At 39.0% G+C, this 72,089-nt stretch overlaps 1 protein-coding gene and 1 non-coding gene across 10 annotated transcripts; one reads left to right on the forward strand and one right to left on the reverse strand.

The window, feature by feature from the left end:
* Window positions 1-31,086: 31,086 nt before the first annotated feature.
* On the forward strand, window positions 31,087-42,247 carry LOC110936637. Of its 9 annotated transcripts, XR_002590171.2 has the most exons (9): window positions 31,088-31,459; window positions 36,349-36,428; window positions 37,823-38,776; window positions 38,859-39,537; window positions 39,861-40,339; window positions 40,424-40,915; window positions 41,014-41,197; window positions 41,430-41,683; window positions 41,770-42,247. XR_002590171.2 is itself a non-coding variant. In XM_022179044.2 (2 exons), exon 1 carries the CDS (start codon window positions 31,160-31,162, stop codon window positions 31,430-31,432), a length of 273 nt encoding a protein of 90 aa, XP_022034736.1. In that variant the 5' UTR covers window positions 31,087-31,159; the 3' UTR covers window positions 31,433-31,459; window positions 33,160-33,550. The 9 variants fall into 9 exon arrangements, 2 of the variants coding, with proteins under 2 accessions (XP_022034736.1, XP_022034735.1); XR_002590173.2 differs by lacking the exon at window positions 36,349-36,428 and having other exon boundaries at window positions 31,087-31,459; XR_002590177.2 differs by lacking the exon at window positions 31,088-31,459 and having other exon boundaries at window positions 36,346-36,428; window positions 41,014-41,210.
* Window positions 42,248-48,305: 6,058 nt separating this feature from the next.
* LOC118480644 lies at window positions 48,306-48,412 on the reverse strand. Its single transcript, XR_004863624.1, has one exon. It is a non-coding gene; the product is annotated as a small nucleolar RNA R71 (small nucleolar RNA).
* Between the last annotated feature and the right edge of the window lie 23,677 nt (window positions 48,413-72,089).

Consider the following 72,089-nt stretch of genomic DNA (forward strand, 5'->3'; position numbering starts at 1 on the left):
ACCTGTTTTTACACATTCACCCAGCCGATTGGTAGTATGATATAGCGCTATAGGACTAGACACCCCATTTCTGTTGTATGGAATGTCAGAAACCAAATTTAAACCAAATAGAAATTGCCTTCGTGGTATTTCTATAGTCTCCAAAGTGTAGTTTGATACACTAAGGCTTTGTTGAATACCAAATCACACTCTCTTTGTATATGTTGATATACTACAAAAGTACAGTTTGATGTGCTCTCAAATGTGATCTACCAAAGTATATTTTGATATACTAAGTACAAAATCCAACATATGTTTTAACATACTACTTTGTTATTTACCAAAGCATAGTTTGATATGCTACTGTTTACCAAAGTATAGTTTGATATACTACCAACTTTGTTATTTTAAACTAAAGTATATTTTGATATACTATCTAAAGCATAGTTGATATGCTACTTTTACCAAAGCATAGTTTGATATGCTACTGTTTACCAAAGTATAGTTTGATATACTAGCAACTTTGTTATTTTAAACCAAAGTATATTTTGATATACTATCTAAAGCATAGTTGATATGCTACTCTTAAACCAAAGCATAGTTGATATGCTATTTACAAACCAAAGTATAATTTGATATACTACCAATACTTTTTAAACCAAAGTATACTTGAGATATACTACCAAAACTATTATTTTAATTACTAAAGTATATTTTGATATACTATCCATTTAACTATTTCCAAACTAACATATACTATGATATACTATTTGTACAAACTATTCAAAACAAAGTATATTTTTGTCTATACTATAAACCCGTTTTCCAAAACGACACATTTTCAGAAACAAAACTTTTACATTAGATTCATGGCTATTTTGAAAACATAAAACCTTTTCTCGTACTATCTAAAGCCATGAATCTAATACACAAAACCCTATGTTACTCACAGGCATTTTTATGCTGACGTACCATATTTTCATATATGTTTCAGGTACTGCTATGTGATGATTGTTGATGCACGCTACATATAGGATGGACTTGTGCCTTAGTGACTTAAAACTGAGAAACAATTATTTGTATTATTCTAAATTGTACCAAAACATTAATTCAATAAAACAAAACTATTTGATCCATGGTTGTGAAACAATGATTCTGTTACAACACTCCCCGACGTTTCCGCCACGATTTGCTGTTTTACGTGGTCGGGGTGTGACACTAGGTCATACTTGTGAGTTCAGGTCGTTGGAGTCTGTCGAATGCCATGGTGAGATGAAATAATATTCGGAACAATTTGCCAAGGTTAGGGTTTCACCCCTGGATTAGCAATTTCTTCCTTGTTTTAAGAAAATCTAGGGAGAATTTTCATCAAAATGGGGATTTTACTCCTGATTTGGTATAATTCTCCTCGTATGTTATTGAAAATATCAGGATAAGCATGAGTAAATGGATAAAATCATCATAAGTCAGGCAATTCAGCCGGGAGTTTGCGGTTTTCACACCTATTCCTGACTGAATCGCTTGGCCTTAAACTGGAAATTCGGGTGCAGTGATAGCGAAGAATTGCAGAATAGAGCACATAAGCTTGGTCTGTTGGTTACTAACTATAGTCTAGGTCTCTAAGACAGCGACCCGGACTAGGTCGTGTCTAGCCTAATTCCCTATAGTTATGGCTCTGATACTAATCTGTCACACCCCAACCGAAGGCGGAATCATCGGGGCATGGCACTGAGTGAAACAGATTGTTCAGAAGTTTCCATAACAACTATCTATATAATCCAGTTAAAGATACGTCCCATACCGTATCCCGAATAAACAAAGACATTATTACAGATAACATCCAAACAAGCAGTTCTGTTCCGACCACTCAGATTTATGTTAATACAAAACATAAATATTGTTCAAATGCTCCTAAAGACCCAGCCTGATAAGATCTACAGACAACTATGCCCTAGTTGCTTGTTCCTGACAGACAACTATTTGTTGGGGGCCTCTAAAGCTTTATTCTAGCTTCACTTCCCTAGCAAGCAAACATCTTAAACACCTGTCACATACGTTAAAATAAAGTCAATACATAAAATGTAAAGGTGAGCATACATGTTTAATAATAGCATATAGAGTTTGAATAGTTTAAGCATAACCAGCACGTACACAGAAGGAAATGATGCATGTTAATTATCGACATGGATCTATCGATACCAACGACTGCGGGTTGACTGTCCGAGACAGTTCGCAATACATGATTACCACCGTAATCCATGCAAGTAATTGTCCTTAACAACCCCCGTGTGAACGGGTGCTGAGTCCAAACTATAGTACTACGTTGCTAAGGCAGGTAGACAACATTCCACGTGTAAACATAACAACAAGCATACATTTAGTCACGTAATACATGCAATCGGTTAGCGTTCAAATAGTTTGAATAGTGTGTTCGATTGTGGTTTTGATATGTAACGTATGTAACACCCAAAAGTGCTAAAGCAAAAAGGGGTTCGAGTATACTCACGGTGATTGATTATGGATTGAAGGGAGCGCTGAGAGTAGGGTTAGCCTGATTAGTTCGATAGCATAACAATGAGTAACGCGGAATTGTAAACAAGTGTGAATGGATTGAATAGCATGGTCGATCGAACAGCAGGTTCGATCGAACGGGCTGTTCGATCGGCTTGAAAGTCCGTTTGAACAGTCCTGTTCGATCGGCCGGTAGGCTCGATCGGCTGGACCATTCGAGTGGATTGTTTCTTCCTCTGATGTGTTTGAGTATGATGGTTTGAACTTTTGAAGTTTTCGTTGTAGTGTTTGAGAACACTGAAGTGTTCTTACCTTTCAGGTTGATCGATCGAACGGTCTGTTCGATCGGCCGGCTTAACCGATCAGCTAAACAACGTGGTAATCAGTAGGTATAGTCACAAGCGACTATAACCATCGTGATTACGCTCACGTTGCGAAGTTCAAACGAACTTCGTGTTGACCAAAGACTAGTTAAAGCAGAAATTCAAACACTGTTTGACTTTCGTGCTTGAAAACGCACAAAAGATTGAAAGAATACTCACAAAAGGTCCAAGCTTGAAGATTTGAACTCAAAATTTCTCAGGTATGAAGCCTCACAAGGAGAGCTTCAACTTAGAGAAGAAGATTGAGATCAAATGTATGAGGAACAAGTGAACTCTAGGTGGGTATTTATAGGAAATCCGCAACCATTGTGATCGTTCCTCTATAAACGAGCTTCAATCTGGACCTTACACATAAGGCACATGGTTTTAGAATACTAGGGGTACCCAAAACCATCACACGGTATTAAGAAAAGTTACACAAAAGACCCCCAAGTTCAACCTGGTTGTCAAAATGAAGTTTATGCCCAGATGAGGTCGTGGCGTCGCGCCACGGCAAAGCCATATGGTGATGGCGCAGCGCCACCATGTGCCAGCTCCTAGAAAGTTTCAATAATTGACAGGTTTGGTCCCTGCAACACTTTTTGAGCCATTTTCGATGCGTTTAAACCCCGTTAACCCCATTTCAAAGCTCTAAAATGAAGTTAAAGTATAGGGAACATGAAACATGCTCAAAAACATCTCGGATGTCGGTTCGTTTGGTCGTATGGTCGCGTTATTCGGTTAATTACGACGGAAGTCGTAACGAACATAAAAACGATCCAAATTAAGCGAAGAATGGAATTTTATCATCCCAATCACTAAAATAAAATATTTTAATGATTACATAAATTTTTGGATGTCCGGATATATTCAGAACGTAAGATATGCGCGAAAATGCAAACTTATGCACTTTTTGACGCTTTTAGTCCCTATTGATCACGAAAGTTTATTTTTGCGCACCAAACACATCAAAGCCTATTTCTAAGCTATGTATGGGATATTTAAGGCATGTTTAACTTATGATCAAGTTCCAAAATGTTCGTCACAGTACGAATCGGCATACTTTCGTAGTTTGTCGAAATTAATCCCTGTGATCGATTAAACTTGATTTCGGCATACCAAACCCTCCAAAGCTTATTTCTAAGTTATGTAAAGGTTATTTAAGGTATGTTAAGCGTATGTCACTGTTCCGGAGTGTTTGTTGCATTAAACTGGTTATATTTACTTATCAGATCGCGTATAACCTTCTAGAAAGCGATTTAAAGCTCGAAATCGAACATGAATTGATATGTGCAAATGATATACACATTTATACAAATCCCAAGTATGAAACACAATATTTCATTGATTTGGTATTTGTTTGATGGTCGAAGAGACACAGATGTCACAATTTTGATGTGATTTTTTAGATTTTTGTTGATGGAATTGGTGAAGTAAGGATTATTTTGCCCGATGTTCTTCTTCCTCATCACCAAACAACCCCCCGCCGCCTCATCCCCCAACAACCCTCCGCCACCTTATCACCAACTACCCTATGTTTCCTGGTTCAGTCGTTCTTTTTCTTCCTCGTCTCAAGTTCCAGTCAGAATTTCTGTGGAAGCACCGACTAAATCGATGTTCTTCTTCCACATCACACAACAATCCTCCACCTCCTCATCACCCAACAACCCTTCGAGACCTCATCACCTAACTACCCCACACCGCCTCATTCAGTCGTATTTCTTCTTTCTTGTTTCCAGTTCTGGTCAGAGCATTTGTCGAACTATGGAGTGAGGTTCATGCAATTTCTTCACCAACCTTTTCTTGAAGGCATCAATGGTGCATTTGTGCTCTTTTTGCCTTGTGAGGTTTACAATTGGACCCTACCTTGTCACACCCCAACCGAAGGCGGAATCATCGGGGCATGGCACTGAGCGAAACAGATTGTTCAGAAGTTTCCATAACAACTATCTATATAATCCAGTTAAAGATACGTCTCATACCGTATCCCGAATAAACAAAGACATTATTACAGATAACATCCAAACAAGCAGTTCTGTTCCGACCACTCAGATTTAAGTTAATACAAAACATAAATATTGTTCAAATGCTCCTAAAGACCCAGCCTGATAAGATCTACAGACAACTATGCCCTAGTTGCTTGTTCCTGACAGACAACTATTTGTTGGGGGCCTCTAAAGCTTTATTCTAGCTTCACTTCCCTAGCAAGCAAACATCTTAAACACTTGTCACATACGTTAAAATAAAGTCAATACATAAAATGTAAAGGTGAGCATACAAGTTTAATAATAGCATATAGAGTTCGAATAGTTTACGCATAACCAGCATGTACAAGAAGGAAATGATGCATGTTAATTATCGACATGGATCTATCGATACCAACGACTGCGGGTTGACTGTTCGAGACAGTTCGCAATACATGATTACCACCGTAATCCATGCAAGTAATTGTCCTTAACAACCCCCGTGTGAACGGGTGCTGAGTCCAAACTGTAGGATCGAATGTTGACCCGAACGAGTCGTTCAGAGATTAACTCTTGCGTTTCAGATGCGGAATAATAAGAAATGCAAGTAGATATAGCTTGTTCTTCCTCCTAATTGCTTGTTGTATTGATTAGAAACGTTTTACAGCTTAAACGTCACACCGGCAGAGCTTCGGCATGGAATACAATCAATCACTCTGTGGATCGCTTCTGATAACACCTATTTATAGAGTTTTGGAATCGCTCATATGGACATGTTCATATGAGCGGTCCAGGTCAGCCCACATAAGCGGCCCACATGTGCCATAAAAGCGATCCAAGACATCTATGATCCTATGAGTGACCCAGCCTCCTAAAACTTATACAGACTCCTGTTTTCTCGTATTTTGTGCCCTATGCTATACAATACAATGTAAGACTTGATCCTAGACACCTAGACGGAATCAACAGATGTAGTGCACCAACAGACTCCCCCTCAGATGTTGATGGAGTCGCCAACACACCTTGATTTCAAAATTGTGTCTTCACATCTTCAAGCTGGATCAGTCTCTGGGCTTTCTCTTCTTTCAATCTTCAGACACCCCCTCTCGATTTACTGGCATTCTTTTGTTCTTCAGTAACATCTTCAGGATCTTTGTCTGGCATTCAAACACTCTAATTCTCTTGATCAGATCTCTTGATTCCTTAAGTTCATCAGCATCAATTGATAACCAAGATCTTCAGAATCAGAATCAATCAACCTGGCTCTCCTCTAATGTTTAGAAACCAAAACCTGATTACCTGCACAATCTTATCCTAGAAATAAATTTTCTAATTTTATCACATATCAAATACCTCTGCACCAACATATGACTCCCCTCAAAATACTCTATGATGAACCACTTAAAGAAGGTTAGATTAATACAAGCACTTAGATTTTCACAAACACTCCCTCTCAAATTCTGCTCATCATGTTTAGCACTCGGAATTTTGAAAATCAGTTTTCGAACGTCAGATGTCGAAAATCTTTTTGATTTTTTTTTAAGAATTATTCTAAAACACACACAAAATGTTTTTGGATTTTCTGAGAAACATTAATTGACACCACTTCGGATAAAAACAAACAGAAATATAATATTTACAGACAATATTTTTTTTTTGTGAGTTTGTGCAAGAGGATCATATCAGTTTATGAGACCAATCACCAACACCGTTAAGCTTGATTTCATTATAAGCTTTAAACAATTTACCTAGATTGTCAGTATGTTTGTCCTCCTAAATTCTCAACACAAATTTCAATCGATTCGAGATACGATATTAATGTTTTAGAGACTTAAACTTAATTGTGTATCACTCCACTTGAATATACTCCCGTATCCAGATCCCAAATATTCAGTCTTACAGGTGAGTATACCACATCTGATATCTGTAAAGGGGTTAAATGCGAAACCGTGAGAGCTCAGGTCAGAACTTCCGTTCAGCAGAGAGATGACGGCTCGACTTTTGGTGGGTCCCCTTTAGAGGATCTTTTTACATTTCAACAGCAGCGACTATCAATTTTATTGTTTCATCAGCATGCTGAGGGCGAAGCTTATGTTTCAAAGCTTTAGCAGAAAGTATTATCCGGGGACTAGGTCAGTACTTCCATACAGCAGAAGTCCCGGGATAATACCCCAGATATCACTGAGTATAAAGACCTAGTATCTCAGAATACGGGACCTTTCAAACAAGATTTCGGGGGTTACCCATATATTCAAGAATAGTTACCCACGAATTAAGCAAGTTTGAATTTAGGTTTATATCTCGTTTCAATTTACTAAATGTGCGAAAATCTACTAACACATCCGCAGTAAGATTGTTTAACTCTTTTTAACTTTACATTTCTTTAGCGTGCCGTGATAATCCACTGATGTACTATCATTTCCTCTTTTTCGCAACAAAACTCATTTTTGAATTTTATCATGTTTTTGGCTTTTTCAAATTTTCAAATGTTTTTGGATTTTCTGAAATTTCCCTACTCCCCCTAAAATGCAAACACATTTTAAAGAAAATTTGAAAACTTCAAGACTCTAAAAAATAAAAACAAACTGTACAGAAACTTGACAGCTGACACTGAATCACATCAAATCGCCATTCACTAGGCATAAACAATCTGAACTCCCCCTATCACAAATCATTTTCTCAATTAGATTTCAAAACACTTAAGTTTGTTTTAATCAAAATGACTTTTCCGGAAAATGAATTTGTGTTGATAACAACCACTTGTAGGAGTATCAATTTTAAGAACTGGGATGTGGTTCATCATCTTGTCTATCTTTTGTCATGAATAGTAAATCAAGTACAATTTAATGTCCCTGATTTACCTTTTTTATTTAAGAACCTTCTGTACCACTTGTAAATGTAACCTCTTCAAAGTATACAAATATCTCAAACTTTAACCACAACTACCACTTGTGGGATCAAGATTACCACTTGTAGATCTCCAAAAACTACCAATTGTAGGAATATTACGTCTACATCACCATCACCATTTTACCAATCAAAATGCCGATTCTTGCTTCGCAATTAACCACCTGGAAGCTCCGGCGTAGTCCTTTCACCTGCAAAACATTCAAACATTAATCACAATCATTCAAACAAATACATCAAAAACTAGAATGATGCCGATTCCTGATCCACGATATAAACTTGGGATCTCCGGCATAGTCCTTCGACTATTCTGGGAAACAAACTTCCCTCCAAGTCTTCTCAGACTTGAGGGCTTTCAACTCTTCAGCTGTAGGGTTGTATGTCGCCTTTTTAGTTGCGTAAAAATCTTTTACCCCTTTAGCTTTCCCACTCAACATTTTCCCAAATATTTTCTTAACATTTCCATTGAATGTTTTCTCGACATCAAATTCTTTTTCTTCATTATAAAATTGGTTTGAAATTTCAATTTTACCAATTTTCTTTTTAACCTCTTCAAATTTCTGTGATGGAAAAACATCATCATTCACTGAAATTTTCTCCACAACTTGTGGCTCTTCTGGCTTTGTGGAACCAGATTCATCGCCGACCTTTTCTACTACCTTTTTTGCAACCCATACTTGGTTGTCTTTTCCCTTTCTTTGGTAAAATTTTGTCTTCGAACATTCCCCAACCTCATGTTTCGAATTTTTAAAAATTTTTGATTTTTCAGATTTTTCAACAACTTTTTCTTTCATCTTCTGAGAAGCTCCCTGTTTTGCTTTGGTATCTTTCGAACAATCCGATGCAATGTGATCAGCTTCATTGCTTTTAGAATAGGTTTGAGTATTTCTCGGATGAAATACTCCAGTTCCATTCTTTTTCCTCTCAGCAAGAAATTCTTTGTTAGTCTGTTTCCAAAATGGTTTCTGTTGTTCATCTTCCGAGCTTCCACCTGATACAAATTCAGTGTTTGAATTAAAATTTTTCTCATTTTTATGATTTTCTGGTGAAACATGTCACACCCTGGCTTTGCGGAAGCGTGGTTAATTTGGTGTGACTTCTTAATACCATAGCTTAATCATAACAAAGCTATATGAATTAAAAATATGCAAGATCATCCATTAAAATAAAAATATCAAAACATTGTCTTAACGGGTTAACACCCTATCAACCATAAACTTGTCCCACAGACATTACAACCCTAAACATAACATAACATAACATAACATGATTCGAGGACTGTGACTTGTCCAGGAAAGAGTCACATTCCCCAAACCCTGGATGACCTTGGTGACTAATGCAGCGGAAAACATGCCATACCGTGCCAGATCTTTAATTCCCTGAAATACATGTAAGTTGAAAAATCAACAATAATGTTGAGCGAGTTCATGCGAAAGTGAGTAAATAAACCTTTGTATTTATCAAAAACCCTGGTATGTAGCAAATAATGAAAAAGAGATCACCAATGGTTTGCAAGGCCATTGATATGTGTTTAATGCAAGTAGGAAGGCTCAAACCTAGCAAATTTATGCGTCGGGAACAAAGTCATCCCAAGGTCCGTTATGCTGACCTGGGACTGGGCTCGCTACACCCAAATAGATCTACCGCTCCTGCCCCTCGGTCCTACCCTGAGGATTAATGACCTCAAGTTTCCGCCTACCCATTCACATGATCTAAAAGTAACAAACCTCCTTACGCTAACCATACCATGTATAAAGTATTCATAATCAATGTAACATGTATTTCACCCCCGCAGTTTAGAAAACTGAAAACAGTTAAGAGAAAATGGGGACATGAACTCACAGTCAGTGCGTCGCTATACCAAGTACTCCGAATGTCAGGCAGCTGTGCAACGACCTACATGTGCTAATTCTATTAGTCGGATGGCCGTGCCTTAGCTTTATAGTTTAAGTTTTGGGAAACAGTTAGACAACCGTTCCTTGTATATACTTGGTAATTAATTTCCTTCCCAAGGATGGGGGATTTAATACATGTGTATTTGTATCATCTCATTAAGTCCCACTTAATATATTTTTACTTCTCATTCCAAAATATAAATATTTTTCTCAAAAATATTATATTTTCTCCTCACTTAATAATTTCCAAAATAATACGTTGACAAAATACGCGTTCATGAGTATTTCCGTATAAAGCGTAAGTTACGTTTTAACGATTAAGTGGCAATAATAATTACCGGTGTAACTTATATGTTCGTCGTGTAAGCGTTCGTATTATTTTGGATTTTACAATGCTTGTAAATATTATTTTTACTCTAAAAATAATATTTGTATATTTTCACAAAATAATCATAAACAGTGTTGTGAAAAATATATTTACCAAATATATATTTATCACGTTTAGTTTTGTGAAAATCCCACCTCCGATTATTTGTAAATAAAGTCGTGGCGAAATATATTTTGAAATATATCAAAAATAATCCTAACACTTGCAAATATTTCTAAGTGTTATATTTTTAGAAAAATTTCGCCAGAGTTTCCCCTGTAACTGGAGGTGGCCACGCTTTCAAGCGTATCATTTTCTTTTACAAAATCATTTCAACACTTCTTTAAATCAACCAATCAATTTCCAACACATCAAACTAATCGACAAGTATGTAAAATCGCATAATCACATGAACTTGTGGTTTTTCCGAAAACTATAGTGTAGATCCCGTTATATTTTGTGGATCTATGTGTAAAGTAACTAAATATTGTAAAAACCTCGTTTTTAGAATAAATCTTCCTTTACAACTTCCCGACAACTTTTATAAAAATTGTTACTTTGTCGGGTCTTTCGTTTCACAAGTGTTTATACACTTGTAGTTTGTAAAAATCATATTTGTTAGTGTGTCATCCGACTTTTATAAAACATGATTTTCTCGACACTTGGTTCTACGAAAATACCACTTGTACATACGTAGATCCGCTAGTTTTAAATATTATTTTACAAGTAAAAATACTTTTACACAAGTTCATGTTTCTCGTGTGGTAGAGTTTCACCTTTTAACCCTTGTACCGATAGAAACAAGCTTATGTCAAGATTCATGATCTTAACAAAGTCGGGTTAAACGATGATCCGAGCCACCACAACGTAGATCGGGCCTCAACAATCACCATATTCAAACACTACAACTTTTACACAACTTATGATCTTTTATCCAACAACACTTGCATTTTTAGTAAACTTTAGAGATTCAAAATGCATGTTTCCGACTTTTAACCGTTATAAATCTTATTAACCACCTTAGATATGCTCGAGAATGAGTTTTAAACATTATACCTCTAGCTCGGGGCTAGGGAAGAATCTAGGCGAAAACGATGTGGATAAAAGCTAAGTAACGAGCTCCTTCCACTTCCGTTTGCTCCAAAGCTCCTAATACGTGACCCGAAAGGCTTGTGTATGCTTGGAATGGATTGAACAAGACTCGACAATGGATGGGTAACAAGAGGGGAGTTCGGCCGAGAGTTGGGAGGGCAAGGGAGAGAGAGTGATTGTGAGTTGTGGTGAGTGATAATCCCATGTGTTAAGTCTTGTATTTATAGACAAATCAAATGCCTTAATCCCTTGGTTAATATGTCCTCTTGATTTGAGACAAAGTATATTATTATAATCAAAATAGTACCAACCTAGTTACATGGGGATAGAACCGGCCCAAGGGGGGGGGTCCTATGGTTCGATTTCAAGTGTGTAGTTGGGGCTTAGTTACGTTAAGTAGGTTAACTTTAGGGGTTAACTCCGTTAGTTGTATGATGTGTTATAATACGGGTGTTAGGGTAATCAGGGACCCTAACTGGCTCAGAAAAAGACCAACAATACTTATGGCAATATTTTCATGTTCCGGGTATGGTCTGGTTGTTCGGTTGGATTGTAATCCGTTAAAGTGCTTAAGTAAGCTTTTAAGCGTCGTAAATAATATTTTTAGCGACACATCTTATTCTGCAAAGTGTCAGGAATATTTCCTCATGTTTTGGCACTTTATTAGTTAACCAGAAGCTAGTATGTTAATAAAAGTGCTGTGTTTTGTGCTTAGAGTACGTTTTAGGCACATCCAATCATTATATCTTATTCCTAGAGACGCAATTCTACAACCCTTGTATCCCTACACACACTATGGGTGTAGTCAAATATTTCTGGCTCATACAGGCCCTTAGAGGCAGTGTCTGCCTGATGCTGGCTTTATCAGCATGTTCAATAGGTTATCCGTTCAAATGCTACTGTGCTTTTAGTGCATCATGTTTGTCACTAAGGTTCAACTTGTAAATAAAGTAGTGATGGAAATCAAAGTATGATGCAGGAATATACAAGTACAAGAAATCAAGTAGCAGTTCGTCGGCAATTTCAGTTAAGCACAGTAATTAAGCAACAATTAATAGTTAATTAAGTCGTACGGATACCTGGTTTAGTGAGGGTTGTCACATTCTCCCCCCGTTAGAAAATTTTCGTCCCGAAATTTTAAGTTCTGCTTGTAGAAGCAGGGTTCTTAGGAAATAAGTGGGGGTATTTTTCTTTCATTCGGTCCTCACGCTCCCAGGTGAATTCAGGACCATGTCTAGCATTCCAACGAACCTTGACGAGCTTGACACTGCTCCGGCGGGTCTTGTTCACTTTCCAATCCATGACCTCGACAGGTTCTTCAACGAAGTGGAGCGTGTCATCAACATGAATTTCGTCGGTAGGAATGGCAACGTTATCTTGTGTTGGACTTCTTTTCAGATTGGATACATGAAATGTATCATGAACATTATTCAGTTCGGCAGGTAAATCCAACTTGTATGCTACGGTCCCAATTCTTTCCAAAATTCTGAAAGGACCAATGTAGCGCGGATTCAACTTCCCACGCTTCCCAAAGCGTGCCACCCCTTTCCAGGGTGATACCTTCAACAAAACCATATCTCCAATCTCAAACTCTTGAGGTTTCCTGCCACGATCTGCGTAGGCTTTCTGCCTGTCTCGAGCCGCGCTGATATAGTCTCGGATTTGCGCAATCTTGTCAGTGGTTTCCTGGACTACTTCAGGACCAACTAACTGTCTATCACCAGCGTCAGACCAACAGAGCGGTGATCTGCACTTGCGCCCATATAAGGCTTCAAACGGCGCGGCACCAATACTGGTGTGGTAGCTGTTGTTGTATGAAAACTCAACCAGGGGTAAATGCTTATCCCAGCTACCGCCCAAATCCATCACACATGCTCTCAGCATGTCCTCCAATGTCTGAATCGTCCGTTCACTTTGTCCGTCGGTCTGCGGGTGAAAAGCAGTGCTCAGATTCAACTTTGAGCCAAAAGCTTCCTGGAAGGATTGCCATATCCTCGATACGAACCTTCCGTCTCTATCGGAGATAATCGAGAGAGGTACTCCATGGCGTGTAACAATCTCTCTCATGTAAATTTCAGCCAATTTGCTCGTATTATCCTTCTCGCGGATAGGTAAGAAGTGTGCTGACTTCGTTAATCGATCCACTATCACCCAGATAGTGTCATGGCCTCTTGGCGTTCTTGGAAATTTTGTAACAAAATCCATGGAGATTTGTTCCCACTTCCACTTGGGAATCTCTGGTTGTTGCAGAAGTCCTGAAGGCTTCTGGTACTCTGCCTTAACCTTGGCACATGTTAAGCATTTGCTCACATAAACTGCAACATCGCCTTTCATCCTAGGCCACCAATAATAATCTTTAAGATCCTGGTACATCTTATCCGCTCCAGGGTGGATAGAGTACCGTGACTTGTGAGCTTCATCGAAAATAACCTTCCTTAAACCACCAAACAAAGGAACCCAAATCCTTTTCTCAAAACACAACGTTCCTTGCCTGTTTGGTACCAATAACTTCTCCATCCCACGGAGATACTCTTCTTCAAGGTTTCTTTCCTTGAGAGCTTCTTTCTGCGCGGCACGAATGCGCAAAGAAAGATCGGTCTGAATAATCATTTCCAAAGCCCTAACCCTTATGGGCTTGATCCTCTCTTTTCGACTTAGGGCATCGGCGACCACATTCGCCTTCCCTGGATGATACTTAATCTCGCAGTCGTAGTCATTCAACAGTTCTACCCATTGTCTTTGCCTCATGTTCAACTCCTTCTGGTTGAATATATGTTGGAGGCTCTTGTGATCTGTGAAGATTGTGCACTTCGTACCATAAAGGTAGTGTCTCCAGATCTTTAAGGCGAAAACTACTGCGCCTAACTCCAAATCATGTGTGGTATAGTTCTTTTCATGTACCTTCAGTTGGCGTGACGCGTAGGCAATAACCTTTTGGCGTTGCATCAACACACAACCCAATCCTTGACGCGATGCGTCGCAGTATACCACAAAATCATCTGTACCTTCCGGTAGAGCTAAGATTGGCGCGTTGCAAAGCTTATCCTTCAATATCTGAAATGCTTCCTCCTGTTTGATTCCCCAATCAAACTTCTTGTCCTTCTGAGTGAGGAGTGTCAATGGTTGAGCGATCTTTGAAAAGTTCTCGATGAACCTTCGATAATAGCCAGCCAAACCCAAGAATTGCCGACTCTCGGTTGGCGTCTTTGGCGTTTCCCAATCCTTGATCGCTTCGATCTTGGTGGGATCCACGTGGATTCCATCTCCGTTCACCACGTGCCCAAGGAATTGCACTTCCCTTAGCCAAAACTCGCACTTAGAGAATTTGGCGGACAACTGTTCTTTCTTTAGCAGCTCTAGAATGGCTCTAAGATGCTGCCCGTGCTCAGCCTTCATCTTTGAATAAATCAAAATATCATCGATGAATACGATCACGAACTTATCCAAGTACGGCTTGCAAACCCGATTCATCAAATCCATGAACACGGCAGGTGCGTTTGTCAGACCAAACGGCATAACGAGAAACTCGTAGTGTCCATATCGAGTTCTGAAGGCTGTCTTTGGGATACTCTCCTCCTGTATCCGTAGCTGATGGTATCCAGATCGAAGATCGATCTTTGAGTAAAAGCTTGAACCTTGAAGCTGGTCGAATAGATCATCGATCCTTGGCAGGGGATACCTATTCTTGATTGTTAGCTTGTTCAACTCTCTGTAGTCAATGCACATACGGAAACTACCGTCCTTCTTCTTCACAAACAAAACTGGAGCTCCCCAAGGCGAGAAGCTTGGTCGGATAAACCCCTTATCGAGCAACTCCTGAAGTTGTGTTGACAGTTCCTGCATCTCAGACGGAGCAAGTCTATAAGGTGCCTTAGCCACGGGCGCGGCGCCTGGAACTAAGTCTATGCGGAACTCCACTTGCCTCTGAGGCGGCAATCCAGGCAAGTCTTCAGGAAAGACTTCTGGATATTCCCTTACGACAGGGATGTCTTCGATCTTCGGCTCAGCAGCCTTTTTATCCACAATGTGTGCTAGAAAAGCAACACATCCTTTCTGCAAACACTTTCTCGCTTTCAGGCAGCTAATCATCCTTAACGGCGTCTCACGCTTCTCCCCATGAACAACAATGGTCTCACCATCATCGGTCGGGATACGAATAATCTTCTCGTGACAAACTATCTCGGCCTTGTTACTCGATAACCAATCCATCCCTATTACCACGTCGAAGCTTCCCAACTGGACTGGTAGTAGATCCAGAGCGAACTCACGCTCTCCCAATTCGATTACGCAACCTCGAATCACCTCGTTAGCCTCTACTAACTTCCCATTCGCTAATTCGATCGAATATGGAATATCTAATTTACTAGCGGCTAAACCAAGCATGTTCTTAAATTCTAACGACACGAAGCTATAATCGGCGCCAGTATCAAACAAAACGGATGCATAGCGTTGGTTTACAGGGAACGTACCAGTGACAACATTGGGATCCTGGCGTGCTTCCCTGGCTTCCATGTTAAAAACTCTTCCGCGTGCTTTGTTTAATTCTGGGCAATTCCTTTTGTAATGCCCAACATCACCGCAGTTAAAACATCCGGGCCTCTGCCCGTTCCCACCATTGTTTCCCGCTTGGTTGTTTCCCTGATTTCGATTCATGGCGCCCGCTTGGTTAGCATGATTGGCACGGTTTCCATCACCTCCCTGGTTTCCTTGTGGGCGGTTCCCAGCACCACCACGGTTGTTCCTATTCCCATATCCTCCTTGGCCTCCCCGACCAGCAGTGGCCCAACAAGTCTCCTTCAGGTGGCCAGCTTTCCCACATGCTTCACAAACCTTTAACCCACAACGACCAGAGTGATGTCGTTGGCATGAGTTGCACTTGGGTTGTGCACCCATATATCCCTTACTTTTCTTTCTCCCACCAGCTGTATCTTGAGCTGGCGCATTCGATTCCCCTTTCTTAACCACCATCCCGGTGCCCTGCTTGAAATTTGAAAACTTCCTCTTGTTTCCTCCAGATGACTCCACATGAGTCTCCTTTTTCTTGGGCTCAGCTTCATCAAACTTGTTCAAACGAATCGCCTCCTCCGTAAGAGCCACACTCAAATCAATGGCTTCAGTGATAGTTGCAGGTTTGGAGGAGGTCACCATACTGATGATTTGAGGAGCTAATCCCCAAATGAAGCGTTCAATTCTCTTGAACTCAGGTGTAACCATGTAGGGTACCACACGCGACAAGTCGTGGAACCTCTGAACATACTCTGCTATCTTAGGACCCTCCATTTTTAGATGCCAGAATCGGTCTCCAACCTCTGAATTTCAGCGCGAGAACAGTACTTCTTGCGCATGAGTTCTTTCAGCTCGGTCCACGTCAGTGCGTAAGCAGCTGCTTCGCCAAGTGTTTGGACTTGTAGATTCCACCATGATAGGGCTCCATCCAAAAATAGCCCTGAGATGTAAGTGACTTGTTGATCCAGCGCGCATTTGCTCATGCGAAGTACGGATTCGGTTTTCTCAGCCCAGCGGACGAAAGCAACAGCACCACCTGTGCCATCGAAGTTTACGGGCTTGCAGTCCAAGAACTGTTTGTAGGTGCACCCATGAGGTGGGTTGTTGTTGTTGCCAGTGTTGCCAGAGTTGCTTCCACTCATTCCTCCTTGAGAGGCAGCATATTGAGCAATAGCAGCAGCAATGACTTGCTGTAGTTCGTCCTGAGTCGTAGGCATTGGCTGAGGTTGACGTCTTGGCGGCATCTTCTAAAGATGTGTTTACGTCGGTCAGGCCATAGTAACGTGTACGTATATAGTAATAGTAATAGCACATAACATCTCATGTTATCAATACTTCACAAATACTAATCACACAACATCCCATGTCACAAATATTATTCACACAACATCCCATGTCATAAAATATACACAACATCCCATGTCATAAAAATGTAAATAAGAAATCAAGCGAATCAAATATGATGAGAATACTGCGATTGCCATATATATCGAGACCACAACGTAAGTATATCAGTACATCACTATGTCATACAATCATCAATCAACTAGGGGCTACATCCCCCTGTCCAAAAGCTATATCAAATCAGTGTCAAATACATCAAATACATCAAGTATGTGTCAAAAGTCAGTATCATCATGTAGTCTCCAAAATGCTGTGCAATCAAAAGCAATCGCGGTCCTCTCACCAACGTCTACACAAGCAGTACTGATGAGCTCTATACAGATGGCGGCGGAGGAGGGGGAAAGTAAGTGTAAAGCAAGCGGCGTAGCTGAAGCCAGTCCTCCTCCATAGCCTGCTGAGTGCGAATGACAGAGGCAACCTGCTGCTCTAGTGTAAAGAGACGAGCAGCAAAATCTGGGGGTAATGATCGACATGGCTGAAGAGGAGAGTGTATCTGACCATGGCACGAACATGATGGCAGCTGAGCTCTTTCGAGCTCCTGGAGACGCTGCGTGTGTGACTCATGCTGATGAACGAAGGACATCAAAACGTCCTCTATAGTGTGTCCCACATGAAACAGATGGTATGGATCAGTAGGTGGCATGGCTGGTGGTGTCGACCAAAGCAAAGGCTCACAGGTGGGGTCAAATGGTGCCACAAGAAATGGTGAAGTAGAGGGTGGAACTGATGACATCTGGGGCATGAAGGGAATAGACATCGGTACGTGCCCAAAAGGATGGGCTGAGGAGCCCTCTCCAGGCCTCGCTGGAGGTACGAACTGAGGAACCTGAAAAGTAAAATCAACAGGTCGTGTGACAGGGATCTGAGGGGGCAAAGGTGGAACGTCCTCATCAGCAGGTATCCAACCGTGCTGAGCATCCTCATCGGGTGGATCCATGTGGTTAGCAAACAGTGCGTGCTCAGGCTCAAGTGGAACAGGATCAAATGGAGGAGCAACGACAGGGTCAACTGGTGCAACAGGATAGTCAACCGGTATATCATCAACAAAAGGTGGAGGAACAACAGGATCGACAGCAACATCATGATCATCCTCCAGATGATCATCAACGGGCGGGTCAGCTAAAACGGGCTCAACTGGGATGCCAGCATGTACGGGGTCTTGCTCGGGCATAGGATCTAGAGCAGCTGCCTGCTCAGGAGCCAAGGCAGGCTCATGGTCATCAAAAGCCATATCAAAGTCGAACTCAGGATCAATAGGGTCAACTGGATCAGCGGGATCCTCCATGAGCTGGTCCATCGGGATAAACTCGATATCATGATCCGGGTCGAATCCCGGAGGAAAAATGGGATCAGAATCCTCTATGACGTCATGCTCAAATGCAAAGCTCGGAATAGGTGCTGCTGAGGATGCCTGGTCAGGATCCGAGTCGTGTGCAAAGTGTTGTGCGCTCACCTCGTGAGAAGGTGCGGATGCCACAGACTCAAAGGAGTCTGGGACCGGTGAATGTGCGGGTGAGTCCTCAGCAGGGGCGTCAGCGATCATCAGAAGATCGCCAGCGGGAAGAAGGGCTGCATCCGGAATCTCATCCTCAATAGGCTCGTGCTCAAACAAATCGATATCGCCGTCAGCCTCAGCGTCGAGCAGCAAGTCATATGCGGGATAGACGGCTAAAGGAATAGGAGCCGGAATCACAACTAGGGGTAAGTACTCAGCAGGGGGGCCATCCGCAGGCTCATCAGCACCCTCGGGTAGTGCGAAGGGCTGGAAGTCGTCGTCATCTGTGCTGGTGGAATCAGATGTATGCACCTCATACTCCGAAGATGGGAGGTCATCAGATACGATAGGTAGGGGTCCGGTGGTGTCCGAGTCACTAGTGCCTGGTGAGTCCATGTGTCTGTAACATAAGCACAAATATGCACAAATAATCAGTCATACAATCAGGTAATCACATAAGTCACCAAGTAAAATATCACATAATTCTCCTAGTCCCACTAGCTTCCCAGCCTCCCAGACTGCTTTTCCTAGTCCCACTAGCCAATTCTCCCAGCCTCCTAGACTGCTCTTCCTAGTCCCACTAGCCTCCCAGTCTCTCAGACTGACTCCCTAGTCCCACTAGTCAATTCTCCCAGCCTCCCAGACTGACTCCCTAGTCCCACTAGTCAATTCTCCCAGCCTCCCAGACTGACTCCCTAGTCCCACTAGACAACTACCTCGATCCATTAGATCGAGCCTCGGCCTCCCAGACCGAGCCTCAGTCTCCCAGACCGAGCCTCAGCCTCCCAGACTGAGCCTAAAAATAATAAATAAAATGCGCTCAACATTTGTTTATAAAAAGGTTTTGGATCTGGACTTAAGTGGTATGCAGTAAAAATGTTTTCGTGAGAGCCCTAGTGATCATAGTCTAGACTCGAGAAGGAATCCTAGTTCGCTATGATCAGAGCTCTGATACCAAGCTGTCACACCCTGGCTTTGCGGAAGCGTGGTTAATTTGGTGTGACTCATTAATACCATAGCTTAATCATAACAAAGCTATATGAATTAAAAATATGCAAGATCATCCATTAAAATAAAAATATCAAAACATTGTCTTAACGGGTTAACACCCTATCAACCATAAACTTGTCCCACAAACATTACAACCCTAAACATAACATAACATAACATAACATAACATGATTCGAGGACTGTGACTTGTCCAGGAAAGAGTCACATTCCCCAAACCCTGGATGACCTCGGTGACTAATGCAGCGGAAAACATGCCATACCGTGCCAGATCTTTAATTCCCTGAAATACATGTAAGTTGAAAAATCAACAATAATGTTGAGCGAGTTCATGCGAAAGTGAGTAAATAAACCTTTGTATTTATCAGAAACCCTGGTATGTAGCAAATAAGGAAAAAGAGATCACCAATGGTTTGCAAGGCCATTGATATGTGTGAAATGCAAGTAGGAAGGCTCAAACCTAGCAAATTTATGCGTCGGGAACAAAGTCATCCCAAGGTCCGTTATGCTGGACCTGGGACTGGGCTCGCTACACCCAAATAGATCTACCGCTCCTGCCCCTCGGTCCTACCCTGAGGATTAATGACCTCAAGTTTCCGCCTACCCATTCACATGATCTAAAAGTAACAAACCTCCTTACGCTAACCATACCATGTATAAAGTATTCATAATCAATGTAACATGTATTTCACCCCCGCAGTTTAGAAAACTGAAAACAGTTAAGAGAAAAGGGGACATGAACTCACAGTCAGTGCGTCGCTATACCAAGTACTCCGAATGTCAGGCAGCTGTGCAACGACCTACATGTGCTAATTCTATTAGTCGGATGGCCGTGCCTTAGCTTTATAGTTTAAGTTTTGGGAAACAGTTAGACAACCATTCCTTGTATATACTTGGTAATTAATTTCCTTCCCAAGGATGGGGGATTTAATACATGTGTATTTGTATCATCTCATTAAGTCCCACTTAATATATTTTTACTTCTCATTCCAAAATATAAATACTTTTCTCAAAAATATTATATTTTCTCCTCACTTAATACTTTCCAAAATAATACGTTGACAAAATACGTGTTCATGAGTATTTCCGTATAAAGCGTAAGTTACGTTTTAACGATTAAGTGGCAATAATAATTACCGGTGTAACTTATATGTTCGTCGTGTAAGCGTTCGTATTATTTTGGATTTTACAATGCTTGTAAATATTATTTTTACTCTAAAAATAATATTAGTATATTTTCACAAAATAATCATAAACAGTGTTGTGAAAAATATATTTACCAAATATATATTTATCACGTTTAGTTTTGTGAAAATCCCATCTCCGATTATTTGTAAATAAAGTCGTGGCGAAATATATTTTGAAATATATCAAAAATAATCCTAACACTTGCAAATATTTCTAAGTGTTATATTTTTAGAAAAATTTCGCCAGAGTTTACCCTGTAACTGGAGGTGGCCACGCTTTCAAGCGTATCATTTTCTTTTACAAAATCATTTCAACACTTCTTTAAATCAACCAATCAATTTCCAACACATCAAACTAATCGACAAGTATGTAAAATCGCATAATCACATGAACTTGTGGTTTTTCCGAAAACTATAGTGTAGATCCCGTTATATTTTGTGGATCTATGTGTAAAGTAACTAAATTTTGTAAAAACCTCGTTTTTAGAATAAATCATCCTTTACAACTTCCCGACAACTTTTATAAAAATTGTTACTTTGTCGGGTCTTTCGTTTCACAAGTGTTTATACACTTGTAGTTTGTAAAAATCATATTTGTTAGTGTGTCATCCGACTTTTATAAAACATGATTTTCTCGACACTTGGTTCTACGAAAATACCACTTGTACATACATAGATCCGCTAGTTTTAAATATTATTTTACAAGTAAAAATACTTTTACACAAGTTCATGTTTCTCGTGTGGTAGAGTTTCACCTTTTAACCCTTGTACCGATAGAAACAAGCTTATGTCAAGATTCATGATCTTAACAAAGTCGGGTTAAACGATGATCCGAGCCACCACAATGTAGATCGGGCCTCAACAATCACCATATTCAAACACTACAACTTTTACACAACTTATGATCTTTTATCCAACAAAACTTGCATTTTTAGTAAACTTTAGAGATTCAAAATGCATGTTTCCGACTTTTAACCGTTATAAATCTTATTAACCACCTTAGATATGCTCGAGAATGAGTTTTAAACATTATACCTCTAGCTCGGGGCTAGGGAAGAATCTAGGCGAAAACGATGTGGATAAAAGCTAAGTAACGAGGTCCTTCCACTTCCGTTTGCTCCAAAGCTCCTAATACGTGACCCGAAAGGCTTGTGTATGCTTGGAATGGATTGAACAAGACTCGACAATGGATGGGTAACAAGAGGGGAGTTCGGCCGAGAGTTGGGAGGGCAAGGGAGAGAGAGTGATTGTGAGTTGTGGTGAGTGATAATCCCATGTGTTAAGTCTTGTATTTATAGACAAATCAAATGCCTTAATCCCTTGGTTAATATGTCCTCTTGATTTGAGACAAAGTATATTATTATAATCAAAATAGTACCAACCTAGTTACATGGGGATAGAACCGGCCCAAGGGGGGGGTCCTATGGTTCGATTTCAAGTGTGTAGTTGGGGCTTAGTTACGTTAAGTAGGTTAACTTTAGGGGTTAACTCCGTTAGTTGTATGATGTGTTATAATACGGGTGTTAGGGTAATCAGGGACCCTAACTGGCTTAGAAAAAGACCAACAATACTTATGGCAATATTTTCATGTTCCGGGTATGGTCCGGTTGTTCGGTTGGATTGTAATCCGTTAAAGTGCTTAAGTAAGCTTTTAAGCGTCGTAAATAATATTTTTAGCGACACATCTTATTCTGCAAAGTGTCAGGAATATTTCCTCATGTTTTGGCACTTTATTAGTTAGCCAGAAGCTAGTATGTTAATAAAAGTGCTGTGTTTTGTGCTTAGAGTACGTTTTAGGCACATCCAATCATTATATCTTATTCCTAGAGACGCAATTCTACAACCCTTGTATCCCTACACACACTATGGGTGTAGTCAAATATTTCTGGCTCATACAGGCCCTTAGAGGCAGTGTCTGCCTGATGCTGGCTTTATCAGCATGTTCAATAGGTTATCCGTTCAAATGCTACTGTGCTTTTAGTGCATCATGTTTGTCACTAAGGTTCAACTTGTAAATAAAGTAGTGACGGAAATCAAAGTATGATGCAGGAATATACAAGTACTAGAAATCAAGTAGCAGTTCGTCGGCAATTTCAGTTAAGCACAGTAATTAAGCAACAATTAATAGTTAATTAAGTCGTACGGATACCTGGTTTAGTGAGGGTTGTCACAAAAAAAAACCTAAACCTTTCTTTTTGTAGCTACGATTTTGGTTAGGTTTCTTTGGAAAACCAGGACCAGAATTGTAACCTTTTTTCTTGTTTAGACGTTGTTGAACTCTAGAAGTATATTTTTTAGGTTTATCAAAACTTTTCAATACTTTTAATTCAGGAATATTAACCTCTATTAGTTTAAAAGTTTTGTTGATTAATTCCGTTTTGATACTCATTATCGGAAACTCTTTGTTGTAATATAATTTGTCAGAACCATTCAAAGTATACACAACTTCGAATGTTTCATCATTCAAATCTGCCTTTGATAACAAAAATTCTTTACTATAAGACCGTTTAACCGACGAATTTTGATTGTTGACTGACGACTTTGGCTTTTCAGACTCAGATTTCGACTCTGTCTCCTCATCAGTATCCAACACCTGATCGACCACCTTTTTGATTATTTCAGACTCATGATCAGTATTGGATGAGGTAAACGTCACATCAATGTTTTCAGGTAAGACGTCAGTTGTGTCGGTTTTAAGCTTTATATTGACTGCTTTTGCAAGTTGCTCCTCATTTGGTTTCCTAGGTGAATACCCATCCCAAATTGGAGGTGGACACTTGTTATAGCTAACAGTAGTTTTCTTACCACAGTCTTTCTTTTCTTTCGGCTTCTCATCTTGAAAAGCTTCCATACCTGCAACAGTTGGGTAAACACGATCAATAAGATAATCAGAGGTAGAATAGCTCAACAATAACCTCCTAATCCTCTCATTTTCAATCTTTTCAGTTTCCAACTCTTGCTTCCATTTGGCGCTTTCTTCAATGTAGAAATTTATAGCTTTTTGCTTCGACATTAAAGTTGCATTCATCATCGTCAGCGCCTGTTCTCTTTCTGTGTTTGTCTTTTGGAGACCAGTTACTGTTTTGTTCAACACGTCGTACGATTCCTTCACATAATCGAGATTGAACAGTAACTGCTCTTTCTTTTTCTCGTACTCAGCTATGATATCATCTTTTGCTGTACACTCTTTGCAGGCTTCCAGACACTTCTCACATGGCTTGACGACTTCAACAATTTTTTCAACTTCGACTGTTTTTACAACTTCAATCACTTTCTCTACTTCAATCACCTTTTCTACTTCTTTCTCTACCTTGATAACCTTCTCATCAACACTTTCAACATTCTGAACATCAACTTCAGATTCAGATTGTTGTTCTTTAGCAGCTTGTTTCTCTTTCAGTTTCTCCATTCTTTCTGCAAAATAAAAATGAAAACTTTCAGGAGACAGATAAGATTTTGCAATATTTATATGTTTCTCTTCCTCATCATCACTGCTACTATGATCTGGTGATTGATCAAATTGAACAGATTTTTCAGAAACACCAGAATCAGATGGTATTTTATCAAATACAACATCCTGTTCTTGAACAGTTTCATCTTGTACAATTTCATCTGAACTATCTGACACATCCTCAGAGTGTTCTGAAAATCTATCAGTACTATCTGAACTTTCATCAGATGACACAGATTTTTGATCTCCACTTGACACATTCTCTCCAATAGATCTCATCCAGGTAGCAAACAAATTTGGCTCTCGGACGATCTTGGCAATGAAAGCTTTAAAACCTCCCTTTTCATCCACGAACATATCCCAACTGAAACCTTCTGGTAGTTTCTCATCATCTTGATCAATAACACGTTCTGCTGTGGCTTCAGATGATATGTAATCACTCCAGCTGAAATCTACAACACATTCTCTTTTGGAGTCTTCAATCTTTCTCCCATGAGCTGTCTGCGGTTCTTGGGATTGACCAACTTGTTGATAGATAGCTTTGCGGTAGTAATCATCTTTCCCGAATGGATTCTGTGCTCCGCTAGCTTCTCTTCCTTTGCACTCCCGCTTGAAATGGCCTTTTTCCCTGCATTGAAAACAAGTAACTTTAGATTTATCAAAACCTAAAGTTGAAACATGAGCATCTAAAAAGTCATTTCTCCCGGTAATGGTTTTGAATTTCTCAGCCCGACGAAGAACACTTGCAAGACACCATTTGATATCCATAAGTTCCATTTCCTCAGCGTCTATTTGATCGTAATCCTCTTTAGTGAGCATAGGATTTCCGATCCAACCAGCAACTAGACCTTCATAGGATAACAGAACTGAACCCAGAAGTGCCATATGATCTTTAGCAGTGTCTTCGGAGAAGCTTTGACCTTCTGGAAGGTTGAGAGCTATGTTGCATTGAATCACATATCCGTTTCCAGTTTTTGTACTCTGAGACTGAAAACTAGTGTTAGTCTCTTTTGGATTCACACTTGGAAACGATGAAAACCCGCTGCTGCTCTTATTTGAACCCTGATCAACTTTTTCTGATGAATCTCCAGCACTGAAAGCGGTTTGAATCTTTGGACTTCTTTCAGCTTCAGAAACTGGAATACTACCTTTATAGTACATTTTAACATCCTGTTGACCACTCGGGTTATTCATCCTCGCGATCTTTTGCTGCTCAAGATCCTGACTCTCAATTTTCTCAATAAACTGACCAATTGTTAGTTTGTCATAAACACCCGTGTTTTTCAGTATCATCAAATACGTTCCCCACTCTTTCTGAGGTAACGCATCAGCCAATTTATCAACCCATTCCTCACGACCTTTTTCAACTCCCAACATCGATAACGATCGCACTAAGTGACAGTATCTCTCAATCAGCTTTTTAGTATCCTCTCCCGGCAAACTGCTAAACAAATCAAATTCCTTTTTAAGCAATGCCTTCTTGCTTTTGATCATACTTTCACTACCCTCGAATTTTACTTTAAGAGCATCCCAAATTGATTTTGCAGTTTTGTCGTGTTGTAGCAGAATGAATATATCTTCTTTAATAGCCTGATGTAACAAACTGATCATCATTTTCTCTGCTCTGTACATTGCATGTTCTTGTTCTGAGAATTTAGATATCTGTTTAATGACTTGCAACTCTGTTCGAGGCAATGTGTACTTTTCCAATATGCATTCCCACGATCTGAGATGATTTGCCTGAACCTAGTTTTCAAAGCGATCCTTCCACCCATAATACTCCTCAATGCTCATCAATTTCGGGGGTTTTGAGTTGTTCCCGTCTCATTTTCTAAGTTCATTGCTTGAGCAATTGCGGCTGGAGTAGTCGATGTAGCAAAGGCGTTGCAAAACTCAGAATTCATGATGACTTAGCACGATTTTCAAGGCAACTGACAGAAAAGCGATTCACCACTGAACAGATAAGCGAACCAAGTATAATCCAAATAAGCGATTCTGAATGAATATATAAGCGATCCAGAAAATGCTTGGAGCGATCCAAAGATTGTTCTAAGAGCGGTCCAGAAAGTAACTTTCGAGCGGTCCAGAGATGTTCTAAGGGCGGTCCAGAAAGGAACAAATGAGCGATCCAGAAATATGCACACGAGCGGTCCAGACACTAATTTGGAGCGAACCAGACTCAAAACTGTACGAATGAGCGGTCCAAAACAGTGAATTACGAGCGGTTCATGATGACGTCATTTGAGCGATCCATATTCCGAACATGATTTGGTCCATAAAAACTTTGAATTTTGACTTCAAACTTTCCAGGATTTATCTAGACACTATTGCACACAATCTGTGAGAAATTGAATGAATTTCAATCGTGAAATCTCCCCGAATCAGAAAAAAAGGTGTAGAAGTGAGAAGAAACAGTGAAATCCGGCTATAATCTGCAGAAAACCTCCTTCCAGGCTCTGATACCAATTGTAGGATCGAATGTTGACCCGAACGAGTCGTTCAGAGATTAACTCTTGCGTTTCAGATGCGGAATAATAAGAAATGCAAGTAGATATAGCTTGTTCTTCCTCCTAATTGCTTGTTGTATTGATTAGAAACGTTTTATAGCTCAAACGTCACACCGGCAGAGCTTCGGCGTGGAATACAATCAATCACTCTGTGGATCGCTTCTGATAACACCTATTTATAGAGTTTTGGAATCGCTCATATGGACATGTTCATATGAGCGGTCCAGGTCAGCCCACATAAGCGGCCCACATGTGCCATAAAAGCGATCCAAGACATCTATGATCCTATGAGCGACCCAGCCTCCTAAAACTTATACAGACTCCTGTTTTCTCGTATTTCGTGCCCTATGCTATACAATATAATGTAACACTTGATCCTAGACACCTAGACGGAATCAACAAATGTAGTGCACCAACACAAACTATAGTACTACGTTGCTAAGGCAGGTAGACAGCATTCCACGTGTAAACATAAAAACAAGCATACATTTAGTCACGTAATACATGCAATCGGTTAGCGTTCAAATAGTTTGAATAGTGTGTTCGATTGTGGTTTTGATATGTAACGTATGTAACACCCAAAAGTGCTAAAGCAAAAAGGGGTTCGAGTATACTCACAGTGATTGATTATGGATTGAAGGGAGCGCTGAGAGTAGGGTTAGCCTGAATAGTTCGATGGCATAACAATGAGCAACGCGGAATTGTAAACAAGTGTGAATGGATCGAATAGCCTGGTCGATCGAACAGCAGGTTCGATCGAACGGGCTGTTCGATCGGCTTGAAAGTCCGTTTGAACAGTCCTGTTCGATCGGCTGGTAGGCTCGATCGGCTGGACCATTCGAGTGGATTGTTTCTTCCTCTGATGTGTTTGTGTATGATGGTTTGAACATTTGAAGTTTTCGTTGTAGTGTTTGAGAACACTGAAGTGTTCTTACCTTTCAGGTTGATCGATCGAATGGTCTGTTCGATTGGCCGGCTTAACCGATCGGCTAGGAACTTCAGAAGTAGTTCTCAGCAGGATGTCACTCGATCGAACAGCCTGTTCGATCGGCTGGCACTCCATACTACGAACGAGTTGCAAAATCGATTAAGTGCTGAAGCATAGTATCTCATGATCCGAAGAGTAATGTTTACCAAGCGATTAGCATGTTCGATCAAACATCACCTCGTCAATAGCATACTTCATGAAGTTTGAAAAGTGAAAAGTGTGGAACCATGTGCTAGCTGATCGGCTGGCTCGGTCGATCGACTGGTATGTTCGATCGACTGGGCTGTTCGTTTGAACAGCCTAGCCGTTCGGCTAGCAATTCTGACCTGGTCGGCCTTTCGTCTAACACTTGGCTGTTTGATTATTTGTCATGATTTTAAGGTATTTTGACAGCAAGTTAAACCGTAGAACGTGGGTTCTTACTTGCTTCACCGGTTCGGACAGGAATCACCCAAGTCCGGCCGGTGAACTGTTCGGAACGGTAGTTTGATGTTTAACCCGAAATCGGTGAACCTCGTAGATGGAATCCAAATCTTGAACCTCTTGACTATTAGAATGATTAGTTAGTTGGTTCGAGCTTCGTTTCTATCGGTTTTAAGGTTTTGAGTGTAAAAGAGTTGAAAGAAAGTTGGAAATCCTTCCATGAAAATGTTAAGATTCTTACAAATCCTAGTTTGTTTATGTGGAAATCGGTCAGATCTAAGCTATTCACAGTTTAATGAGGCCAAAGTATGATGTTCTTCGAGAACACCATGATGACATCACCCAAGAACACTTAGATCTTGGTGATTTCACGGTTAGAAATCAAGTTTTGAAAGATAGAAAGGTGTAGAATCGTGTAATGATAAAAAAAACGTACAACAATTAGAGTGAAAACTTACCGGAGTTGAGAGAAATCTGAGAAAAGGTGAAGAACAAGGGCTGGTTCGGTCAGAGCTTTCCAAAAGTAGAAAGAGTGACAATGACAGGGCTATTTATAGGCCTCCCAAAGAGAAAGTGTCAACCGATCGGCCAGGATCTCCGATCGAATGGCCTGCTCGATCGAACAGCCTGTTCGATTGGCTGGCCTGTTCGATCAGGATGCTTCCTGTTCGATCAGCAACCCTTTTCGAGTGTTTCGCGACGGTTTTCGATATTTCGATTTCGATGGACGATGATACGAATACGATAGAGTTTCTAGCCAAATTACTTTCAGTCCCAACTACTATGTCTAACATACAATCATCTATAAGTCACGTTTCGATGTCGGTTTCGATTGAGTTTGATTGCTTTTCGAGTTTCGATTGATTCGATTGAATACCACACAACACATAAAGTAAACACGCACAAGTAACACATAAGGCCCACGCACACGTAAGTATTACCACACCAGTTTCGCATAGTTCGAGTCTCGAGTTCGATTAATGAGTCGATTAACTTGATTATTGATTGATTAACTTTATCGCATTGTTATTTCCTACTATTCACAGTCGTAATTCGGTCGCATTGATTAAACATTCGATCATTTTACTTAGACATCACTTACTCCACATAATACAAAAAGTAAAGAGAAACATTAACAGTCAAAGAAGTCAAAGTTGACTTGGACTTTGAGTTTGACTTTGGCATTCGAAAACACAGGGTGTTACATACCTAAAGGTGCTGGTCAATTTCATGAAGTTGCTCCTTGAACTTGATTTTCGCATCTGCCTTTGTCAAAATATATGTTCTTTGCTCACTGCCATATACATGCTCAATAGCTACTCGTTGTTTTCAACACACTCCCAAATAATGTGAAATCGGGACTTTATATGCTTGCTTCACTTATGGAACATTGGGTTTTTTAACTATGGTAAACATTGAAGTATTATCCATTATTAACATCACTTGCTTCGATTTTCTTCCAGTAAATTCACTTATCAATTCTCGCAACCAAGGAGCCTGAAAAGTTGCTGAACTAGCTACCATGTATTCAGCTTCACATGATGACAACACCATTGCACGTTGTTTCTGCGAACACCAAGTAATTGGTGCAGAACCATAATCAAACACGTGTCCCGTCATACTCCAACCATCATTATCATCAATATGGTAAATACTATCACTGTAGCCACATAACATACTTTCTGCTTTTCTCAGATAAGTAATCCCATAGCTCGCAGTTCCTTTCAAATACCGAAGTATTTGTTTAATAGCTACCGCATGACTCTGTCTTGGATTTTGCATGTACCAACTAACATTGCTAACTGAATAAGCGAGATCCGAACACATCTATAGTAAATGACGCAAACACCCAACTATTTTCCTATAATTGGTTGCTTCAACCTCCACTTCGTTTTCGGCTTTCGATAACTTTAAATTTGGATCCATTGGATCAAGAACCGAATTACACTCGTGCATCCTCGCTTTTGTTAAAATCTTCCAGTGTTAAGCTTCATGTTTGTTTTAATTCCATTGGCGCCTTGTGAAAGTTCAATACCCAAATAATAAGTTAAGTTTCCAAGATCAGACATATCGAACCTTTTCACCATTTCTTTCTTGAACTCATTAGTAATAGACAAACTTGAACCTATAATAAATAAGTCATCAACATACACAGCTAAGATTAGTAAAGAGTTACCCAAAATCTTTCAATACACGACTTGTTCTTTAGTACACCGTTGGAATTTTAACAATTTCAACATTGAATCTAGCTATATATTCCATGCCCTCAGTGCTTGTCTTAACCTGTACAACACTTGTAAAAGCTTGTAAACTTTATGACTTTCTTTCGGTTTAACGAATCCTTCCGGAATCCAGTTGAAGTACATAAACATCTTCCTCCAAATCACCATTTAGAAACGCTGTTTTCACATCTAAATGGTGTACTTCGCAACCTTCCACGTCTGCAAGAGAAATAAGAAACCGGATCACGTTTTCTAATACGTATACGGGCGTGTTATGGGTTATACTCTTTTCGTCATCCACACATTGTCCTGTCACGCCGTCTTAAACATCGATTTTCCAACCATGAAAGGCAATTAGTATCGTTGTGGTCGCCATTAGGTCTAGTCTAAGAAGTGATACAAATTGTATGTGTAGTTAAGTCCGTCGCACCTAAAACTAATGCTTGATGTTTGCTTTGTTTTACCCATAAATGTAAGCATTATATTGAAAAACAATTAAAAAAATACGCAAGTAGCCAAATATCATTTTTTTTCCTCATACCTTAAAAAGATTCACGAATCAAGCTCGAGCCGTGTTTTGGCTTGTTTAAACTATATCAAAGCGAGCTCGAGCCGAGTTTTTTTAGCTCATTTGAGATTGCTTTCAAATTACCACAAGCCATGCCGAGCCGAGCTCGATCTTTAAGCCTTACTCACAAGCCTAATTCGACCTCAGAATAGCAGGCTCTAATCAAGCTCGATTTTTATAAAAACATAATGAGCTGAGCTTTAGTGATACACAACCTAGGCTTGGTTGACATAGCTCGTTTCCACCCTTTGTAAAAAAAGAAAATCTTTAAAAACAAACCAATATGATTGCAAAGTAAGAAAAAAACAAGTAGGTTTCGTAAGATGTCAGGCGAGGTGCCGGCGGAATGCGATCGGATTTACCAGTCATTGTTGCAGTGCCACCGGCGAGTCCCTGCCGGTCCGTCTCGTGAAGCCGCGTGCCGCCACCTGAACCGTTCTCTGGCCGAATGCATGATCGCCTTCATTTGCCCTGAGGAATCAGCGGCCGTTAAGACCCTTTGTGCCAATCAAGCAACCGCCGTTAAGCGGTCTCAGTGCCAACAAGCCCAGATCTCTCTCGCCACCTGCATCTCTCTCCATCAAGATCCATCTTAAAACCCTAATCCCCTATTTGTAGAACAGGTTAGATGCTCATGATTTTGCCCTAATTTGTAGATGATTATCACTGAATTGGTAATTATCGTGCTGATTTGTTACTAGTTTGCGTTGATTGATTGTTTATTGTTAATCTTATACTTCATGTTATATGACCTGAGATAGAATAACTTTGAAATGTCATCAATGCAATTCAATTTATGATTATATCTATAGTAATCACAGCATGAATAGCACTTAAAGTATAAGAGTGAAACTAAACAATCAATCAAATAAATGCATGTTAATTGCAATACTTTGTTATAGTTTAGATACTTAAGGGGCTGTTTGGCAACATCTGAATCGTTAAGTGCTGAACCAGTAAGAGGTCTGAACCATTAAGAGCTTCTATAATGCTTAACTGTTCAGAGGCAAATGTCTGACCAATTCAGATTAGAGGTCTTAACCATTCAGACTTTGTATAAATCTTAACCATTCAGAGATAAATGTCTGAACCATTCAGACATCTGCTCGTGAAACAAACAGTCTGAACCATTAAGTGCTGAACCAGTAAGGGATCTGAACCATTAAGAGTCTCATTAAGAGGTAAACAAACAGCCCCTTACACGATTAGGTAATAATCACCTAGAAATTATCTTGTTTTTGGGTGTTTAAGAAGGTAGAAAATATCATCTACAATTAATCTATAAGTATATGTTGAGTAAACTACTATCATTCCTAGTAACCTAAAGATGGGATTGTAAATTCATGTTAGAAGATTTACTTGTAATGACGTTTATTGTTTGTTACAAATAAATAATTGTCTTATGTATTTTATATGCATGTATGTGTTACAACTGTATGTATATACATACTGTATGTGTAATATTAGTTACAACGTATATATAGTTATAAGCATTTAAACCATTAGGAGCACAGGTTATGTTACTGTTTCTAGTTTTGTTTGATGTTTGTTGATGAAGATTGTAGAAATCATATTCACCCAATGAAAACTTGTCCCATATTTGATTTAATGAAGTTTAAGAGTTAAACCGTAAATATCGTGGTTTTATGTTGACTCATAGGAATAGGTTCCTAAGCACCACGGAACACCACACCCTTTTAAAACCAAGCCCGTGTATCACATGGCTTTTATGTGTACAAGCTTACATTTGATGCTTGAAATAGCTATTTTTTATAAGTAAAGTAACATATTTATGACATAGTTTATACTTGTTAGACGTAACATGTGCTTTATGTATGTGTACTGACCATATATGTGTATATACCTGACGAAAACGTTAATACAATAGTGTTACTGTGTTAGTCGCAATCCCCATAAGACATCTCCGTCACTGTCGATTCGGGCTTAGTAGAGTTAATTATACGGATGGTTCTTATCAGCCTTCTGAGACGGATGGTTCTACACAATTTTATCATTAACTCTTTGTAATCATTTTGATGGACAAATAGGAATGAGACCTAAAGAAAGCACCATCTGGTGCTTTGTCGGTTCTAGACGATCAAGAAAGCAAGTTGTTCTTACGTAATGTGTGGGCCACTGGAGACGCTTGTGTTCGCAACCGGCTATGCATTGACTAGAAAAATACTTGGTGGGTGTTGCCTAATTTGGGTTGGTAATATATTGAAGATGAAGAATGAATATGGTATAGAATAAAAAAAAAATTGAAATTGTTGAAGATTATGATTTTGTATTGAAGTTGTAAATGGGTTCACTTCCCCTGCAGCTGGAAATCTGCACCAAATGGTCTCCTCACTTCCCACTTTCAAGGCAAGTGCACAAGAACACCCCGAAAGAATGGAACATGGAGTTAACACATTGACCATGAGATGGAGCCTGTCAAAGAGGAAGAGTTGAGTTAAGATGCAAGTCGAGCGAAGAAGCTCAACAACGACATCGGCAGTTGAAGAGACAGGGATCGAAGGGCTGTTTTTAAATAAAAGTGTATAAGGGATATCTCAACGCTAGTAACTTAGACATATGTTAGTGTAAGAGGCAAAGTCGAATTCTATAGGACCAATCCTTATGAAACCCATGAACTACCTTAATTTGACGATCACAACCTCATATATATTTTAATTACAAAATAAAGAATAGAGTAAACTGTCATTTTGGTCCCTGAGGTTTGGTCACTTTTGTCATTTCAGTCCAAATTTGAAACCTTTTGCATCTGGTCCCTCCCTGTGGTTTTCTTTTTATTGCCATTTTGGTCCAAAAATCAAATCAGCTCATATTTCTCAAATTAATTTCTACTTTTTTGTCCTTTTACTTAGGGGCAAAATGGTCATTTTATAAATAAAAAAAATGTTTAAATAAAAACAAACTCCGCACTCTCTCTCTCTCTCTCTCTCTCTCTCTCTCTCACTAAAAGCAGAGTAACTTCATCTTCCCCAAATGCAACAAACCCTAATACCCTAATCCAGCCGGCCGATCTGCTTCAAATCACAAATCTCTAAACTCCTGCAATCAACCTTCAATTCCTGCCGGCCAAACACCATCTCCGACCACCGGAACCACCTTCGTATCATCGACCTTTTCTCCCCTATACTTCAACCACAACCATCATCCATTTCAGATCGACCGGAATAAAGTCACCGGAATCAAAATAAACAACTCACCGATTGGATTCACGTTGCCCCAGTAGGTTTCCACCTGAGGGTGCTGCAGAGGATCTCCGTACACCTCGCTGGTGCTTGTTAGCAAGAACCGCGCACCTACCGTTTCAGCCCTAACGTGTCGCCTCGGGTTCATCAGTTGGACCGATTCAGTGACAGCGGTGGTGGCGATGGCAATGCCGATGAGTAAAAATACAAGACGCTGTTCACGGAACATGTAATGAACAACGCGATTGACGGTTTGTTTGGCTTCGGAGAGTAAGATTCCGACGTCGGTTGGGACTCCGGGGGCCGGTACGTCAACTCAGATTGCATATTGTTACTGTGTGTGGGATTGAGATTGAGATTGTGATTCTATCTCTATATGTAAATGTACAGAGAGAGGGGAGAGTGGTAGAGGTGGAGAAGAAGTGGAGGGGTGTATACAGGGTGGGGAGTATGGTTCAGTTCTAGAAACTCGATTATGCCATTTTGTTATGCAGAAGAGATCTAGAGAGAAAGAGGTAGAAGAAGAAGAAGAAGTGGAGGTATTTATTTTCTTTAAATAAAATAAAAAAATAAAAAATGAAAATTTTGCCCCTGAGGAAAAGAACAAAATAGTAGGAATTAATTTGAGAAATATGAGCTGATTTGTTTTTTTAGACCAAAATGGCAATAAAAGTGAAACCACAGGGACCCAAATGCAAAAGGTTTCAAATTCGTACTAAAATGGCAAAAGTGACCAAACCTCAAGGACCAAAGTGGCAGTTTACTCTAAAGAATATTGAAATATCCATCATTAAAAGTGTGTGTGTATATATCATCACAAGGATTCCATTAGTTTTTGATTCGGCAGTTTATCCCGGTTAGTTGAAGCGAAGTGCTGCAGTAGTCAATTAGTTTTTGCGTTTGTGACCCGACGCCCATAACTAGGTTCAACTCTGAAATACCATCACTAGGATTAAAGTCCTCAAACCAATCAGTAGTTGATGGTATGTAACATTCGTCGATTGAATCTTTCTCAGCGTCGTTTCTTCTTCTGTAGACCTTTGTGGCATCCACAGGTGGTATTGTGAATTCATCTGTCGTAGGCTGATATGTCATTTCTAATGCGGTGATGTTTTCTTGTACTACAACAGCCTTGTGTAATGGGATGTTGTCATTAAATAGGTCTGTCAATAACGTCGAAGTCTGCTGTTCATGCTGATTTATGTCTTCTAATGGCGTTGTCGGAGCCTGTTCATTTTAATGATCATCAGTAATGATGTTGTCCGAGGCTGTCGCATGCTGTTGATCTCACCGATTTAGGTTTTCATCATCCACATGCTGATGGTTTTCATTGCCATGCGTTTCTTCATCCTTGTCAAATTCATCATATCTTCAACATCTGACAGCGGCCCATTGTTGTATATATATTTTTCCATGTCGTCAATCATACGAGATGTTATATACTTTATGATATGCATTTCCACAACTTCATTGAAAATTTGGTGCCTTTTGTTGTATTCATGGGTATGGGTGTACAGAAGCTACATATAAATGTGTAAAAAAACCAAATGATATTAACAATGATATTTTAGTTAACATTTTAAAGATGTTCATAAAACATACCGTTAGAAATGCAACAGACCCATTGTATTGTGAGTCCAGTTTTTTCCAACCTTGCCTAGTTTGTTTAAGTAATTCTAAAACAAACGAGCACCAATCCAGCTTCGAAATGTCTTCCTCTTTGTCAATGGCAAGCAGAAAACTTTGTTTAACTGTTGTTGACTTTGTAATCTCTACAAATAACGTGTTCCAGTAGACTAAAAAATTTAACTTGAATAGCCTGCCAGCATTTGTTTGTTTTCTCATTGCTTTTGCAACCAATGAATGAATAATTATGTTGTTGTCGGGCCACTGGTTTTTGAACTCATCAATAGTTGTCTCGACCCCATCAGTAGCAGTATTTTTTTTTTCAACTATCGCACCTTTCCGAGGCTTATTTTTTTCAAGTACCGGATTTGGTCCTTTTGGAATACCAAACACATCATATACTGAATCTCTCGTGATTCATATCTTATGATTTCCGATGTTTAGTGTGTTGTATTGCTCGTCATAGTTTCGTAGGAGCTAAAAACCTAGATGTGTGCTTCTAAAACTAACCTTTATATCAAAAACATGACCAAATCCCATGCTTTAGACATCCGCTATCTGTGCTTCTGTAAACTGTCTTATTGTATCCAAGAAAGCAGGACTACACCTAAGACTTAATGCCTCATGATGATATGCATAGTACGGTCTTGGTTCCGCTACTTTAATCGTCTTTTTACTCTTTGCAGGATCCATCTGCATGACTTGTTTCGACGGTTTGATCTTCTTTATGGGCTCCTCAAAATCATCACCATCTTCATCGGTTAAAGTATTTGCCCTCTTTTTTGTGTTTTCAGCCTTTCTTTCAAATCTTGAATTGGTGCTTCAAAATCATCATCATCTTCAACATTTACTTTCTTTGGCCTTTTATTTAACTTTAACTTTCGAGCTTTGTTTGTTATCATCGGTTGAATGAGGGGGGGGGGGTTTCAAATTCATCATCATCATATCAGCACCCCTTACATACATATTTCAAATAAAAAAAAATCACACACGTTACTTTTTCAAATCACAACAAGCGTGATTATTTTCATAGCTTGTGTTACCAAAATTCTTATAAAAAACATTTGACCGAGGCAGGTATAAGCAAAAATCATTTAACTCCACCAATTTACATACCAGGCAAGTCAGCAATATCATGTTTAAAAACGGATGAAGATGATGAACATGATGATGATGAAAAGCCCCAATATGAAATAACGCATACATCATTATGAGAGTCAGTTTCTAAAACCGCAAGTTTACAAACAGGGGGTGAACACGATTATGATCAAAAGCCCCAATATCAAATAACGCAAGTTACTAACAATCAATCTGACCAAACGCTTGTTGTGGAAAATCATGATATCAATAAGCATGTTACCAAAATCAATTTCACAAACCGCAAGTTATAAAGTCCCAAACCGAATGATCATAAATCAAACCCTAAAGTTGGGGATTTTTTTTGTGAAAACCTGGATTGATGTTCGTAGAGTGCATCGGATCGTTGCTTTTTTTGCTCCTCCTCTCTCTTTTAGCTACCATTTTGTTCACCATTAAACGAATGTTCAGTATCCGCATGTTTTGTAATCGTAAAACCAATGATAAAAAAAGGGATGAACAGATGATTAAAACGAATGGTTTACCTCTTTAATGCTGTAATCATCATTGCTGTTTCACTTCAAATCGATACACGTTTTTATCAATTTTTTTCGTCGAGCCGACATTTATACTTCAACGAGATTCTTAGGTTCTAATTTTGTATTTTGATTTGAGAAGATGATGTAGCCGGGTATTTTGACAGGTTCAAGTTACGATTTTAACCTTTTGGTATGATAATTACGTTTTTGCCACCGTTAATCATCATCAATTTAATCACACAGATCGGACGGTCTATATAGTCACGTACGTAATGTAATGATTAGTGGTAATGTATGATAACGTCTGACTAGGTTTGATTTCTGATCATTCGTTTAATGGTGAACAAGCTATGAAAATAATCACGTTTGTTGACTTGCCTGGTATGTAAATTGGTGGAGTTGAATGATTTTTGCTTATACCTGCCTCGGTCAAATGTTTTTTATAAGAATTTTGGTAACACAAGCTATGAAAATAATCATGCTTGTTGTGATTTGAAAAAGTAACGCGCGTGATTTTTTTTTTTGATTTGAAATATGTATGTAGGGGGTGCTGCTGATGATGATGATGATGATTTTGAACCCCCCATTCAGCCGATGATAACAAACAAAGCTCGAAAGTTAAAGTTAAATAAAAGGCCAAAGAAAGTAAACGTTGAAGATGATGATGATTTTGAAGCACCAATTCAAGATTTGAAAAAAGGCCAAAAACACAAAAAAGAGGGAAAATACTATAACTGATGAAGAAGGTGATGATTTTGATGAGCCCATAAAGAAGATCAAACCGTCGAAACAAGATATGCAGATGGATCCTACAAAGAGTAAAAAGACGATTAAAGTAGCGGAACCAATTAGGACGGAACCAAGACCGTACTATGCATATCATCATGAGACATTAAGTCTTAGGTGTAGTCCTTCTGTTTTCTTGGATACAATAAGATAGTTTACAGAAGCAAAGATAGCGGATGTTAAAAGCATGGGATTTGGTCCTGTTCTTGATATAAAGGTTAGTTATATAAGCACACATCTAGGCTTTTGGCTCCTACGAAACTATGATGAGCAATAAAACACACTAAACATCGAAAATCATAAGATATGAATCACAAGAGATTCACTATATGATTTGTTTGGTATTCCAAAATGACCAAATCCGGTACTTGAAAAAAATACTGCTACTGATGGGGTCGAAACAACTATTGATGAGTTCAAAAACCAGTGGACCGACATCAATAGAATTACTCATTCATTGGTTGCAAAAGCTATGAGAAAACAAACAAATGGCGGCAGGTTATTCACGTTAAATTTTTTAGCCTACTAGAACACGTTATTTGTAGAGATTACAAAGTCAACAACAGTTAAACAAAGTTTTCTGCTTGCCATTGACAAAGAGGAAGACATTTCGAAGCTGGATTGGTGCTCGTTTGTTTTAGAATCACTTAAACGAACTAGGCAAGGTTGGAAAAAAAATGGACTCACAATACAACGGGCCGCATTTCTGATGGTATGTTTTATGAACATCTTTAAAATGTTAACTAAAACATTATTGTTAATATCATTTGATTTTTTTACACATTTATATGCAGCTTCTGTACACCCATGAATACAACAAAAGGCACCAAATTTTCAATGAAGTTGTGGAACTGCCTATCATAAAGTATGTAACATCTCGTATGATTGACGACATGGAAGAGTACATATACAACAATGGGCCGCTGTCAGATGTTGAAGATTATGATGAATTTGACAAGGATGAAGAAACGCATGGCAATGAAAACCATCAGCATGTGGATGATGAAAACCTAAATCGGCAGGATTAATAGCATGCGATAGCCTCGGACAACATCATTACCGATGATCATTAAAACGAACAGGCTCCGACAACAGACTTCGATGTTATTGACAGACCTATTCAATGACAACATCCCATTACACGAGGCTGCTGCAGTACAAGAAAACATCATCGCATTAGAAATGACAGATCAGCGTACGACAGATGAATTCACCATACCACCTGTGGATACCACAAAGGTCTACAGAAGAAGAAACGAGGCTGAGAAAGATTTAATGGACAAATGTTACATACTATCGACTACTGATTGGTTTGAGAACTGGACTCCTAGTGATGATATTTCAGAGTTGAACCTAGCTATGGGCATCGGGTCACAAACGCAAAAACTAATTGACTACTGCAGCACTCCGCTTCAACTAACCGGGGTAAGCTATGATGATGGTACACGGGAAACCTCCAACAAAAATAAGAAGGTACACTCTTTTGAATTCAAAAAATAATAACACATGGCATGTAATAGTACACACAATTTAACATAATAACGAATATTTTATGTAGTAACAAGTGTTACAAAAATAAAGCATGGTTTATGCATTATAACGCACGTTTAAAAAACCCCATATTTTATAAAAATATTTATGTATATTCTAAAAAAATAACGCATGTTTAAGAATAAATTCACGCTAGTTTGGGAATTAATAACACATGTTACGAATGCACTTTCCTTGGGTAAAAAAATCACGCTAGATTAGGACATAATAACGCATGGTAGTGTAATGAAATTCAAATCCTACAGGTGTTGTTGAAAAACATGGACAATAACATAAATAAATACATTGCTCTCGTTACGGAAATGAACAATATCGTTACCGACGCAAAGGAAAAGTGTTACTGGAATCCAAATATAATGAGAATGTGTAAAAGATAGGATGATGCAGTTAAGAATACCGTCTCAACGACTGATCAAGTAACCTCTGGAGGTGATGAAGCTCTTGTAAACAAAGTTGGAGAGGGTGGTGATAAAATTCAAGAGTTAAGAGGGGATAAAGATGCAACCGTACAAAAAGAAAACACAGGAAAAACAAAAGCTAGACAAGAATTTGTGTAATTTGTTAAGATTAACGGCAATTTAAGTTAAATGATGAGAAAACGTTTGTGATTTTATAGGTTGTGATGATGTTGATAATGTGATAGATGACAATGGGGGTATTTCAGACTCATGCCTGGCTGCATTACAAACCATAGAACCAGGTGTATACAACCAGACGAGAGAAGGTAACAAATCCGATCATTACTATAAGAGTAACCGTCTTCTTACTTGTGTATACCAAAAAATAACCTACTTGATCATACAAACAGTGATACAAGCAGCAACAGATGTGGTACACGAAATGGAACAAGATGTAAATTTAGCAGAGTCCAGTCAGCAAAAATCACAAAGACTTAATACAGTAACTGAGTCGATGTTGAATGAACTAGAAAAGATAAACCCTGACGTCTATGGTAAAGAAATGCCTCCCACCACATCCGCTGAAGAAACAGATGTAGTGACGGATGCAGAAATGCAGTCGGTGGAGATGCTTTTAAGATTGGCTCCCATCCTACAAACGTCAACTGACAGTAAACAAAAAACTCATGTGACTACTAACGAAAAAATGGATGAAAAGAGATTGTATGAACTAGTGAGAACGCATATAAAAAAGTGGAGGGATAAGAACGAAAAACGAATGGCAGAATTAGGTGACGTATACCGATCCCTTACTGCAATAGGATAACTAGCTTATATGAGCCACTCCTGGAACGTGACCAAACGATCATCTGTTACCTCTTAGCTCCGATCGGAAATATTAGGTAAGTTCAAGGTTTTATTTCCTTTAAAACGCTTAAAAGATTGACCTATTTATGTTCACCATTTGTTGAAAACGGTCCTTTTTGGTTTTAAACAACAGCTCAGTGATGTACAAGCCTAAAAGCGGAGTGGAAACATTAAAAATCATTTTTGAAAGCTTTCACCCATCGCAATTCGTAGCTTCAAATGGAATGGACGCTTTTGTAGATGTGTTGAACTTTGAAGAGAAAAAAAGGGACAAAAAATCATCACCATACAGGCTGTTCTTGCAAAGTACAATGATTGTAAGTTAATAACGTATGTACTTTTCCCTATTAATCACGCATGTTATGTAGGTATATATGTTAATCACGCATGTTATATGTTAATGCACACATATTAAATGTTAATCACGCACGTTATATGTTAATGACGCATGTTTTATGTTAATGCACACATATTGAAGGATAATCACGCATGTTTTATGTTAATGAACACATACAGTTTAATAATAACAAATATACATATTTTTTGCAGCCTGACGTAATGTATGGGCCTAACTACAATGACAATGAACGATTGAAAGTATTTGCATCAAACCTAGAAGATATACTAGGTAAATATGAGGTCAAGAACTTAACACAGTGGATCTTATCTTCATTCCAGTACTACTATCTGATCATTTCTGGTGCATATGCTTTCACTTGAAAAATGGCGAAATTGAGTTAATTGATAACTCTAGGATTAAACAATCGTTTAGCAAACGCTACCGTGGGCGCCCCGAAATGCTGGTAATTCTTGAAAATTCAACTTTATATACAAAACGACTATATATTATAATGAGTATGTACTAATATAATTTGTTATCTGATTATAGCGAAAAGTTCTAGTTCTATACCTAAAAGACAAGATACGACAAAAAGAATGGATAAAAAACTTGTAAAACGACAAGCATAATATGAAAAGAAATGGATTTGAGAACTCTTCAAAACGGAGTTCATTGTGGTGTCTTCACTATGAGACATATGGAGACGTGCAAAGGCAAATCACCATGGAATCTGGGTTTTGTGAACGAAGATAAAAAGACCATTCAAGATTCACAGCTTCGATTCTTGAGATACCAGTATCTTAGTAAGATTGTATTGTCCGACTACAATCTTGTAAGGAAACAAGTCTTTGACAAAGCTAAGGAATTTGCGAAGACCGCAAGCACCGTAGATGTGTTGAACGATCTAGATAACAAAATCAGGGATCGATTGGATGAGTTCTTTAATTGTGACAAAGTGTAAACAAATGCTATGTCGTAGAATTACTTAGTTACAATCATATTTGAATTATTCTTTTTTATTTTTTTTTATTTTGCTGATTACTCATATACTATATTATCAGATAACATGAAAAATGTAAACACAACGGGCATGTTTCCTTATTCAAACACAAATTCGATACAAGAAAACCACATAGATAAACATAAAAGCCACATGGTTAAATTACCCAGATTCATAAAACAAACAGAAAATGCTTCATAATACAAACACACATGCTTGCACCAGTCAGAAAAAGGACTCTAAAAACTTGATCTTTCAGATGTATAATTGTTGAGCATGTCAATTATTGGTTCAGAAGTCACATGTCTTTTGGAATTTTCTTAGAGCAGTACGGTTAATAGATAAAATTACGCTTGTTCAATAATTGAGTATGCTAAGTAATACGCAAGTTCTTTTTATAATTTATTTCGAATAATAATGCATGTTCCGAATAATAACGCACGCATGAAATGAATTACAGAATACTAATGTTTTTATAAAAATATTAAACAAACAACAAGTTGCTTTATAAAATAATAGTACTAATAATTATCATATCTACAAATACCCTTACAACGACATGGCTGGTAATTATGTTTGAAGTTTAATTTCACTGACCAAAATCCTTCACCCAACCACCCTATTAAATTACAATCTTCCTACTAAATCAAAATCCCAGTTGATTTTTGCCAAAAAGATAACAACCTAAAAGAAGTTACAAAAATGTCTACAGATCCCGCAAGTACAGCGATCAAGGAACTCTTCTCCACCCGCAGGTTGATGAAACTTGCAACGGATGTAAACTCCACCAACTGTGTTTTTGATGTGCAGAGGAAGGTCCTTGACCAGCAGAAGATGAACCAAGAAGTGTGGGGAAAACTACTTCAAGAACTAAAATCTTCATTAAGGGACGAAGGCATAAAGCTCATGAGGGATCAGTCTTCTGCCGATCACTTGGTTTACTCCTATCTGAAGGATGCAGTTGAGACGATGCAACATAAGATGGAGTCCAGCAACAAGGAGCTTGATAGGATATTCACATCAAAATAGGTGGTATTTCAGCTTTATAAAGGCTTTTGATGTTTGGGGGTATGTTATAACCTTGCTTTTGTGAAAACTTCCGGTATGTTTTTGGTGGCAATGACAATCAAATGTCATATGTAGATATATTTAAAAATATCATATAATGTGAATTTTATTATGTTTGGTAGCTTTGATACACCTGTTGGTGGTGTTTGGATTGTCTTGTAAGAAAAAAAAACATGTTAATAATGCTTGATAGTTGAAATTACGCATGTTGTATGAATTACAACGCATACAAAAACCCAGCCTTCTTGCTACAAAATAATTGTGAACAGGGGTTAACACAGGTTATACAATGTTAAAAAGGGGTTAAATGGTCAGTTGATTTAGTCTTGTATATTCACGCATGTTAGGTTAAGGTCCAATATAGTAAAATAACGCATGTGAAGTTTGAAAGGTTCATGCTTGTTATCAGGGTTAAAAGGGTCAGTTGAGTTGTTTTTTTGAATATTCACACTTGGTACACTTAATCACGCATGATAACTTAAACATAAGAAATCACGCATGTGAAGTATGAAAATCACGCATGTGAAGTGTGAAAATCACGCTTGTTATGATAAAATCAATTTTGAACACAGGATGTTATTTCGTAGAAAAAGGCAAAAAAAATGTTTAAATGTATGCAATTGTTGTTCAAGAATCACTCGTCATCATCGTTAAGGTCTTCCCATTCAGAATCGCTATCATCGGCTTCGTCTATCTCCTCATCCTCTTCCTCTCCCTCACCTGTTTCTGTCTCATCATCCTCTTTGTCTACTAAACCAGGATTAGTCTCTAACTGAACTACTCTTCTTTTCTTAACCTTCTTCTCGGCAGCACTAGCTTTACCCTTTAAAACTTCACAAGTTCGGATATCATGCCCTTTAGTATTGCATACACTGCATGTCCGACTTCTCTTACCTTTTCGACTAATCATCTGGTCTTTCTTTGATTTGATCTGCTTATGTGAACCGCGTCCTTTGTTCCTTATACCGGTTGGCACACGGACTGTAGGTGGAGCATCAGTGTTCGGTTTCTAGTAATCGATTAACCTTGAATATCTATCAAACTTAGGGTCAATAGGCTTGGTTATGCGAAGTTCATCAACCATTTCTTTCATTTGCCTCATTTGATCCCTGACTAGAACTAGCTGAACAAAATCTCTGATCTAATTACTAACAAGATACTCTCCGGTATTCATTATCTCATACGCAACCTCCTTAGCCTTTTTATGCTCATCATTATCCTTAACTTTTAAATCAAATGTGTTATTTAGATCATTCGGTACCACGTCTTTCGTCCATCTTCTGATAACATACTTATTGGGAATTTCTTTCACTTTGAACATCTTGAACACAAAGTATATATGTTTGCACAACTATCCATTTTGTTCAAACCTACGACAACTGCATGATGCAATTACATCCTCCCCCTTCTTGAAACAAACCTACATAAAAAAATTGAAAATTAATATTCATGTATAATTACGCAAGTTGTTACGTAATAACGCAGGTTGGCTGCTCCTACATACTGTTACCTCTAGAAAACCTTCACCATGGGCTTTGAAATCTTTCATAGTTATCATCAACATCGGTTCCTTGATTTTAGTCTCCTTAGGGAGGCACTTAGACAGAGTTGCATATAACTCTGCCTGTTGATCACAAAAGATGGACCTCGTGTAAATTTTCATAGCATGGTCCTCTAAGGTAGTTTCAGACCAGTTATCTGGGGTTATATTTCTAGAAATACGGTCATTTGTTCGATGGTTGAACCTTTTCACATCCATTGCCCCATCAAAATGGTTAAAAAACTCAACAAGGGTAAGTTAAGAATTTGCCACCTGACAGAAAAAATGGTTTTCGCTCTCTGATCTGGAGGTGGTTCGCATGAGCCAAGACATAGGCTCATGACGATAGTACGCTGGTATCCACGAAGATCTCATGCCAAACATATCGTCAATCCATTTATTCTCGGTTAGAGCGAATTCAATCATTATCAGTTTCCAATCTCTCTCAAACGTTTCTGGCACAATCGAATCAGTCCACACAAGTCACACATACGTCTCTTGAAATCCTCATTGTTACACAACTCATGTCCCACCTATTAAAAAAAAGAATGGCATAAACATTGACAATAACAGAATGTAGGAAATAATAACGCATCATGAAGAATTAATCACACTTTTTGTAAAAATGCATATAAAAATCAGAAATATTTATAATTATTACGCATGTTGTAATTGTAATCACGCATGTTGTAGTTGTGTCTAACCTTATCGACAACCTTCTTCATTTTGTGCCACATACATAATTTGTGCCTACTCTTATCGAACACAACCTCGATAGCTTGTTTCATCGCCGGGTCCTGATCAGTGACGACTGACGGGTGGTCCGTAGGACAACCCATAAATGGGCTAAATATATGCACATCTCATGCTTTATTCGGTTAATTGTGGGAATTTGGTAACTACGGTGCATTGGTATTTGCAGGTGTTAAAGTGCATAAAAGTTGGATAATATGAAGTTTGGATGGATGCTAGATGATGGTGGAAACAAGAAGTGCAGATTCCACTTGTAATGAAGCAAACAAAGAAAGGCATCACAATCAGCACCGTAACCTACGGCTCTTGCCGTAGGTTACGGCTCCCATCTGGAGCCAAAAACCATCGCCGTAAGACAGTGTCAAGGTGGCGTCAGGACATTCTGCTCGCCGTAAGCTACGTGAGCGCCGTAGCTTACGGCGCTTTGTTGACTGCTGCTGACCTGATGACCACCGTAAGCTACGGCGGGTACCGTAGCTTACGGCGCCGACTATCCCAACATGTAACTTAAGCATTTAATTCACTTTTGATGATGGTTTTTATGGGTCTTATCATATGTTTTTCGGTTACACACTGATTGAACACGAATTTTGGAGCATCTTTGGAGACTTGGAGCTTGAAGAACATTGGTGAATCTTTGTTTTGATGTTAGTGATTTCTATGAACATTAAGACTTTTGTTATGATGTTGATTCAAGCCATGAGTGGCTAAACACTTTGTGATCATCCTGGATTGAAGGTTTGCTTGAGACATTTCATGTTGGATTTTTTAATTTCTAGATTAACAATCTTTATCTTTGTGATTTGTTTGTTATGGTGTGTGATTGCTTTGTTGTAACTTGTTGATTCTTATGTTAATCTAATTAGAAACCATACGTTCTTGGTGTCGTTGGCAATCGAGATATCATGGGTACAGTTAGGCTTGGGTAAGGGTTGATTGATCATCGGGTATCAACCTCACGTTCTAGGAATCTAAGTACTTAGTTCCCTTTCATCACTGCAAGTAGTCACACATGAACTATGTCTATGTAGTTCTTTCTAGTGAAATGATAACATGAATGTCAATTGAAACCTGAAGTCTAGGATGGTCATTCGTCTCTAATTTGTTTACAACCAAAACTTGTCTTCTGCAATTTAATTAGTTAAATTTAGTTTTAAAACCAATTCAATCAAATCAACTCTTGAACTTTACTTTCATTGCAATTAGTTTAATTTTAGTTAACTTAGATATACACTTAGATAACATACATTCCACAAACTCCCTGTGTTCGATACCCACTCACCGCTAGCTAATTAGTTGTATTTGGATTAAATTTGATTGTGACCACGACATCACGTCAAATTTTGGCGCCGTTGCTGGGGAGTAGTGCGCAACGTGTGTTATTTTTATTCTTTTTAAGTTTGTTATTTTTCTGGTTTACGCTGGGTGTGTTAGTGTGCAGGTATTTACAGGTACATGCGTACTAGAAGCTCTCACAAGCTATCACCATTGGCATTTGATCCGGAAATTGAGCGAACGTTAAGAGGAAACAGAATTCTGTTAAGAGAGAACAGAATCAGCGGTTCACCAACAACACCAACTACACCAATCATACCACTTCGATACATGGATCCACCACCACCACCACCCACTACGGGTGAACTTATACCACCTTTCATACCATCATCCACTCAACCTTCACCAAATACCACCATGCCTAACACCACCACCGGCCCTACTCCACCTCATGATGTTACACCAACCAACACCACACAACCCATTACCACTCAAGAAGAACCGACACTTACCTTTAGCCCTTCTACTACAATTCCACCTCTCACTCATTTCTTCCCAGGTGCGGGTCAATCATATTCAAACTATACAATCGCACCAAACTCAACCATTGTCCATGCTACTTCTAATTTCAGACCATCGAACCAGTTGGGTTTTCAATATTTGACTCTTCCATTTGGGCAATATTCGGGTATAGGAGGAGATGGATATGATGAAGGGTATGAAGAGTTTGAGGGTTATGAGGAAGAAGGTTATGCATATGGGGGTTATGGAGATCAAGGGGAATTTGCTTATATACAAGGTCAAACTCAAGGAATGCCAAGTGTTGGTGGAATTCCACAACAACAACTTATACCACAACATATTCGACCAAGGCCACAAGGGCCACAAGTGCAACGTCCTATACCATTGCAGCAAGTTCGTCCACAAAATGCACAACCACAATTCCAAAGGCCAATTCAACACCCACCGATGCCACAACAACCGTTTGAACCACCATTCGTACCTCAAGGGCCTATGCAAAGACCAATGGGTCCTATTCGTCCAAGGGGTCGGTTGGGTGTACCAAGAAGGCATTTTAGAGAACATGCGAGAGGCATTGAAGCGCATTTTAGGCCGGTAATTACTCACAATCCGTCACCGGTAGTTATTCCCTACAATAACCAAGGGAGAACATTTGAAGTGAGAACCAATTCATTGCAAAGTTTGCCGAAATATAAGGGTCTAGCAACGGAGGAGCCTTATTTCCATTTGGAAGCTTATGACTCGATTTGCAACACTCTTGGGAGTCAAGGTTTCTCGGCCGATGATGCCAAAGTAGTACTGTTTCAATTTTCTCTAGAAGACAAGGCAAAGAAGTGGTTTTATACTTTACCTTCGGCATCTATTTACACTTGGGCGGAGATGCAACAAATATTTTTAGATGAATTATACACCGCTCAAAAGACCAATGATGCTAGGAAGGGGTTGAGGAGTTTTCAACAACAACAAGGTGAAATGTTTCATGAGGCCTTTGAGCAATTCAACATGATGATCAAGAATTGCCCTCATCATGCAATTGAACTTTGGGAATTGATGAATGCTTTCCACGAGGGGTTAAGTGCCGAAGATGCTCGCGATTTAATGTCCATCACAAATGGAACTTTTGGTACAAACTACGAGCATGACGATTGGGAGTTCTTGGAGCAAATGGCAATCACTTCAAAGAGAAAAGCTCAAGCATTAAGGAGAGCATGACCGGCCGTTACCCGAACTCAAGTGCATACGGTAGACGATGGTAATGTTCAAACCTCTAACCAAATTTATGATGTTTGTGCTATTTGCAATGAAATAGGACATGCGGCTGAAAATTGCCAAGGAGGTGAAGGGCAATATGAAGAGGTTCATGCTGTGCAAGGTCAAGGAGGGGGTGGTAGAAACTTCAACATGAATTCTAACACTTACCACCCCGGGTTGAGGAACCACCCAAATTTTCGGTATGGGAACTCTTCAAATCAAGCAAACCCGAATTTTCAAGGAGGTCAAGGTAACTTTGGTTTGCGCCAACCTTACAACAATCAAAGTGGATATCGAGGTGGGAACAATCAAGGGTACCAAAGGCAATATCAAACGGGTCAAGAACAAGGGGGGTCTTCTGGTGGAAACGAGATGATGGAAATGTTAAAAAGCATTCAAGCGGAGATGCAAAAGAGAAATCAAATGGATGATGCACACATACAAAAGGATGAGGCCCGAGACAAAGCAATTCAAACTTTGACCACCCAAATGGGTCAACTCGCAACCGAAGTGGCGGACTTGAAGAAAAATAAAGGTCAATTACCAAGCGACACTAAGGTAAACCCGTCTCATAATACTTCTAGAGGTAACAATGTTAAAATTCATCATGTAAGTGTTTTGAGAAGTGGGAAAGAGTACAAAACCAATCCTTCACCGGATTTGGTTGATGGGGTGGTTGAGGACATAACGGGTCAAGAAAGTGAGGAAGAAAATGAAACACCCATTATTTCTTCTAAAAAACCCAATTTTGAAAAACCCGAATTAATAAAGAAAAAGAAAATAAAAATGAGGAAGGTGTCACACCCTGACTTTTGCGGAAGCGTGGTTATTTGGTGTGACCTCTTAATACCATAGCAATCAATCACAACAATGCTATATGATAAAAAGACGAGATGTTTATCCATTAATTAAGTTTAGAAACTACCACCATACCATTGTTTGAAAACATCCATACCGAATTAAGTTACAAACCATGACGTGTTTAAACGAGTTCACGAAGACTCAACAAAAGTACTTAAATAAAACCTGAGTTTAGAATCATGTATCACGTCTAGGATTAGGATACACCCTCTAAACTCAACAACCATGGATAACATCTTTTATTTCACTATGCAGCTTGACACATGCATACCCCGCCAGATCCACTAGTTCCCTAAAATACATGTAGTTTGAAAAATCAACAAAAGTTGAGCGAGTTCATGTGTATGTGAGTATGTATAAACCTTTGTAAACAATGATTGTATGTATGTCCCGGTATGATTGCAAACAAGGAAAAGATCACCAATGGTTTGCAAGGCCACTGATATGTGTGACGGTGTAGGAAGACTCAAACCTAGCAAAGTTGTACCGGGCTTCCGGCTGGAAGACATAGTCACCACTATGGGCCGCCCTGGCCTCATGGGTGTGGGCTCGCTACACCCAAATAGATATATCACTCATGCCCCTCGGTCCTAATACGGGGATTAATGGTCCCAAGTATCCGCCTACCCTATCACATGATCTATGGTTCTTTCCTAGGCTAATCATACCAATAGTATTGTAGGTATCCCTTTGTAACATGTATTTCACCCCCGAAGTAAGTAAACAAAATAATTTAAAGAAGAGGGAGACATGAACTCACAGTAGTGCGTCTTCAGTATCGTAACTCAAACTCTGTAAGCTACACGACAACCTACAACGTACTAATGTCTATTAGACGAACGGGCCATGCCTTGGCTTAGAGTTTAACGTTTTGAGTTGCGTTCTTAAGTTATTCCAAATTATAATTATTTGTTAAAATAATAATTATTTTAACTTTATATTATATTTAGTGTTGGAATAATTGTTTAATCAATATTTTTGTGACAATACTTCTTAAATATATATTTCCGTATTTCGTTCCCAAGGATGGGGGTAATTTATATATGTATATTTGTAGTTCCGAAAATATATTTTTAAGTCCCACTTAGAAAATATATAACCTATTTGTTAACAATAATGTATTCCAAAATATATATATTTTCCCCAAAAATAATATATTTTTACTTCTTGTTCCCAAAACAATATTTACCAAAAATATATTTGTAAAAGTGTTTTCCAGAATATTTCATAAGTTACGTTTTTGCGTTCGGTTCCACAATATCAAGTGTGTAACTTAAATATTTTATTCCTTACGATTTTTGGTACTATTTTGGAGTTGTAATTGTCATGGTATTTGTTAAGCTACATTATTTTACCCTAAAGTAATATAACTATTCCAACAAGTAAGCAAATATTCACACAAGCGTTTTATTAATAAATTTATATTCTAAAATGGCGAAGTTTATTTTGAAAAACAAAGTTAAAAACATAATTGTAAACACTTGTTAGAAAATATTTCCTAAGTGTTTGAATTTTTAGAAAATTTTCCATAGTTTCCTTTGTAAATGGAGGTGTCCATGCTATTAAAGCATACCATTTTCTTTTCAAAAATCATTCCAACAATCAATAATCAAACTACACTTCCCAAGTGCAAAAATTATACAATGTATATAACAACATGAATATGAACTTTCACAAAAACTCGTAGTAACTTGGTAACATGTTTAGTAGACTTAGTTACCCCTTAAAGTGTGTTTATTTCTTAATAAACTTCCTTCTTGAAAATTTTAGATGTTTACAACTTGTAAACATATTCTACAAAAATTATTCTTTTGAACTCTTCTTGTAAATAAAGTGCTCTTACACTTATTTTACCACCAAAAACAATGTACATTTATGTAAGAATCAAGTTCTACTAAAATCATATTTTGAACTCGGTTTTCTTGGAAAATTACTCATAAATCTTAGCTTCACAAAATTACTAGCTCACTTTATTTACTATTTTTCAAGAAATAATTTTATTTTCAAGTTCATGTTCATAAGTGAGGATGATCTTCTTGGGTTAACATATAATCATCCTCTAACTTGCTAGATCATGTGTTTAATTACAATCTAGCAAGCTCCTTATGATGATCAACATCATAATCTCAAGTAAATAACAATCAAGTGTCATGCATGTACTTAACAACATTGTTTTAACAAGATTTCATCATTTTTAAGCTTCATGTTCATGATTCTTGTTTAAGTCTTTTAGTGTTCTTGTGATTCATAACAATGTACATCTTTTTAACCAACAAAATAAGAAATAGAAACTAGTAACAAGAAGCTTACAACTAGCTCAAAGGCTAGGGAAGATCACTAGCGAAAAGATGAAGAAAATGGTGGATGAAGGTTCTTCAAGTTTTCAAACACCAAGCTCCATGTAACACCTTCTTGCACTTGAAATGAGCTTGAAAATGGAAGAATGATGGTGGTTGCAAGGTGGTGGTGGTGGCGGCAATATGTAGAGCCGAGAGGGAGAGAGAGAGAGAGAGAGAGTATGAGGGAGTGGAGTGGTGAAGTTGTGAGGATATGGAATGATCTTGAAATCTAAGGCACCATACTTATAGAGATTTCCTTCAATATTTTGTTCAAACAATCAAGTAAGTATCTAAATAAAATATAGAAGGAAATCTAGGAAGTAAGGTGGTGATTTTGGTGGTGGGGTCCCTTGGACCGTAAATAACATGGGGGGGGGGGGAGGTTAAATGTAATATTGATGATAAATAATTAGTTAACCAATTCAAATTCAAGTATATAGTTACATGTGTTAGTTAGAAGATATTCTAGTGGGAGTTAGGGTGTCCGGGGATCATGACTAGCTCAAAAATAATAAAACAATGCTTCTAGCAATATTTTAGTGGGGTAATGTCCGGTTGTTCGGTTAGATACCGGTTTGTTAAAGTGCCAGGTGATACCGTATAGTGTCTTTTATGTAACTTTTTGTGACACTTTTAATTCCCAACACTTAGGAAAGCATTCAGGACCATTTAGTCAATTTTCTGCATAATACTAGTATGTTAAAAAGCTGAACTTTGCTGAAAAATGCAGAATTCTGCACTTAAAGTGAGTTTTAGGCACTTTCCGGCACTTAAACTATCTCCTAGTGACGCAGTTTTATGGTCCTTACTTCCCTACACACCATACTAGTGTGGTACCCTGTCTCTGGCTCATACTGGCCTCAAATCATTGTCTGTCTATGTACTGGCACTGTCAGTATATTTCTGAGTTATCCGCCCACTGTGCTAACTGTGCTTTGTGCATCAAGTATGTCACTAAAGTTTGTATGTAGTAAATGGTGTGACAGTATGATATGTGATGCACATGTATGTATGATATAGAAATCATGAAGCAGTTTATATCGTCAGCAGTAATTAAGCACAATCATTAAGCACAAATTTAATATTAATTAATTGTACGGATACCTGTAATTATGAGGGTTGTCACAGAAGGGGGATCTAGTCAAGTACCATTTCCCTCGGCTTTATTAGATCCGGGTAAGAAAAATTTATTTCAAAATGGGGTCCTCAAAAGGAAGAAATGTGGGAGGTTTTCAAACAGGTTAAAACTAATCGTCCTTTACTTGAAGCAATCAAACAGGTACCCGCTTACGCCAAGTTTTTAAAAGAATTGTGTACCCAAAAGAGGCAACAAAAAGTGCCTAAATTGGTTGACTTGACGGAGCGGGTAAGCGCGGTTTTGAATGGAGATCTTCCTCTTAAGCTACAAGATCCGGGAACGCCTCTTATAAACATTCAACTGGGAAATTTTCAAACTACAAGGGCGTTATTGGATCTTGGAGCCGGAGTAAGTATCCTACTGGGGGGGGGGGTTATATGACCAATATGACTTTGGTCCATTGAAACGGGTTGAGACAACGGTGGTGTTAGCCGATTTGTCTCATAAACTTCCTCGGGGTATTGTGCGGGATGTGATAGTTAAAGTTGATGAATTTTATTATCTCGTGGATTTTCTTGTGTTAGATTACTCATCCGCGGACCCAATTCAACAACAAAATGTTATTTTGGGTCGGCCATTTTTGAACACCGCACATGCCGTTATTGATTGTCGATATGGTACGGTCGACATGACATTCGGTAATAGAAAGATGAGATTAAATGTTTTTACTAACTGTGCTAACGTTTATGGTGATGAGTGTTTTCTAGCAGATTTCATAGATGGATACAACCCAAAGGAGTTCGAGGAAGAGATTTTGGGTTCGTGTGTTTGTGATGTGTCTTTGCAAGTTCATGCATGTCAGTTAGAAATGGAAGAGAAGGAGCAAGAGGCGCTTGCGGTGAAAGAAGGAAGACCGCCATGGACCCACCAAACGGATACTTTACCGGTGGGAATTGATTCGGGTACAAAGCCTTCCTTGGAATGTCCACCGAATGTGGAATTGAAAGAGCTACTGAAACATTTAAAGTATGCATTCCTGGGGAGAATAACACCTTACCGGTGATCATTGCTTCTAATTTGGCGGCAGCTCAAGAAGAGGAATTGATACGAGTTTTGAAGGCTAATAAAGCGGCAATCGGGTGGACAATAGCCGACTTGAAAGGCATTAGTCCATCCATTGTAATGAATAAAATCATTACAAGTGAAGATGCGAAGCCAACCCGTGAAACACAAAGAAGGTTGAACCCGAATTTGAGAGAAGTGGTCAAGAAAGAAGTGATCAAGTGGTTGGATGTGGGGATCATTTATCCCATTTCGGACAGTGCGTGGGTAAGTCCGACTCAGGTAGTGCCTAAAGAGTCCAGCATCCAGGTAATAAAAGATGAACAAGGTGAGCAAATTGCCACCCGCCCGGTCACCGGGTGGCGAGTTTGCATTGATTATAGAAAATTAAGCGCCGCTACCTCCAGAGACCATTTCCCATTACCCTTCATTGACCAAATAATTAAAAAACTTTCTGGTAAAAAATACTACTGTTTTTTGGATGGGTATTCGGGTTATAACCAAATTGCTATTCACCCGGACGACCAACACAAAACCACGTTTACATGCCCATATGGTACATTTGCTTTTCGACGAATGCCATTTGGACTATGTAACGCCCCGGCCATATTCCAAAGATGTATGATGAGTATATTTTCGAACATGGTCGGGGAATCTCTTGAAGTGTTTATGGATGATTTTTCCATCTTTGGCCCAAGTTTTAATTCTTGTCTTGACGAATTAGAAAAAGTTTCAAAAAGGTGTGTTGAGACAAACTTGGTGCTAAGTTGGGAAAAGAGCTATTTTATGGTTCAAGAGGCTATTGTGTTGGGACACGTAATATCGGACCAGGGAATGGAGGTAGATAAAGCAAAAATTCGGGTAATTTCATCTCTACCCCCACCAAAGAATGTTAAGGGGGTGAGATCATTTTTGGGACATGCGGGGTTCTATAGAAGGTTTATTAAGGGTTTTAGTGTAATTACAAAACCTTTATGTAACTTATTATTGAAAGATGTTCCATTTGATTTTACTGACGAATGTTTGCAAGCGTTTCGTGTGTTGAAGGAACAGTTGGTGAAGGCTCCTATCTTGCAACCACCAGATTGGTCGAAGCCGTTTGAGATTATGTGTGATGCTAGCGACACGACCATTGGAGCGGTTTTGGGTCAAAGGGTTGACAAAAAGCCAGTGATAATTTACTATGCAAGTAAAAGTTTGTCCGAGGTGCAACTGAATTACACCACAACGGAGAAAGAATTACTAGCGGTGGTGTATACCTTGGACAAGTTTAGATCCTACATTTGGGGGAGCAAGGTGATCGTGTATTCAGACCATAGTGCAGTTCGATATTTAATGGAAAAGAAGGATGCGAAGCACCAGTTGATTCGTTGGGTGCTTTTGTTGCAAGAGTTCGATCTAGAGATTCGGGACAAAAAGGGGTGTGAAAATATTGTTGCGGATCATTTGTCCCGGATCCCATTGAAAGGTGTTGATGACCCGAGCGAGATTAATGAATGGTTTCCCGATGAACAATTGTTAGCCGTTTCTACTTTCGTTGCACCTTGGTATACCCACTACGTGAATTATTTGGCCAAGGGTGCAATTCCGAATCATTGGACGAAGAAGAGACGGCAACAATTTTTGAGTCAAGTAAAGCAATATATTTGGGATGAACCAGATTTGTTCAAAATCGGACCCGATCAAGTGATAAGAAGGTGCGTTCCCGAAACTGAAGTTTTAGAGATTTTGACCTATGCTCATTCGTCGGCATGTGGAGGGCATTTTAGTGGGAACAAGACGGGGTACCGGGTGTTATCATGTGGGTTTTATTGGCCAACAATTTTCAAGGATTCTTGCGAGTTTGCCCGGAATTGCATCAATTGTCAAAAAGTTGGAAGCATATCAAAGTGGGATGAAATGCCTTTACAACCAATCTTGGTGGTGGAGGTGTTTGATGTTTGGGGAATAGATTTCATGGGTCCTTTTCCCAATTCGAATGGGTTTTTATACATATTGGTTGCGGTTGACTACGTTACGAAGTGGATAGAAGCCATTGCTACAAGGACCAATGACCATTCTGTGGTATGTAAGTTTGTGCAATCCAACATCTTCGCTCGATTCGGTGTGCCAAGGGTGATAATAAGTGATGGCGGTTCACATTTCAAGAATTTTAATTTTGGGAATTGTTAAAAAGATATAATGTGAACCACCGAGTTGCTACACCGTACCATCCGCAAACAAGTGGACAAGTTGAAGTGTCCAACCGTCAAATTAAAGAGATTCTCATGAAGATGGTACGAACAGATAGAAAAGATTGGTCAAGTAAACTTAACGATGCATTGTGGGCATATCGTACGGCCTACAAAACTCCAATTGGTACCACCCCTTATCGGATGGTGTATGGAAAGGGGTGCCATTTACCAATGGAGTTAGCACATCGAGCGCATTGGGCCATCAAAACTGTTAATGCGGATTATGATGAAGCGGGTCGAGTAAGGAAGTTGCTATTTAATGAGATTGAGGAGATTAGAGACGAAGCCTATGAATGTGCTTCCGCATACAAAGACAAACTTAAGATAGTTCATGATGCAAAGCTAAGGAAAAAGAACTTCGAAGTGGGTTAAAAGGTATGGTTATATAATTCAAGGTTGAAGATATTCGCGGGCAAACTCAAGAGCAAATGGATGGGTCCTTACGTCAGCTGAAGAGTGGGGAGATTTGGCGATGTCGACATTCAAGACGAACAAACCAATAAACAACAAACGGTGAACGGGCATCGGCTCAAACCGTCTTTGGAAGGTAATGACATTAACAATCTCGAGCTTGACAAAGTGGGTTACATTTTACGCCCATTGGATGACGAGGAAGCATGAGAGGCCCAGGTTTGATGTTTGTACATATTTAGTTTAGTTTGTTTTGTTTCGATTAAGTCTCGTTTGAAACTTGTGTTTGAAACAAGTATGGGGAAATCAGTACGAATCTCCCGAACATAGTGTTGAGGACAACACAGGTTTTTAACGGGGGTAGGGTTAATTTTCATGTTTTCAAAAATTCAGAAAAACCATAGAAATTAAAAAAATTGGAAAAGTTTAAAAAAAACAAGCAATAAACATAAAAATTTTTGACACATAAAGGTTTTTGGTCGCCCCCCTTGCCCAGTGCTCGCCGTAAGCTACGGTGGGGTGCGTAGCTTACGGCGGCTTCCAGTCCAAAAGAACCCTACGGCTGGGAGCTATTGTCTTACGGCGTGTCTTTTCATCCAGATCTCGCCGTAACCTACGGCAGATGCCGTAGGCTACGGCACGTGCTGAAACCTTTGGTGTGTCTCTTGTCGGCATTTCTATATATATAAAAAAACCAAAAAATCATTATTAATAATAATAACATATTAAATAAATAACCTCTAACTTACTTCCATCCACACACATCGATCATTATCTTCATTCACCTAACACCTTCTTCTTCTCCATCTTCTTTCTCTAGAACCCTAAAATCCAAAACTTCAAACCTCCATAACTCTTTCATCTCTCAACCAAATCAAGTGATTTTTGGGTCAATTTTGACTAAAATTTCACGAGCATTCTGATTGTGGGTAAGGATTTGGAAGAAAACCACATTCACTGGGCCGAAATTTGAACCCTAGGAGCCGAAATTTTGGGGGGTTTTGTGGGTTTTTGTGTGAAGTTGAAGAACTTGTTATTCTCATCTTGTACAAGACCAAGGTATGCAATTTCACATTATTTGTTGATGTACATTGAGGTTTGTAAGTTTTCATTATGTTTTTGCTTACACACTTGCTTGTATATGATAGATGATATGATGTTGCTGAACTATGGAATGTTAGGGTATAAATGTATTTGATGTTAGTGAAAATTTTTTGGAAAAATTCTGAATTATAGAGACATCATGCCAAATTTTTGTTTGAAAGGATGAATCTTTGGTGTTTTTGTACATTTATACCCATAACATAAAGCAAGTGTGGGGAAGATTTTGGAGTTGAACTAACTAGAATTGTTGTGTGGTTTATGAATGTGTGTAGGTATGGTGAGAACGAAGGATAAAGCGGGTTCAAGTTCGTCTAAACAACCTCAAGCGGAAGAAGAACAACCAAAGAGAAGGAAGTTGGCTCGCATAGGAGACCCGGATTCGGAAGAGGATGCGCCTCTAAGGGGTCCAAAGCCGGATTTGACATCCGGTTCATTACTAGATCAACCCGCGGAATGGAGAGAGGACTTGTTTCACGATGAACAAGTTGAAGCAAGGGAACGAGGCGTTTATTTGTGAGAAGGAAATTTGCGAAGCTAATTTTGGGCCGTTCGGGATAACGACAAAGTTTAAAGAATTGGGTTGGGGGCAGCTTTGAAATGTTACGATAACGAAGTAAAGAAGATGTATGATGTTCAGATTCAAGAGTGGATGGCCACACTTGAATGTCCCCTGTTTAAGGCCTCAAACAAGATGAAGCTCGTTGGATGGTGTAACGGGGTAAAAGTCGAGATGTCTTATGATTTATTGCGCCGAATAGCGAGGTTTGACGACCAACCATCCAATCAATATATTTACCCAAGCCTCAAAGATCTCTATCACGAACCGGCAAGCATCCTCAATGGCAACAAATGCTTGATTACCTTTTCCTTCCGGGAACTACACACGGAAAATTGTTTAGACGGAACTTGAGGATGGAAGCAAAGTTGTTGTTGGTTTTGTGTACATACAATGTCGTCCCGCGGCGGGGTGACAAGATGGAGGTTAGGTTTCATAAGGTGCCGATCCTGTATATGTTGATTCATGGTTCTCCCAAGGTTCCTTTCCGATTTCTAGTGTTGAACAACATTTGGTTAAGCCGAAATAGTGGAGAAAGAAAAATTGTGCCCCATTGCCGTTTGATCATGGCATTGTTGAAGAAATATGGGGCGATTGAAGGCAATGAAAAAGGATCTTACAAGAGGTTTAAACCGTTTGACATCCAGAATTTGGGACAGGGTTGGGAGTACAAGGAATCAGAAAGGTATCATAAATTGAAGACCGATGGGAGAAGGTGGAGAGTGTTGAAAGCTGATGCGAGGCCACTACGACCGGGTGAGGCTGATGAGCCTGAAACAACTGAAGAAGAGGTAAGTGGTGACGATGACTACCGTGAAGATATGTTCATGGTTGATGCTCCAATGGGGGGCGCCGGTCCAGCTGGAGTTCAGGGAGCAGGTGTACAGTCAGGTTATGTGGGGAGTGCATTCGACTATGCACAACAGGCCTATGATCCCTATTGGGCTCATTCAGGGAATATGGGCCAGATTATTGAACAAAGGCTACCACCCACTTTTGGCGAATGGACTGAATCCAGTCAAATGCTCTTCGATCAACAAAATTTTATGGGGGCAAGTGTAGAGAGAGCTCTTAAGCAGAGCTACGACAGAAATGAGCAATGGAATCGTGCTCATATGTATGCCCATGAGGAAGAGATGAACAATCGCTACTTAGACGACCGCCAGAGACGCTTGCATGATCAGTGGCATGCGGGCCAACCACTTGAAGCAGACCCGCCAGTTGTGGATTATACCACATTGCCACCGTATGATGGTAGTGTGTCGTATCCCACCCCACCATTGCATCATTCTCAATGGGTGGATCCACACGCCATGAGTTATCATCAAGCGGGTCAAAGTGGCGATCAAGGTAGTAACAGCAGCAGCAGAGCATTTGGCTTTGGCGAGTGGAATGACATGATGACATCCATCTTCGGGCCTCCACAGCCGAAGTACTACTAGCCAGGTCGTATCTTGCTCCTTTGTATATTTGTGTATATTTTTTTTCTTGTATGTTTATGTTTATGGTTGGGAGGGCGGGTGGTGTTTAGATGTTGATGTGATTTTTGGGATGTGTTAGCGGTGGTGTGTTTGAACTTTCATAAAAATAAAAAAAAATACAAAAAGAAAATTGGGATTTGAGAGTATTAGCGAAAGCTAATGTTGTTGGTTAAAAGCGATCTTTCCCTCAAAACCATACATTGGGACAATGTATCCCAAATGTGGGGATGGGGGGAATTTTTGAGAATTTTAAAATTTTTGTGTAGCCAAGCGAAAAGTATCAAAATTTGAAAACTTGATATTGTTCCACTTGACACACCGACACCCATTCCTAGTCTTTTCTTGGTGAGAATTTGAGCCACGTATGGTTATTATAGATATTTCTTTGTTTGAGTGGCGGTGTGTGTCTTGTGTTAATAGAACTTGTGTACGAATCCTTGTTAAATCCTAGAATTAGCATGCTTTTGAAAATGATAGGGGACTTTTAGGTAGCCTCGTCCAGACGTGTGAGAGTGTGGGATTGGTGGGTTGGACCTCATACTTTACATATATGAGCTTGGTATTGTGAGGGGTGGGGGTTTGGTCGTTAGAAAGCCACGTGTGAGCCTTAATCCATTTGGTTGTGACCCAAACCTACTTTCCTACAAAATTGTACCTATTGATTTGACCCGGTTTAGGAGTTTAGTTGTGAATGTGATGTTCTTGTATATAGTGTGAGTCTTATATCTTTATTGAAAAAAAAGGAACAGAAAAGAAAAAAAAAAGAGAGAAAAAGATGAGAAAAATACAAAAAGAAATGATTAGTTGTTATTGTAGTTGAGAATGTTGAAAAAGTATGTATATATTTGGTGTTTGCTTTGTTAGTAGTAGAAATAAAACCGGGTCAAATCAATTATCTCTTGCATATATATCCCATCATTTTCCTACCTTTGCGCCTAACCCCCTTACAGCCCGTAAGTTCCTTTGATTCATAAGCATGCTAGATATTTGTTAGGAGGAGACTTGATTCTTATACAAGCTTATTGTCGTACAAACACACACATGCATTGAGTGGTTTAGCGTTATATGCTAATATTTCTTGTCACCGAGCGATTTTTGTGAGGGGTGCGTCTTGTGGTATGATTAAAAGTTAGTAGAAGGACAACACATTTTAGCTTGGGTTGCATGATTGATCGCTTGTGTTGTGAATAGTTTTTGAATGAGTTGCTTGGGACAAGCAACGGGTGAGTGTGGGGATGTGACGGGTGGTCCGTAGGACAACCCTTAAATGGGCTAAATATATGCACATCTCATGCTTTATTCGGTTAATTGTGGGAATTTGGTAACTACGGTGCGTTGGTATTTGCAGGTGTTAAAGTGCATAAAAGTTGGATAATATGAAGTTTGGATGGACGCTAGATGATGGTGGAAACAAGAAGTGCAGATTCCACTTGTAATGAAGCAAACAAAGAAAGGCATCACAATCAGCACCGTAACCTACGGCTTGCCGTAGGTTACGGTTCCCATCTTGAGCCAAAAACCATCGTCGTAAGACAGTGTCAAGGTGGCGTAAGGACATTCTGCTTGCCGTAAGCTACGGTGAGCGCCGTAGCTTACGACTCTTTATTGACCGCTACTGACCTGATGACCACCGTAAGCTACGGCGGCGCCGACTGTCCCAACATGTAACTTAAGTATTTAATTCATTTTTGATGATGGTTTTTATGGGTCTTATCATATGTTTTTCGGTTATACACTGATTGAACACAAATTTTGGAGCATCTTTGGAGACTTGGAGCTTGAAGAACGTTGGTGAATCTTTGTTTTGATGTTAGTGATTTCTATGAACATTAAGACTTTTGTTATGATGTTGATTCAAGCCATGAGTGGCTAAGCACTTTGTGATCATCCTGGATTGAACGTTTGCTTGAGACATTTCATGTTGGATTTTTTAATTTCTAGAATAACAATCTTTATCTTTGTGATTTGTTTGTTATGGTGTGTGATTGCTTTGTTGTAACTTGTTGATTCTTATGTTAATCTAATTAGAAACCATACGTTCTTGGTGCCGTTGGCAATCGAGATATCATGGGTATAGTTAGGCTTGGGTAAGGGTTGATTGATCATCGGGTAACAACCTCACGTTCTAGGAATCTGAGTACTTAGTTCCCTTTCATCACTGCAAGTAGTCACACATGAACTATGTCTATGTAGTTCTTTCTAGTGCAATGATAACATGAATGTCAATTGAAACCGGAAGTCTAGGATGGCGTTCATCTCTAATTTGTTTACAACCAAAACTTGTCTTCTGCAATTTAATTAGTTAAATTTAGTTTTAAAACCAATTCAATTAAATCAACTCTTGAACTTTACTTTCATTGCAATTAGTTTAATTTTAGTTAACTTAGATATACACTTAGATAACATACATTCTACAAACTCCCTGTGTCGATGCCCACTTACCGCTAGCTAATTAGTTGTATTTGGATTAAATTTGATTGTGACCACGACATCACATCAACGACCAACTTCGGCCACTGTCCAAGTGAGTCCAAAAAATGATTATAAGAGCCATTTGTATGATTCAATACTTTCAGATGCTAGCAACCCGGCTCCAAGCGTCACATTCCGACAGTGGTTATCAATACCAGTAAATTGTACAAACACCATTTTATGCCTACGAAATGATGAAATAAATTGAATAAAAAAACAACAAAATTATACAAAAAATAAAATAAAAGTTAAAATATTATAATAAACACTAACTTGTTGGTTTTGAACGTAGCATCAAAGGATATGACATCTCCAAACTCAGCATAGTTACGTTTGCACAAACCATCTGCCCAGAACAGGCCAGTTAAGCGCTTGTTTTCATCGACTGAATGTACAAATGAATAATCAACCATAAACTGCTTTTTATCGGTTAACCTATTGATAATCATATCCGCATCATACTCTCCTGTATAGCTATGTATCCTAGCTTTAAAATTCTTGCAGTCGTCAACAGTTGCGCCAACATTTTCAAAACCTCCGTATCTTTTTCTCATTATATTGAAGGCTTTCACTAGCCCAAGATTTAAAGTACCAAGCTCCCATATCATCTCTTCTTGTGTTTCAGAAAGATGCCTATAGGCCGGTAATAAATGAATATCTTTGGGGCACACAAATGAATGATTATGCGCTTCAACAAACTTATCAACCTTATACAACACCCCATCCGTCAAACAAAGCTTAATTTGTGCTTTACAACCGGTTCGAGTAGTCGGTCTATTCCTATTTTTATACGGCTTAGCCAACTTCAAAAAAGGATCATCAAAAGCCTGTGGTTTATGCCCCTCCTTTGAACACACAAAATATTTAGTCTTGATAATACCACAACTATAATGTTCACCTCCTTTTCGAGCAGAGAACCCTACCTTCTTGGCATATGTCTGATAAAAAAACATATGCTTGCTCAATGGAACTAAATTCCATTCCTATTGTGACAACCCTCACCAAACAAGGTATCCATACAAATTAATTAGTGTTTAATTAGTGCTTAATTACTGTGCTTAATTACAATTACGAATAAACTGCTTTTCGTTTTGTGATACATACATGTTCATGCATCATACTTTATTACTATCACTTCATTTATTACACACAAAATTATAGTGACAAACTTGATGCACAAAAGCTCAGTTAGCACAGTAAGCGGATAACCCAGTAAACATGCTGACATTGCCAGCACTAGACAGACATTGTCTCCGAGGCCAGTATGAGCCGGGAATAGATTACTATACTAGTAGGGAGTGTAGGGAGGTGAGGATTATAAAACTGCGTCACTAGGTGATAGTTATAGTAACCGGATGTGCCTAAAACATGCTTTAATTACAAAATTCTGCACTTTATACAAAAATTCAGCATTTAACATAACTAGTAAAGTGAAAAAACTTGGTAAAATAATACTAGACACTTTCCAAAGTGTTGGGAATTTATTGTGTCACTAAAAACACTATAAAAGACACTTTAAAGCTTTACATGACACTTTAACAGATCAATATCCAACCGAACAACCGGACTTTTCCCGGAACATGAAAATATTGCCAAAGACATTGTTTATACTTTTCTGAGCTAGTTAGGGTCCCCGAACACCCTAACACCCTATATATTAATAAACACATCAATATCCTAACAAAGTGCCATTAGATTTCAACTAGAACTTAACCAACCATTACACCACCCAACCCTTACCCCCCCTCCCCCTTCATGCGACGGTCACCATGTGGTGACCCACACCTCTAATTTCTTGATTATTTTATGGAGCATTGTCTAGTATCTAGAATACACATTACATGTTGGACATTAGGAAATTAGATTATTAGTAAACTGAAGGGTTAACCCTTCTCTCACTTCAAGCCATCAACACCAAACTTGCTCTCCTCCTTCCCTCTTTGCTTGTGTTCGGCCGAGATCACAACCACACCCACCATCACCATCAACTTTCATACAAGCTATTTTACATACATACAAGGTGCAAGGTGACACACAAACAAGCTCGGTGCACTCGGAAGCTCAAGAACCTCTCTAGATTTCTTTTATCCACCTCGTTTACGTCTTGTTTCTTCCCTAGCCTTGAGCTAGTAGTAAGTGCCTCTAAACATCATCTTGATCTTGTTTATGGTGGTTAATATAAGATTTAATGGTTAAAAATCAAGAACACACAAGAACATTGCATAAAGTCTTGAACATAAGTGATTAATGATGGATAAAGAGAAGCTAGTTGTGTAAATCATGCAAATCTTGTTTAGTTGTGATTATTTTATGTTGTTTGTTACTACAAGTGGGATGGATCATCATCTAACCATACTAGATCATGTTCAAGAACATTAACTAGAAGTATGTTAGTGTTAAAGATGTAAAAGATGATAAACCTTCCATCCATGAAACATGAACTTGAGTAAATGTAATTTTTCTTGTAAAATAAGGTTCTAAACTAATAGATCTAAAGATCTACAAGTGGTTTTTCGGAAGAACCCAGTGAAAGATGCAAGTCTTGTTAAAACCCGGATCTTACATAAACTAAAATCATTTTAGTAACTAGACTAGTGTGTAAACACTTGTGTAACAATGAAATTTCATAAAGAAATATTTTTGTAAATTATGACAAGAAGTTGTTAAACTTCAAGTTCTTTAAAAAAAAAGTTTTTAAGAAACTAAACATGTTTTCAAAGATAACAAAACCGACTAAATACGCTAGTAACTTACTACGTATTTTTACACAACTTTCAAGTTCATGAGTTTGTGATTTAGGCTTGTTTTGTCAAGTTTGATGCTTAAATATTGTTGATTGATGATTGTTAAATTGTTTGATTGAATTTTTGAAAAGAAAATGATACGCTTGTAAGCGTGGCCACCTCCAGTTACAGAGGAAACTCTGGCGAAATTTTTCTAGAAATATAACACTTAGAAATATTTTTTGTAACAAATGTTTATAAATGCATTTTTAACTTGTTTTTCAAATATAAACTTCGCCATGATTTTTATTACAGAAATAACCAACTACCGGAGGTGGATTTTCGTAAATAAAACTTGTTAAATAAATATTTAGAATATATATTTTATAATAAAACGCTGGTGTGACTATGTATTTATATTGTGAACTATATATATATATATATATATATATATATATATATTATCTTTAGGGTAAAAATAATATTACTTGAAATATAATGAAGTTACGATCTCCAATATCAACGCTCTCACAAAAATGAATATGTAAGTTATATAAGTATCGTAATAAAACGCGAACTTTAAAAATGTAACTTATGTATTTTTCGGAAAAATACTCTTATTAGAATATTTTGGGTGAAATATTATTTTGGGAAAACCTATGGAATAAAATATAATATTTTTGGGAAAATATATATATTTTGGAAATTAAAACATTTTAGACAAAGTAATTAAAATATATTTTCAAGTGAGACTTGAAAATATATATTCGGAATTATAAAACACACATGTATTAGTACCCCCATCCTTGGGAAGGAATATATTTATAGAATAATTAAGAAGTGTAAATACGAAATAGTTGCCTAACTGATTCCCAAAAACGTTAAACCTTAAGCTAAGGCACGGCCGTCCGTCTAATAGAAGTTTGTACGTGTAGGTCGTCACGCAGCAGGTTGATTGGGATTGACTATTTCGAGACGCACTTCTGTGAGTTCATGTCCCCCCTTTTCTCTTAACTGTTTTCAGTTTTTATACTTCGGGGGTGGAATACATGTTACAGTAATTACAGATACTTTTATACATGGTTTGGTTGGCTTAAGGAGGGTTACTACTTAGATCATGTGAGTGGGTAGGCAGGAACTAGAGGCCATTAATCCTCATAGTAGGACCGAGGGTCATTAGCGGTAGATCTATCTGGGTGTAGCGAGCCGAACTCCAGGCCCACTGTACGGACCTTGGGGTGACTTTGGGCATGACGCAAAAATCTGCTAGGTTTGAGTCTTCCTACAGCACTTCACACATATCATTGACTTTGCAACCCAATGGTGATCTCTTTGTTTTTTTCCTTATTTGCTACATACCAGGGATTTTCATACATACAAACATGTTACAAAGGTTTTTACATACTCACTTTTACATGAACTCGCTCAACTTTTGTTGATTTTTTTCAAATTACATGTATTTCAAGGAATTAGGGATCTGGCAAGGTATGCTATGTGTTCATGCTGCGTAGGAGAAGTGATGTCATCCAAGTTTAGGGATTGTGACTTTTTCCTGGACGAGTCACAAGTCTTAAACTGTGTATATTTCGTGTTTTATGGTGTGTCTTATGAACAATGTTTTTATTATGTTGTGTTGTAATCCCACTGCATGTGTCAACTCTTAAAACAATGTTGTCATATTTTTATTTTTAAAACTTGAAGTAATGGATGATCATCATGATTTTACTTACATACAGCTTTGTTATGATTAAGCTATGGTATTAAGAAGTCACACCAAATAAACCCACGCTTCCGCAAAGCAAGGGTGTGACAGTTTGGTATCAGAGCTTTGATCATAGCGAACTAGGATTCCTTCTCGAGTCTAGACTATGATCACTACGGCTCTCACGAAAACATTTTTACATTGCATACATTACGTCAGATCCAGGATACAAAATATTTTTACAAACAAAAAGTATGAGCACATTTTTCAAAAATTATGATTCAGTCGCCACGACTGGGGGAGTTCAGTCTTAGAGACTGAGGGAGTTCAGCCCTAGAGGCTGGGAGGTTCAATCATGTAGACTAAGGGGCCAATCTTTGAGATTGGGGAGGTTCAGTCATGTAGACTGAGGGGCCAATCATTAAGATTGGGGAGGTTTTGGTCTTAGAGGCCAAGGAGTTAGTCTGAGAGACTAGGAGGGTCAGTCTGAGAGGCTGGGAGGGTAGTCTAGTGGGACTAGGAAGAAATACTTGCTTAATATTGACTAACATATTTATTTGATTATATGATTGATTGTTTGTGCATATGTGTGTTTGTGTTATAGACATCATGCCCTCTTCATCAGACACTGGAGTTTCAGACACTACAGATCCATGGCGATAGTATCAGATGACATAGTTTCGTCGGAGCGAGAGGTCCACACTTCCAATACTACCAGCACCGATGATGACGATTTCCAGCCCTTTGCGCTGCCTGACGTCGTAGCCGAGCCTGCTGATAGCCATCTCGCTGGGGATTTACCACTCGCGGTGATTCCTGCTCCTGTACCCCTTGCTGCTTATCCGGTTGTTGATATGCCTCTCGATGTCGTTTCTGACGACGATGTCGATCTGTTTGAGGAGGACCCACCTGAGGCTGACCATGAGGGTGAGGCCCCTATTGCTGCTGATGTTATCCTACTCATTGCTGATGCTCCTGTAGAGGAGGCTCATGTTCATTCACCTGTTCCAAACTCCTTTGAGTCTGTGGCGTCCGCACCTTCGCACACTCAGGGAGTACAACACCACTCACACGATGCCGACCCTGACATGGCGTCATCAGCTGCACATGCACCCGCACACAGCTTCGAGTTTGATAATGACGTTGATGATGATCTGGATCCTGTCTTTCCCCCTGGTTATGATCCTGACCAGGATATCGAGTTCATTCACTTAGACCAGCCCCTGGAGGCCCTATCGATCCTTTGTTTGATGATCCACCTGATTTCGATATGGAGTTCGTTGATCCGGAGCCCGCTGTGGCCCCTGAGCCAGTAGTTGCTCCTGACCCTGCATTAGAGCATGACCCTGCTCATGACGATGCACCCTTTGTTGCCGATCATCCTGTTGTTGCTCCTCCGTTGGTGGATGATCACGTTGCTGATGCTCATGTTGATGCTCCACTTTTGATAGAGGATCCTGCCGTGGAGGCACAAATGTCACAGTCTCCCCTACTTCAGGAAATTTCGTCCCGAAATTTAATCAGAGGAAACTTGTGAGATTTCAAAATATGAAGTCGAAAAGATAAGACAGCACTGGTTAGGGTTATGAACTTCTAGTAACTTTAATAACATTATACAAGTATATGAAGCGCCATTGGTGCGTCCACCATACCTCCATTACATTGTTCACGTTCTGCTATTGTTGCCACTATCGGTTCTTACACATGATAAATCTTATTGTGGTTTCCATGCACTGAATTTCATAATTATGTACGCGTCCATAATTACGTAATTCCTTGCATAGTCCACACAGTGTATTTGATAATGTGTAGGGAAAAACCAAATGAACGAACATGTGATGAGTGTGACTAGACCACCATAGAGTCCTTTAGATCAATAAATGATCTTTTATAACAGACCACCAAGGAGTCTTTCCAGCTATACCATCACATGTCATTCCTAACCAGATTTGAATTAATCTTTTTGCTAGACCACTCAGGGGGTCTTTTTCGAATTATGGAATGGTACTATATGATCCAAGGGTCTTAACTACCATGTAGAAGTCCATTAAGGATTTAAGGTAGTACCTTTGGGTATCCTACTATGAATCCCTTATATGGAGATATGGAAGATTCTACGAGGATTTGGATATCGAAAAACTCAAATTACACAAAAACATAAAAGAAACACATAATCACATAATCGCATAATTGATTAATTGATTAATTTGACCTTTAATTTGTTATCTTTGGACACGGGTATTTAAAGCATGCCAGGAATCCAATCCGTGGATTTCATTTCGCACTTTAAATATTTTCAAGAATCTAACTATGAAGATAGGAAGATCTTAATAGGAATTCGGTTTATCCTTATTGAGTTGTAACTTACATATTGAGGTGTACGAAGAATCCAATTAGGGCTCCGATTTGGGCGGTAATCATCCACAAAGATCCTTAAAATAGAGCAACTCATCGTCTCTTTCGTTTCGAGTTTAAGCTCGAATTGAAGTGGTAGCTCATATTTCAAAAAGCCTTCGTTTACACAAGATCGTTGTGCTTGAAGGACACGAGATTGAATATCAAATAGAGTTTGAACAGAGTGAAGCTTGACTCGCTCCTTTCGACTAAGTGTATCGGCTACGGTATTCTCCTTACCAGGAAGGTAGCGAATCACGCAATCGTAATCGTTCAAGAGTTCAACCCATTGTCGTTTCCTCATGTTCAGCTCCTTTTGATTAAGAGTATGCTGGAGACTTTTGTCAAACCAAAGGGCATGACAGTGAACTCGTAGTGTCCATATCTCGTGCGGAATGCAGTTTTGGGAATATCTTCTTTGAATACACGAAGCTGATGATACTCAGATCGCAGGTCGATCTTGGAAAAACAGGTAGCACCTTGCAGCTGCTCAAAGAGATCATCGATTCGAGGTAGGGGATATCGATTCTTGATGGTAAGCTTATCAAGCTTATGCTAATTGATACACATTCGAAAGGATCCATCTTTCTTTTTCACAAAGAAGACAGGAGCTCCCCAAGGTGAGAAAGCTCGGACGGATGAATCCTTTATCAGATAACTCTTGAAGCTGCTTCGATAATTCTTGCATCTCAGACGGTGCAGGATGATAAGGTGCTTTCACAATTGGGTTGGCATTGGGTACAAGGTCAAAATGAAACTCGACTTGACGAACTGGAGGCAAACCAGGCAGTTCACCAGAAAACACCCCTGGATAATCTCGAACAATCGGAATATCCTGAATACTCTTGCTCTTGTCTTTCTTCTCGGTGACATGTGTCATAAAGGCAACATATCCTTTTCATAAATAACATTGGGTTTTTGTACAAGGTATAACTTTTAAACCAAAGATGGTTTCTCGCCACGAATTTTCAGAGAATCGCCAGATGAAAGAGGAATACGGACAATCTTATCGAAACAAACTACCCCAGCAAGATGTTCTGCTAACCAACCATCCCCATGATAATGTCGAAACTCCCAAGTTGCATCGGTGTGAGGTCAAAGGAAAAAAGTGATTATCAAGGTTAAATTGACAGTCGTGAATAACAGAATTGAGTACAAGAGGTTTACCAAGAACAACTTCGACAGATAACGATTTCCTTAGTTATCTAACCAAGGAATCAAAGTGATTACTCAAATAGTCACTTCGTTTCTTAGAATGAAGCAAGCACTTAGAATTTTCGAGAAATTCACGAGCGATCATATGAATGAGAGAACTACAAATACGGTTCTTTGGTGTAGGTATCGTAGGGGTATGCCATACACACATGCAACTATATTTGTACATCAGAATTGCAATAAAGATTTATTTATGAACAAAATCGATTGTCTCCGAGTTCAAAGGAAAACACTAGAAACATAAACATAAGATTTGGATTATTCAAAGCAGCAGCTTCTTTTAATCGGCCAAATGCTCATCCGTGGGTCGGATTTAAATTGAAAATCTTTGGGTATCTGTCCCTGACATAACCCGTCTCGCCATAGGTGTAGCAAGTACCAGGAGGAAAATAAGCCTGTGCTGGATCTGCTTGAAATTGAGCGGGGTTCTGAAAAGCTTGGTTTAGCATAGTGACTGAACGACAGTCTCGTGCCAAATGACCGATGAGTCCACAGTTGAAACATTTCCGACATTTGACACTGGCATAGTGGTGGAGGTTACACTGATTGCATAAAGGAGCAGTTCCTAAGTACGGCTTCTTGGCTGGTGGTGCTGCCACCTGGCTAGGTTTTGCTTGATTTGGTGTAACGGCTACGGGATCCTGTGGAGCTTTACGCTTCTTTGACTTTTTCGAAGGCTCGGCTTCTGCTCCTTTTAATGCTTCTTGAGTGGCTTCATTATTGAGACGAGACATGACGATACCTAAATCCACGGTCTTCAGGATTACTTCGCCTACTCGATGGGCAAATTTGGCAGTTTGCTCGGACATTTGAGTGTCGTTGCGATGAATGTGACACCTGTGTCACTTCAACCATCAACCATCAAACAAATACCAAACCAATGAAATATTGTATTTCATACTTGGGATTTGAATAAATATGTGTATCATTTGCACAGATCAATTCTTGTTCGATTTCGGGCTCTAAATCACTTTCTGGAAGGTTATACGCGCACTGATGCGTAAATAACCTTTACATAACTTAGAAATAAGTTTTGGAAGGTTTGGTATGCCGAAATCAAGTTTATTCGCTTACAGGGACTAAACTCGACAAACTACGAAAGTATGTCGATTCGTACTGTAACGGACATTCCTGAACATGATCATAAGTTAAACATACCCTAAATATCCTCTACATAGCTTAGAAATAGGCTTTGAGGAGTTCGGTGTGCTAATATAAACTTTTTGGTCTTTCAGGGACTAAAAGCGTCAAAAAGTGCATAAGTTTGCATTTTCGCGCATATCTTACGTTCTGAATACATCTGGACATCCAAAAATTTAAGTAATCATTAAAATATTATGATTTAGTGATTGGCTTGATAAAAATCCATTCGTCGCAGAATTTGGATCGTTTTTGCGTCCGTTACGACTTCCGTCGTAATTAACCGAACAACGCAACCGTACGACCAAACGAACCGACATCCAGCATATTTTTGAGCATATTTTAAGTTTCCTATACTTTAACTTCATTTTAGAGCTTTGAAATGGGGTTAACTAGGCTTAAACGGGTCAAAAATGCATTAAAAACCAAGTTTGGAGCTGCAGGGGCCTGTTCTGCCAAATTTCAAACTTGCTGACCTGCAGGGTCCTTACGGACCTTATGGACTTCCTCTTACGGTCCGTAAGCAGGTGCCAGAGATCAAAAACTTGTTTCCAGCTTGTTCCAGCTGTTCTCCATGTTAGCAAATGGTTTTGGGCAATCTATGGGCTCATTTAGGGGTGCACATGGTATTACAAATCAGTGGGTACAAGTGTAAGGTTGAGATCGAAGCATGGGAATCAAGAAACGT

The sequence above is a fragment of the Helianthus annuus genome, chromosome 7 (assembly GCF_002127325.2).
Source record: "Helianthus annuus cultivar XRQ/B chromosome 7, HanXRQr2.0-SUNRISE, whole genome shotgun sequence".
Taxonomy (NCBI): Eukaryota; Viridiplantae; Streptophyta; class Magnoliopsida; order Asterales; family Asteraceae; genus Helianthus; species Helianthus annuus.

Bases quoted from the DNA above. Each gene is read 5' to 3' on its own strand.
- LOC110936637 (XM_022179044.2), top strand. From the start codon at position 31,160: ATGTCAGGCGAGGTGCCGGCGGAATGCGATCGGATTTACCAGTCATTG.